We start from the raw sequence: 72,089 nt of genomic DNA, 5'->3' as shown, positions 1-72,089 counted from the left end.
AGGCTTGTTCAGTAGACTTCACATGTTTTCCATAGAGAGGACAGATAATACCTTTTCAATACTATGATTCCTTACCTCTACACAAGTAAACTTTTTCGTACTAGATTTGCTTCAATATAGGATGATTTCTAACTGCTTTTGGGTAAAGATGCCTTACATGTACATTTAATCTAGAAATTCCATGGTAAATTTGCAAAAGGAAAGCATTTAACTACCTACACTAAGAGATTTCTTTTTGGATAGGTAGTTCATATTTGTTCAAATTAACATGTAAGTTAAATTCAGCATAATAAATCCTTCTTGTAATCCATATTAGTATTAGTAAAAAACATTTGGAGAACAAGATACCAGTTACTCAAATAAATAATCTCATCTTTATAAAAGGAATAAAATTAGTCTTCAAAATATTGGTATCAATAACAGTAGTTTCAGTAGAATCTGTACTGACAATTCATTTCCCCCAATATTTTTCTTTCAGTTCATTACTTCCCATATAACACATCTAGATGTCACTGTACTCATTGTTCTTTAATCTTGTTAGTCACAGCATTTTTCTTAAGGCATGATTACTTAAGAATTAGATGCTTGGCCGGGCGCGGTGGCTCAAGCCTGTAATCCCAGCGCTTTGGGAGGCCAGGACGGGCAGATCACGAGGTCAGGAGATTGAGACCATCCTGGCTAACACTGTGAAACCCTGTCTCTACTAAAAAATACAAAAAACTAGCCGGGCGAGGTGGCAGGCGCCTGTAGTCCCAGCTACTCGGGAGGCTGAGGCAGGAGAATGGTGTGAACCCGGGAGGCGGAGCTTGCAGTGAGCTGAGATCCGGCCACTGCACTCCAGCCCGGGTGACAGAGCGAGACTCCGTCTCAAAAAAAAAAAAAAAAAAAAAGAATTAGATGCTCACTTAATTGTATTTCTATGATATTTTCTTCATCTATCCATTAGTATAGAAATATTTTAGTTTTCTAAGTTTGCATCATGCTGGGCTATAAACTTCTCAAGATTAGAAGTCATGCTTTATTCATTTTCATATGCCCATACCTAAGATAGTGCTTTGAGCAATCAATAAGTGATTTTTATGACTGTATAAAAGGGCAGATGACAAGAATAGCTGCTAGAAAAAAACAAACAAGTAGTGGTTGAATTTGAAACTCTCTAATATTATTATAACAAAAGAACTTCCAATATTTTTAAATTTTATATTATTTTTCTGACTGATCCTGCAAAACATTTTTTATTGATTTATGTTTCAGATTCTCTGGTTAATTAGAAATAGGAAAAAACAAAATGGTAGAAATATTTGTTTAGAGCTTATATATTTTATTTCAATCAATGTTTTTAAATGGAAATTTATATTTTTCTCTTTAAGAGATATTTTCAATTACAAGAAACAAAACGTAAGCCACATATAAGTTCAACTTTCTTGTCTGAGCCCAACTAAAAGTTATTGCTCATTTTCACTCTGAGTTGAAGTTATTTCTATTTCAATCTAGGGGTTATTTTTTTGTGAAATTAAGATCTCACTTTTGTTTTATGTATTTTATTTTCATTATTCTTATTATTATTTTGATACAGGATCTTCCTCTGTCACCAGACTGCAGTGGTATGATCATAGCTCAAGATAAACTCAAACTCCTGGGCTCAGGTGATTCTCCTGCCTCAGTCTCCCAAGAGGCTGAGACCACAGGTGTGTGCCACTACACTTAGCAAAATTTTTCTTTTTTTTTTTTTGAGACAGAGTCTTGCTCTGTCACCCAGACTGGAGTACTGTGGCACAATCTCGACTCACTGCAACCTCCACCTTCTGGGTTCAAGCAATTCTTCTGCCTCAGCCTCCCAAGTAGCTGGGATTATAGGCGCCCACCACCACACCTGGCTAATTTTTGTATTTTTTGGTGGAGACAGGGTTTTACCATGTTTGCCAGGCTGGTCTCAAACTCCTGACCTCAAGTGATCCGCCCACCCTGGCCTTCCACGGTGCTGGTATTACTGTCATGAGCCATTGTGCTTCGCTTAATCTTTAAGTTTTTTGTCTCCTATGTTGTCTGGGCTGGTCTCAAACCTCTGGCCTCAAGTGGTCCTCCCACCTTGGCCTCCCAAAGTACTGGGATTACAGGCATGAGCCCTCATGCCTGGCCTATATTTTACTTTCTTCTATATTTTTAAAGCTTTATATTAACCAACTCATATTAATTAAGCAAAAAATTAAGAGTTGAGATTTTTGTCTGAGAAAATGTATGCACTGAATGGTACATGACTAAATTTAAGAGTCATAGAAAAACCATGGAAGGGGCTTGCCGTTGTGTTATTGTGTGGATAAATCCTTCTGTGGTAAGTAGAATAAAGGTCTACCAAAGATGTCCACATTCTAAACTCCGGAATTTGTGAATATGCTAGCTTACATAGTGTCTTAGTTCATTTGTGCTGCTGTAACAAAATACTTGTGACTGTGTTATTTACAAATTTATTTATCACAGTTTTTGATGCTGTAAAGTCCAAGATCAAGGTGCCAGCCAAATTGGTGACCAGCGAGGGTCATTCTATGCTTGTAAGATGCCGCCCTGTTACAGCATCCTCTGAAGCGAACAGATGCTGTGTCCTCATGTGGCAGATGGAACAGAAGGGCAAAAAAGGGATGAACCCCCTCTCTCTAACCCTTTTATAAGGCCCCTACCATTCATGAGGACTCTGCCTCCATGACTGAGTCACCTCTGAAATACCATCACATTGGTGATTAAGTTTTAGCATATGAACTTTGGGGGACATATTCAAATCATAGCATGTGGCAAAAGGGACTTTGCAGATGAGATTAAGTTAAAGATACTGGGATGAAAAGGTTTCCTTGGATTATCCACATAAATAATCACAAGGATCCTTACAAGTGAAATGAGAAAGCAAGAGAGTCAGAGTCAGAGATGTGAAGATGCTTCATTGTTGGCTTTGAAGATGGAAGAGGGAGTCAGTCAAGAGGTAAGGAATGCTAGTGGTCTCTTGAAGCCAGAAAAAGTAAAGTGGATTCCACACTACATCTCCCACAAAGGAATGCAGAATTGCTGTTGCTTGATTTTAACCCACTGACCAAAGTTAACCATTTTGTACTTCTGACCTTCAGAATTATAAGACAAATTTGCATTGTTTTAAGCCACTTTGTTTGTGAGTAATGTCTTATGGCAGCAATTGGCAACTACTACATATTCCTAATGGTGTGTCCAGAATTGGTGGGTTCTTGGTCTCGCTGACTTCAAGAATGAAGCCGTGGACCCTCACGGTGAGTGTTACAGTTGTTAAAGATGGTGTGTCCGGAGTCTGTTCCTTCAGATGTTCAGATGTGTCCATCTTCTGGTGGGTTCATGGTCTTGCTGACTTCAGGAGTGAAGCTGCAAACCTTCTTGGTGAGTGTTACAGCTCATAAAGGCAGCATGGACCCAAAGACAAAGCAGCAGCAAGATTTATTGTAAAGAGCAAAAGAACAAAGCTTCCACCATGTGGAAGGGAACCAAGCTGGTTGCCAGCTCGGTGTCTCAGGCAGCCTGCTTTTATTCCCTTATCTGACCCCACCCACATCCTGCTGATTTGTCCATTTTACAGAGAGCTGATTGGTCCGTTTTGACAGTGAGCTAATTGGAGTGTTTACAACCCCTGAGCTAGACACAGAGCCCTGACTGGTGTATTTATAATCCTCTAGCTAGAGGTAAAAGTTCTCAGAGTCCCCACTAGATTAGCTAGACACAGAGCACTGATTGGTGCATTTACAAACGTTGAGCTAGACACAAGGTGCTGATTGGTGCATTTACAAACCCTGAGCTAGACACAGAGTGCTGATTGGTGCATCCACAATCCTTTAGCTAGACAAAAGTTCTCCAAGTCCCCACCAGTTTAGCTAGATACAGAGTGCTGATTGGTGCATATACAATCCTCCTGTTAGATACAAAAGTTCTCCAAGTCCCCATCAGACTCAGGAGCCCAGCTGGCTTCACCTAGTGGATCCTGTGCCAGGGCCACTGGTGGAGCTGGCCCCCCGCGGCATGCCTGCACTTCTCAGACCTTGGGTGGTGGATGGGACTGGGCACCTCGGAACAGGGGGCAACGTGCATTGGGGGGGCTCAGTCAGGCGGGAGTCCACCTGGGGAGGGGGGTGGGGGGGTGGCAGTGGGGCACAGCAGGGGGCACTCTGGCATGGTGGGCTGCAGGTCCCAAGTCCTGCCTGCCGGGAGGTGGCTAAAGCCCCCTGAGAATTGGAGTGCCCCGCGGGTGGGCCAGCAGTGCTGGGGGATCTGGCATGCCCTCTGCAGCTGCCAGGCCTGGGTGTTAAGCCCCTCACTGCCTGGAGCCAGCAGTGCAAGCTGGCTGCTCCAACTGCAGGGGCTGCTGAACCCATGCCCACCCAAAACTGGCGCTGGCCCACAAGCACTGCGCCCAGCCCGGGTTCTTGCCTGTGCCTCTCCCTCTACATCTCCCCACAAGCAAAGGGAACAGGCTCCGGCCTCGGCCAGCCCAGAGAGGGGCTCCCACAGTGCAGCAGTGGCTGAAGGGCTCCTCAAACGTGGCCGAGCGGATGCCAAGGCCGAGGAGGCTCTGAGAGTGAGTGATGGCCACCAGCATGTTGTCACCTCTCAATGGTGTTATATATATAATATTGGTAAATTAAAATTCCCTCCCATTATATTATGCAGGCCAGTGTTAGAGACAGCTGAGTAGGATCAGTTTAGCTTGTCTGACTAGTTAGTGTTGACTAATATGGCTAGGGTGATTGGTGAGATCAGTGAGAAAATGTGACAAGGGAGGTTGGTAACAAGCTGTTCAGGCAAACAAAGCAGTATCCCTCAGAAAGACTGAGTGACATGAGGCATATCAAGTGTCAGATGACCAAAAAGGGAGAGCAGACTTCAGCGTGAATGTTCAATAGGTGTGAGAGGAACCAAGTGGGAAGCAACGCACTAAATGCCATTTAATTTAAGAGTATCATGTACTCTGTGCTTAACATGAAGCAAGAAAGAACGAGGACTGGAATTCTATCACCAAAAGAAGACGGTTTGACATTTCAAGGGCTGTAAATCACAGAGAATATAAAGAAAGATTATATACAGAGACAGCACATAGACAGTAAGAATGTTTTAAACACAGAAAAAAATTGAAGGAGAAACTACAAACTAGGAAAAAACATTTGCATTATTTATTACAGGTTTATAACTTTCAAAAGTTGTCTGAGACTGCAGGTGTTGGGCACTTCATACAGGCTGTTGCAACAGGGAGAGTATCCAAAGAGTATTTTCTGGAAAACAGGAAACAAAGAGGCTTTCTACGACAAATTAACAATGTTGCCAGTTTGTCTGCTTTGGTCAGGCAGGTATTGCAATCGTTTAGAAAAGAACTATGTGTGAGAGAGAACGTGAGAGTGAGAGTTTGAGTGATTTGACCTGTTTGACTCCATTACTTTCTGTTCTTGGAACTGCTGGCTCTAAGAAGGAAGTAAGAGGAGTGGGTCAGTCTCTCAGTACCAGGAAACATAGATCAGTGTCCAGTCAAAGAAGAACATTTTACATTTCTCCGTACAGCAAAAGGTCCATATATTTAATTTATGAAGAAATTCTTATAATTCTTTCAATATATTTATTTAATAGTTAGAAAATACACCTGCTGCTGTAATTGATAAACCCTTAAATCTCAGTGGCTTAACACAATAAAGGACATTTCTTACAACACTTCAAAACCAGTGTTCTTGGCGGGCAACTCTCCTATAAGTAGTGATTTAGTTTGCCAAGATCCTCCCTTCTTGTGCCATTTTCACCATGTGCCTCCCGTGGGCTCCTCTGGGGTTCTTTCTTTCCACTTAGCTTTGAGTAGAAAAGAGTGTGGGGGATCATACAAGAGAGATTTTCATGGCCTACATGGTCTACAAGTAGTCTGCATCACTTCCACTGATGTTCCACTAGCCAGAATTTGGACATATGACTACCCCTAAGTGCAAGAATGGCTGAGAAATGTAGTTTATCTGGGTTTCCAGGAGGAAAAGAGAATGGATTTTATAAATAAGTAAAATTTAAAATAAGAATTATAATTAAAACGATTAAATGATAAAAAGACGAACTCCCTAGTGGAAAAAAAATGGCCAATACCATTGACCAATAAAAATATTAAATATTCAGAATCATTAAGGGTAAAATTAAGATACAAAAACATATTTCCCTATTAAACTGTCAATATTAAACATAATAATACCATGTTATTTTCCTGTGCTGCTGAGAAATTGTCTAGACAGTCTCAGACACTGTCTCAAAAAAAAATGGATAAAAATGTTTTTTCAGGTTTCAGAGGACAATTTGACAATATATATCTGAAAGACTTTTAAATGTGTGTAGTCTTTGATCTAGGTTTCCAATTTAAAAAATTATCAGAAATAAATAATCAGAAAAGTATTCAAAGATTCAAAGATTTCTGTCTTTCATATTCTACATCACATCGATGAGCAAATCATGTTAGATCTAGCTTCACAATATATCCAGAATCTGATCCCCCTTTCGACCTCCACTCCTTTGTTACCTATAATCCAATTTTCACGTAGTAGTCATCATAATCCTTTAAAAACTTATGTCAAATAAGGTCACTCTTCAAAAGCCTTTAAGAGCTCTATAGTTTTCTCATCTCAGAGGAAAAACCCAACTGGTCCCATGTGATCTACCCCATTGCAGTCCATGCCAAACTTCTCTGGTCTAATCTCCACTTTCTACCCCTTCTCTCCTTGCACCCTTTCATTGGGCTACACAGACTTCACTGCTGTTCCTACATGAACCAAGCATGCTTCCTCTTCAGGGCTTTGCTGTTCACCATCCACATTTCTGCTTCAGTGTCAGTGTAGCTGATCCTATGCCCTCCATGTCAAAAGCAATGTGCTCCCTCCACCTACCTTTCCTAGTTCCTTCCATAATATTTATCTCCATCTGATATACATCCTTGTTAAATTGAATTTTCCTTATCTATGTTGTGATGTCAGGAATTTTGTATCCCTTAAAATAGTGCCAGGCACCTAGAAGGTGCTCAGTAAACATTTGCCAAATGAACGAATAGTAAAATATTATAAAAATTCTGAAACATTGAAAAATAGGACTGGTTAAATAAACTGGGATGGTTGACTTAAAGACCATACAGTTAGACAAGATGGAATCAAAAGCATAAAATAAATGAGAATGTGATTCTGTATCTCACTGGAGGAAGTGCTGGAAATACCAATTTCCTGTAGATAATAGTTATGTTTCTTACCCAATTGGTTTCTGAAACCGTCGGAAAGGGAAGTTTCTCATCCTAAAGTTCCTTTTACATGTATCAACTGATTTATGGTCTCAAACAGATTTCTCTGTGAAGGGCTTGTGTGTGTGTGTGTGTGCACGTATGTGTGTCCAAGGGCTAAATGGATTTTTTAAAAAGTAATCTTATTCTTTACAGATTATATTGGTCATTGGTCAGCTAGGGCTGCTATAAAATAATATCACAGACTGCACAGTTTAAAGAACAGACATCAATATTCTCATAGTTCTGGAGGCTCCAAGCCCAAGGTCTATGTCCAGCAGGGTTTGGTTTCTGGTGAGAGTTTTCTTCCTGACTTGCTGGTGGCCTTTCCATGATGTATGCTTGTGCAGACAGTGAGTGAGTGAACAAGCTTTTAGTGTCTCTTCTTATAAGAACATTCATTCTACCAGATTAGGACCCCATTCTTATAACCTCATTAACCTTAATTACCTTCTAAATGTCCTTCTCCAAATATAGTTACATTGGAGATTAGGCTTTAACATGCGAATGGCAAGGGGAGGGGCACACAATTCAGTCTCAGGTATATTCACCCTGTTTATTAAAAAAGCAGAGAGTCACTAAGCCTATTTTGCATCACCTCAACTAATATTGCTTTTTCCTAGGCTTTCTTTTTAAGATTTATCCAAAGATCCTGAGAATAATTGGAATACTATTCTAGTTGAGATCATTAATTTTGAAACACTAGTAAAGTGATTAAGTGATCAGAATAATACATCAAAACCAAGTTTTGTTAGTAGGAAAAATGCACTGTTCAAAGGTTAAATAAGTGTTTTAATGAAGAAAAAGAATTTACTTTTTAAAAACTGTTTTGCTGGGCGCAGTGACTCACGCCTGTAATCCCAGCACTGTGGGAGGCTGAGGCGGGCATATCACAAAGTCAGGAGATGGAGACCATTCTGGCTAACACGGTGAAACCCCGTCTCTACTAAAAATACAAAAAATTAGCCGGGCGTAGTGGCATGCATCTGTAGTCCCAGCTATTCAAAAGGCGAGGCAGTAGAATCGCTTGAACCTGGGAGGCAGAGTTTGCAGTGAGCCGAGATCGCACCATTGCACTCCAGCCTGGGTGACAAAGCGAAACTCCGTCTCAAGCAAAACAAAACAAAAAACTGTTTTAGCCCTAAGACACACACACATACACACACACACACACTTTTCAGAGAAACTTGTTTGAGACAGTGAAATGTACCTGATAGTGATCCTTCCAGGCAGCAATGATAATTTTTAATTACACACCAAGCTAGTTGTGTAGGGTCTGGAAACATCAAAAAGTATTTTTGACCAAAATAATTTGTTACCATGGTGATAAGTGGTCACATTTTCAATATATGTTGGTAATCTTCCCAACTTCTTCTTACAATTGTATTTATCTCCATCATAGGAAGGAATGGTTTGTCTCAGTATTGTCCCGTCTTGTAACCCCAGCATTTAATACCAAATACTTATATTAGTTAAAAATGTTTAAATCAAGGGGAACATGAATCTGAGGTAATAGTCATCTCTCTCTCTCTTTCTCTCTCTCTGTAGGTTATTAAATAAGCTGAAGGTATAGAAGTATAAATTAGAAATGTTTATAGTTTTCTCCAAATACTGCCACTAACAAGGCCATTTTAAATGCCCCTTGCCTCCTGTAGCAGATATCTTACCACATTATCATATCTTGGGAAAATTCTATAATTTCCCAGTCCATTTCAGTGATTAAAAACCCACTGTTAGCCAGGTGAAGTGGCTCATACCTGTAATCCCAGCACTTTGGGAGTCTAAGGCAGGTGGATTGCTTAGAAGTTCCAGACCAGCCTGGGCAACATGGTGAGACCCCCATCTCTACTAAAACTACAGAAATAGTTAGCCAGGTATGGTGTCACACAGCTTGTAGTCCCAGCTTTTCAGGAGCCTGAGGTGGGTGGATCACTTGAACCCAGGGGTGGGGTGGGGGAGGTTGCAGTCAGCTGAGATCATGGCACTGCCCTGCAACCTGAGCAACAGAGTGAGACCCTGCCAAAAACCAAAGCAAAACAAACAAGCATGGTCTAAAAATCAAATTTCCTATGCAAATTAAAGATGTTCTCTTTGCAGCTAACTTCTAGCATTGTGGCTTGAGGGACCTAACACAGGGAAGGAGGATATGGTCTTCTTTTTATTTATTTCCCATTACCTACATTGGGGACAACATATTTTGCCTCTGGTTCTTCGCTTCTTCTTCCCTCTTGGATATTCTAGCTTCTCCAGTGAGCAGACACAGGAGGAATCAGAAAGATTCCTTGGGCCACTAGTGAAGTCTTCTTTGACACTAATTGCTGGGCCAATAATGACTGTCCATTGACAATGCTCTCTCGATGGCAGGCACTCAAATACTGGATTTATAGAGGAGACACACATGTGAGTTATTTCAAAGCCTTCCCAATCCATAGTGTCCTGCTTCACCTCATCTAACCCTCCAAGGTCCTTGCATTTACTGGTAAACTCCATGGGCTCTTGTTGCTGGTTATTTCATCCAGGAGTTAGCTTTTTGTGTTGGTGTCAGCATGATGGCATAAGTGTGGCTATTTTTTTGTGGTGCTCACTTTGCCTACCGGAAACATATATGCTCCCATCAAAGCAGAAGTAATAGCTGAGCTGCACCACAGGGCTCTCTGTGTGCCCTGCCATCCTTCTCAAGTTGTTTTTTTTTTTCCTGTTCACATAGACTTTGAGAAGATTGAGTAGCCTGTATCCTAATCTAATGTATAACTAGAAAATTAGGTGCTGATTTTCCTTTTTTCAGACATCCCCAGACTTTGCCAGCGACTCCCTTAGAGTCTGTCTCACTTGGCTTTTTGGGGAGGGGCAGGAGCAAGCCATAGCAGTGCCTCCCAAGCCAAAAGTCATGACTCTAATAATTCCCATTTTCCTCCTTCCTATTCTCCTGTTTATATGGATTGAGGTAATTGTGGTTATTGAGGGGCTAGTTCTGCTGATTTAGTATATGGGGTTCCATCCTCATTTTTGGATCCTAGCTATGTTTTGTATAACAGGGAAAGTTTCATACAACTTCAAGTTACATGTCCTCTATTGAGCTTTGCATTTCACTCTTTTGCATTCCATTCTTTTCTTTTTGGAATTGTTTATAGAGCTTTTATCTTACTTTACTCTTATTAGCATCCTGTGAGATGCAGGACAGCTACTTCAATTTTGCCGATGAAACTGAGACAGTAAGAGGCAACCTAGGACTGATTACTTGGAAAAAAAAAAACAACCTTTACTGAGCGCCACATACGTATGTGGTGCTACGCTAGATGCTGCAAAGAAACAAGTAGTCTCTGCTCATGTATACGTGTCAAATAGAATAAAAATATTTTAAAATGATGTTATCATGGTAAAAAAAAAAGTCATGCAAATACAGTAAGGGAAAACATAATTTCAACTCTGGCATTTGAATGGGTATTTAAAGGATTGGCAAGAACACAAAAGGCTGGAACTCGGGACCACAAAGTCCATAGGTTTGACCTCTTAAGTTTTCTTGCAACACTAGCACTAACAGAACTCCCATGATGCCTCTTTCTGAAGAACTACTCAGCTGGGAGGAAACCATGTGGTCTTGCCTTTTCCCTGAAGTGTCTGGAAATAATACAGGGAAACAGGATCTCTTCTAGTTCTATTACACACCTATACCTTAACCTTCACTAGGCTTCTCTACTGCTGCTTTGGGTTATTGACTGGCTCTAGCCCTTTGTCTTCCTCCCTGGGCTCTTCTGTGACTGCAGTTAAGCCTTCAACCTTCCTCTATTATTTCTGCAAAATGTTGTGCCCTTTTATATTCCTGAATATGGCCTTATTCTCTCAGGATTATTACTCTGTCTGCTGGAAAATATACTTCTCATATTGACTTTAGAATTTCATATTAAACTTCCTTGCAAAAGCATGGTGTTCCATACAGACCACTCCTCTGTCATTCTCCTTGTTTCTCTTAAACGACATGTTTGTAGCTAGAATAGATCACTATATGAGGCCCCCAGTGAATCACACCTTTCTGCATCCGTGCCCCTTTGCATGTGACATAGCCACACCTTCCATCAAGAGACAATTTATCCCCCTGCCTGCTTCAATATATGCTGTTCATGTCACTTTCTCTGACCAATAGAATGTGGCAGATGCAGTCATGTGCGTTCCAAAACCTTGGACTCATGAGGCCTTGCAGCAACTGCCTTTGGCCTCCAAGGACCCTACCCTGAGACTGTCATGCAATAAAGACTCTCACAATGAAACTGCATTTGGAAAGAGAGGTTTGGCCAACCAGATTTCTTGGCTGAGCTCAGTCCCCAGCTGATCCACCAGCTGAATGAATTGGCCTAAGTGGGTGCAGGTGAGACTTGGCAGAAAACTACCTGATTAACCCTAATGATTATTTAAAAAAATACAGTACATTGACAATTAATCCACTAAGTTTTAGGATGGTGGATTCTTACAAAGCGATAGATAAATAAAACAGAACATGGTATAAAAGTACAAAGCAACAGATAAATCCAATAGAAGTTGGCACTGAAAGTACAAATCAATAGATAAATGTAGCAAATTGATACTGCTGTAACAAAACCCCAAGTATATGACATTGTCTTTAGGGCCAGGCACAGAACAGTACTGAAAAAGATGGAGAGGAGACAGTGAAACTAGAAGAGCAGGGAGGAAATTGCTATTGGAGACTAGAAAAACAAAGGTGAACCAATTAACTGTTGCCTGTGGTAACTTAGAAAATAGAAAACGTTTCTAATGAACTTGTTGATTTCACTAAAGTAATTTCCATATAGAAAATTAAAAGTGACAACTAGCTTCTTTTAGCTGTGTTAAATAAGGTATTTTAAGAGAAAGTTTTCATTTTCTGCTGATGCCATAAAAATTACCACAAATTTTGCAGCTTAACACAAATTTAATATGTTATAGTTCTGTAAGTCAGAAGTTTATCGTGGCTCTTACAGGGCTAAAATCAAGGTGTCAGCAGGGCTATGTCCCTTTCTAGAGGTTCTAGGGGAAGATCTATTTCTTTGCTCTTTTGGGTTGTTTGCAGAATCCAGTTCCTTGTGGTCTAGGACTAACATTCATATGTCCTTGCTGCTGTTAGCTGAAAGTCTTTCCCACCTTCTTGAGGATACCCATACTCCTTGATCCCTTCCTCCATCCTCAAAGCCAGCAATGGTAGGCTGAGTCCTTTTCTCACTTTAAATCTCTCCTGTGAATATCTCTAACTACAGCTGAGAAAGGTTCTCAGCTTTTAAAGACTCATAATTAGGTTTGGCTCACATGGATCATCCATGATAATCTTCCCATCTGAAGGTCTGCACCCTGTAATCATATCTGCAACATCCGTTTTGCTAGGTAAGGTAAAATAATCACTAGTTCTGGGGATTAGAGCATGGACATCTTTGGGGAGGCATTATTTTGCCAACCACAGAGATGAACTAAAGTAGGAACTTTCAGTTTGCAATTGAATTTAGAGGAAATATAGGTGGCTCAAAACAGTCTTTCACCCAGCAAAAGATTCTCGATGTAAGAAATGGCCTCAGAGGCCGGGCGCGGTGGCTCAAGCCTGTAATCCCAGCACTTTGGGAGGCCGAGACGGGTGGATCACGAGGTCAGGAGATCGAGACCATCCTGGCTAACACGGTGAAACCCCGTCTCTACTAAAAATACAAAAACTAGCCGGGCGAGGTGGCGGGCGCCTGTAGTCCCAGCTACTCGGGAGGCTGAGGCAGGAGAATGGCGTAAACCCGGGAGGCGGAGCTTGCAGTGCGCTGAGATCCGGCCACTGCACTCCAGTCCGGGGGACAGAGCGAGACTCCGCCTCAAAAAAAAAAAAAAAAAAAAAAAAGAAATGGCCTCAGAATAAAGTTCAAATCAGGGATATGGCTGTAAAACCCTCCCTGAAGACCTCAGAGACTCAAGCAGTGACTTGGAGACTTCCTTAAATAGAAAAGGGAGCTTCTAAGAATTTGAAGGGCCTCAAGTGTGACCCAAACATAGAGAAATACCTGTCTCAAAAAAAAAAATTATGTTTCTGGCTTTGCAGGCATGAGGTAAACCCCATTCAGATTCATTGGAAAAGCCCACACATTTCTAAAGAAGTTGTGCCAATTTGGATTAAAAGGGACAGAGGCAGTTCAAAATGAAAAGAGGCCTCTGGGTTCTCAACTTTCTTTGTGGGGAGGCAGGCTGAGAAAGCTATGCAGCTGCAAACAGGAGCCATTTCTTATGAAAAAGACCAGACTCAGTGGGAAGGGCCAAGAGCCAAGGATAGGAACAGATGAGGAAAAGGAGTAGCAACAGAAGCAGACTGTGCCCTAATAAGGAAGCCATGTCTCTGGGGTCAAAAGAGCTGGTGACATGTGCCCAACTGGATTTCAGAATTCTGTGGTCCCATGTATTCTATGTACCTTCTATTCAGAATGCCCCCTCTCCCTTCCTCTGTCAGTTGTTACCCTGTTCTTGTTCCACTGTTAAATGTTGGGGGTTGAGATGGCTGGGAGAGAAGAAGGGCACATGCTTTGTCCTTTTAGTTCAGAGGTCTCTGGATCAACAGATGCTGTACCCCAGGAGCTGGACTTGTGGGATCATCCCCCAGGCATTTTGACTGCACCTGGATTGGATTTAGGTGAAAGATACATAAAGTTGACTTCAGTGATTAAATTAGACTTTGGGGTGTTGGGAGTGCATAAGTGTAGTTTGCCTGTGAGGAAGACGTGAACCAAAGTGACCAGTGGGCAGACTGTGGTAGATTGTTATACAATAGCATCCAATGGATCATCTTGCTGTGTTCCACACCCCTTTGCAATGTGACGTTGCTACTCTTCACTTGAAGTGATGGAATCTGTTCCTCCACCAGCCTTGTGACTTCCTTTGATCATGAAGAGGCCTCTGGGTGCTCGTTTTTTCCAAGCAGGAGGCAGGCTGAGAATTGATGGTGGGAGAATGTGATAAGAAGCAATGTTTGAGAACCAGAGCCTAGATCTTAGGGGTCCCTTACCTTCCACCATCATCCTCTTAGAATAGTGTTCTGAGACTCCGAGGTATATGAAGAAGTCTGGAATAAAGACTACATGAAGAGAATTGCCCAGTGAGCCCAAATGTCCCAGCTGAGCCTAGCCCCCAGCAAACCTGCCAGCTGAATGCTGTTGCCTGAAAGTTAAGGCAAGTTGGCCGGGCGCGGTGGCTCAAGCCTGTAATCCCAGCACTTTGGGAGGCCGAGACGGGCGGATCACGAGGTCAGGAGATCGAGACCATCCTGGCTAACATGGTGAAACCCCGTCTCTACTAAAAAAAAATACAAAAAACTAGCCGGGCGACATGGCGGGCGCCTGTAGTCCCAGCTGCTTGGGAGGCTGAGGCAGGAGAATGGCGTGAACCCAGGAGGCGGAGCTTGCAGTGAGCTGAGACCCGGCCACTGCACTCCAGCCTGGGCAGCAGAGTGAGACTCCGTCTCAAAAAAAAAAAAAGAAAGTTAAGGCAAGTCTGACAGAATTGCCACCCAATCAACTAGAGAATCATAGAAAATAACAACTCATGTTGTTTTAAGCCACTGAGTATCAGTACGGTTTGTTAGTAGTAGAAAACTGAAACAGCAGCTTAAGTATATTATATCTCACATATTATCTGTTTATATAGTATTTTTATTCCAACAGATACATTAGCTCATCTCATGAATAGAGATGGCAAAATATCATAATCATAATCATAAAAATACCTTGGATTGATGAGTATTATTTAACAACTATTGAGAAACCATAAACCATAGTATCATCTTTAAACTAGAATGAAGTGGTACTCGTTTCATAAAAGCCTTTTGCTTTTTGTGGAAGTTGAGATTGCTGCAAATATAATCTCAGTATATCTACTACCTTTTGTAGTGTAAGAAGAGTAACTGCCATGAGCCTCAAATGAGTTCTGAAGTAGAGAAACCATATAATGAAGTAAAGAAACAAAACAAAACAAAACAAAACCTTTATACCGATCACTACGTGGGCAAAAGAGAAGACAGTTGTAGAGGTATGACGGAATTAAAAAAAAATTGATCAGTCAGATGGTAAAACTGTCATCATCAAAAAGCCAAGAAATGTTCTTAATCTTTTTGTGCCAAACGTTTTGTTTTAGTAAGATTCTGAGACTGTACATATTTGTTCATTCACTCAATTGTTTATTTGACAAATACCAAGTGTTTACTAATGTGCCAAGCATTGTGCTAGATAACAGAGATCTGGTTATAAATAAGATAGATAAGTTTCTGACCTCAGAAAGTTGGTTGGGGCTGGAGTTGTCACAATGGAGTGTGACAGATAACACGACAGAATACTATAGTAATAAAATTTTGTTGATTTTTCTTATAATTTTCTTTAACTCAATAGTCTCCAGGCTGCAGCTTTAAAAACACTGCTGTTCATTTTTGTAAATTACAGGCATTTTTGCAGGAAGTGCTACATCTTGATTCTGTACTTCCCAGGTTTCAGGAGACCTAGAAATGCCCTTATATCATATGGGGATCCTTATATTGTATTGTGTCGTGATGCTACGGACCCACAAAAGATGCTGCGCGAGTGAAAACATTATTTGATTTCCCCTTAGGATTTCCAGCTGGTGCCTACGTGGATTTTTCTGGAAGAAAGAATGTATCTTCAGAAAGCAAAGTGAGGTTCCTTCCTAATGTAATTTGAAACATAGTTTCGTATGTCTAACTTCTGCTTTTCCTCATGCTCACTGAAATCTACAGCTAGCCTCATTTTCCACTTGTTTTGACTCTCTCAGGCATCCTGAGGACTGAGATAATGTCCTAGTTATCTGTGTTTTTTTTTTTTGTTTTGTTTTTTTTGAGACGGAGTCTCGCTGTGTCGCCCAGGCTGGAGTGCAGTGGCCGGATCTCAGCTCACTGCAAGCCCGCCTCCCGGGTTCACGCCATTCTCCTGCGTCAGCCTCCCCTGTAACTGGGACCATAGGCGCCCGCCACCACGCCCGGCTAATTATTTTTTTTTTTTGTATTTTTAGTAGAGACGGGGTTTCACCGTGTTAGCCAGGATGGTCTCGATCTCCTGACCTCGTGATCCGCCCGTCTCGGCCTCCCAAAGTGCTGGGATTACAGGCTTGAGCCACCGCGCCCGGGCCTAGTTATCTTTTAGACTTAGTAAGTGAGTAATAAATGTTTCTTTTGAGTGACTCAAAAAATTATTGCAGGAAAATTATCATCCCAGATCATTACTATTTTTCTATTGCATTTTTATTCGGACATGTTCAAAACTTTTTTTTTTTTTTTTTTGAGATGGAGTTTTGCTCTTGTTGCCCAGGCTGGAGTGCAACGGCAGGTTCTCAGCTCACCGCTACCTCCGCCTCCCGGATTCAAGCGATTCTCCTGCCTCAGCCTCCCGAATAGCTGAGATTATAGGCATGCGCCACCACACCTGGCTAATTTTGTGTTTTCAGTAGAGATGGGGTTTCTCCATGTTGGTTAGGCTTATCTTGAACTCCTGACCTCAGGTGATCCACCCGCCTTGGCCTCCCAAAGTGCTGGGATTACAGGCGTGAGCCACCACACCCAGCCTCAAAACTTTAATTTGTTTTCATATTCATGTAAACTAGGATAATATGACAAACCACCAAAGAAAAAAGAAAATAAAAACATATAAAACATGGCAAGAACTGTGTTTGTAAAGAAAAAAGTTATTCAATGATTCTTGTCAAAGCATGGTAAGGAAGAATGTATTTAGGGCTATACTGATAGGTATAGGGACCATGGCAGCAAGGTCTTGCCATGTTGAAGAAGAGATTAGGCTCAGTTCTGAATACAGCGTGGACAAGTGTGAATTTATAGCCAAGGAGCATGTAGGACAGGGGCAGTAGATGGAAAATTACCAAGGAAACATCAGGGATAAAGGGGATTCTGACTAAACCAAGCAAAAAGGATTCTTGCTGAAGACAGGAGTTCAGGCCTCACATGGGGGATGCTGGAGGATGAGGAACCTGATCAAATATCAATATTAAGAATGGGGCTTTTTGCTAAATAAAGTTAGTAGGGTTCTTTGCTAAAACTGGATTTTATAAGGAAGTGCAGATGGGCCCAGCAGAAGATTCAGAAACCTTACTTGTTTGACCAAGCAAAGAATCTTTGTCAGTGCTTAGGGTCTTTTGTTTGCTTTAACTCTGTTTTACAAGTAAACAATTATTTTAAAACTTTTATCTCAAGAAATTTGTTTTTCGTTGTTTGACGTTATTCATAGACCTACTTATTGTATATGTGTCAGGGACAATAAGCTACAAAACCAAAACTAAGATGACAACCTATTTTGTAAAATGAAACTTGTAAAAGGCAACACACTGCATAGTTCCAAAAAGGTACGGTTACCAGAGTTCCAAACCGGTCAGACCAACATTAAAAAGAATCAATCAGGAAAATAGGCAATGGTGACACTTCCGCAAAGATCTACTTTCTTTTAGATAACAGATGTTGAAAACTGATTTCCTACACAAAACCCCTATGGAAGAAATTGATAACCCCAGGAAGAAGCTTTCTTTATATAACTGCTGCAAAGTTTGACAGCAAAGAGTCAGTGCCTCCTCCTCCCTAGGGGAGATAAACTTGATAATCTGCTTTTGCTCCAGTTTTCTTGTAATCAAGTCACAGGCCTTTCCTCTTTCCTCGACTCTTTCAGGCTGCTTTTTATCCGTCTTTCCTAGAGAAAAGGACTTGTCCCCCTCCATCCCATTTACTCTCGACCCCCTTTCAGTAACATGGCATCTTCCCTGCCTCGCGTTTCCCAGTTGGTCCTAATTTGTTCCCCTTTTCTCTGGCTGGCTGGGCTCCAGCTCCTCCACTCCCGCTCCTCCCACTCTGCGGGCTCTTTCTTTCTCCCTCCCCTCCCCTCCCCTCCCCCAGCCATGCCTCCCAGCGCGCTTCCTTTCCCCCGCCTCTCGGTCCTGCACCCTCCCCTCCCCCGCCTCCTGCCTTGTGACACATCCTGGGCCCTCCCGGAGGCGGTAGCAGCAGTAACAGCAGCAGCAGCAGCGGCAGCAGAGGCAGCAGCACAGGCAGCAGCACTAGCTACCACTCCGCCGAGGCCGCAACCCCGGCGCGGCCTCCCCAGGCCCCTCCGCTGCCGCAGTCATGGCTGCTGATGGGGTGGACGAACGCTCGCCTCTGCTGTCAGCATCCCACTCCGGAAATGTCACTCCCACCGCCCCACCGTACTTGCAAGAAAGCAGCCCCAGAGGTAAGGCCAGCATAGGTCCCTCTACTTTGCAAGGAAACGCCCAGAAGGATAAAGACCTGGGAGCTCTAGCTTGAAGGTGGAGGTGAGCCTCTCGCTTGAGCTGAGCAAGGATGCTGACTGTGCCTTCCCAGGCGAGCCCGCCTGCCTGATAGCTTCTCCGCAGGGCTTTTCTGGTGGTCGCAGCGCCGGTGGTGCTCGTGGTGGTGGTGGTGGTGGTGGTGGTGGTGGTGGTAGTGGTGTGTGTGTTTGTATTTCACCACTTCTTACGCGGGTCTACAGGATGTGACATGAATCTCCCAAGCTGTGCTTAGCTGTTTTCAGAGCAACCCCTAAGCGCAGCTAGGAGGTGGTGCAAATCTTTCACAATCATTCACAAATCCTTTTCCGTTGCTGAGAAACCAGGAGTATTGCTCACCTTGGCATCTGTCCTTGAAAGGGCTTTAACTTGAACAATATGCTTCTTGCTACCATTCACCCAACAGTGCTCTGTTCACTCAGTGAATTGCCATACCCAAAACGAATACAGTTAATCAGTATTCCTAATATGTCTGAAATTCCTGCCCTACCTTTTTACTCCTACTTTTAAGGAGGATTGTGAATGAGAAGGAAGGACCTTACTTCTGATAGATGAGAAGATGGGATATTTTTAATACATATCTGATAAGATTGAAATTAACTTGTAAAAAGTAACCCAAATTAATATTACATATATTTCTATTTTTTTCCTCAAGAAGAATTTAAAAAAGACTAAATGGCAATGGGATCTGGAGAAATATGGAATCTATTTACCATACTATTCGATTTATTTAAAAATCAAACGTTGTTCTAAGCCTTTTAGATGATTACTATAGTAAAGAAATAAGGTGGAGTCAGGTGTTAACAAGAAAATGGAAGGCAAGACTTAAAAACAAACCATTTAGGTTAGTGAAAAGATTGGTCAAAATGGCACTTGCAAATGTTCCTTAAGTGCATCTCCCTCTTTTTTTGGCTGAATATGAGCGAAGTTTAATAACCCAAGGAAGCAAAAGTTAATGATATTGAAAATATAAGTAGATAATGTTTCTTGTAATACAACTTCTTAAGTTGAATTCTGGAATTAGAGCTGATGTAGAGCAGGTTGAACTTGCTTAGTATTTAAAATTTCTATTTAACATTTTATAACTTCAAAATCAACTATCTAGATCTTAGTCCATACTTATAAAGAAGGAAAACAAAGGAAAAAGATGTTTAGCTGTAAATAATTCAGTGTGAGCCATGGCTTGAGAAATAAGGTACAGAGACTTGCCCACAGAAAACCTACAGGTCATGTTTGTTGGTCAGCATGAAACTTGTATCAGAGGACACCAGGCAAGAGAATTTCCTCTAATGGGCCAGTTTGATATGAATATTTTACTGTTATATAAATTGTGTTATGTAGAATAGACTTAAACACTCACTAATGAATGTTTCAACTTCATCAAGTCATCCTTGTATGGCAAAATGTTTGACAGTTTATTAGGAGACAAAGTTTCAATTTCAGTAATTTTCCTATAACCTCAACTAGTGGATAAATTATTTTTTAAAAATGGTTACCCTCAGGGACCTGCTTGTAAATATCTTTATTATTTGCCATATATTTGTTTAACCTAGTAAGATTCCTCAAACTACACAAGTATAAGTTCCAGTTGAGCCGCTGAGAAAAAGTAGTGTCATTCTAGAAAACTTTTAACAACCAGAGAGACGCAATGATTTAGCAAAAAGCTTCTTCTGCCTTATGGTAGAATACATTTTTTCTTAACTGGTGAATGAGACAGGTTAGATGATTAGACAAACTCTTAATTTCATATGACGTAACACCTACTAAGGAAGAAGCATAAATGAGAGGTAAAAGCATTTTATTTTCATTTTTGACAAAATATTTTTCTTCATAAATAACAAACATTGTAATAAATATTATGAGTAACACACAAGATCTAATTCTGGAAGACCACCACTATTCATTCATTTATTAATTTATTGGGAAGCACAATGGGCCATACACTGCTCTAGGGAAACAAACATAATCAGTCCCATACCCTCATGAAGCCTATATTGTATTAGGGAGAAAGAATAAATACACGGCTGAATTATTTCAGATTGTAAAAAAAGTTCTATCACTAGATCAGATGTTTTTGGTAGTTGAAAACCATTAGGGTTGACAGTTGGAATTCGATCAGAAATAGAATGCACTTTCTGATAATGAATTTTAGTTCATGATCCCATTTATAGTTATTCAGACTTTTATTTAAAAGAAAAAAAGGAAGTTAAAAGCTGTAACTAGTGAATATTTTCTCCAATCCAACCCTTTTCTCTTTCTGTTACCTTCTAAAGTACAAAGATGTTAGTTCCCACCTCCAAGATGAAATAGTCCATTTCAGGTTGAAAGTTGGTGGAGTGTTTCTTTCTAGACAGATTATTAATAATGTAACAGGGAGCAGTTAGTATTGTGTGTTTGGTTTTAGCACAAGAAAAATCATGTGTGGTCTGTATAACAATCCATGTGGGTTTCTAAGTGGAGTGTGTCTAGTGTTCTCTACTGTCAGTATTGGATCTGTGCATAGGAAATTGCTTCTCTCCTGCTTACAGTGCTTCATTTAATATACTTGCCAGTTTTCATTTAGGCGTAGAAATTAAAATTAAAGAGAGTTTTAGGCTCATTTGAAAGGAGATTGGAAGAAATACCACAAAACTTACACAGTTTTGATGTATTAATTGATTCCTTTATACATCTGCTAATTTTGTAGTTAGGAAATAACAAAATAATATGACCTTTGAATTTATAAGATTTTCTCTGTGAAAATTGTTTATATCTGGGGTTGTCTCATTATGTATTGAATATGGGAATGGGATTATATACTTCACTATAATTCATAAAGGGAAAATAATAATTTGTTATACAGAGGCAGACAGTTTGATTTACTTAGTTTTTTTTTAATTATTCAGCAAATAAATATTTGAGTGCCAGCCAAATCTGTGGTAGGAGAGGAAAAATAGACATGGCTCCTCTTCTAGTGTAGTGAGGGTATTGAGAAATAAATTATGTAATCATACAAACAAATGCAACATGCAATGGCGATGAAGACAGTGCTGGAAATATATGCTATACCTTAAGAGTACAAATTAAGATTTAATTTTGTTGAGGGAGTCGGGGAAGCCTTTCTTGATGCTTGAATGAGATCTGAAAGTTGAGCAAGAATTAACTTGGCAAAAGGTTGACTGGAAGACCTTTTTAGGCAAAGAAAGCAGTATTGGCAAAGCCATCAGCAGGGTGGAGTATGACAAATACAAGGCACTTAAGGAAGGCCAACGTGGCTAAAATGGAAACAACAATAGGAAATGCGCTGCAAAATGGGATTGGAGAGACAGGTATGGTGGATATTCTCCCAAGATTCTCTTTCCCCTTCAAAGAGCTATGTCTTCTGATATTCGGTTTCCTCTCCTTGAATCTGGGCTGATGCTATGACTTGATTTTGACCTCTAGAATAAGGTAGAAGATATGCTGAATGACTTTGGAGGGTAGGTCAGAAGAGGTTTTACAGCTTTTGTCTTGGTCGTTTGTAAAGTACACTCTGGGGAAAGTTAACTTGTCATGTAAGAAGTAGAACACCCTGAGACTGCCATGCTTTATGGAACCTGAAACTAGTCTCGTAGAGAAAAATGCCTGACCAGCCCTCAGACATGTGAAGGGAGATGCCATCTTGGATGCCAAGCTCAATTGAGCCTTCACATGACTCCAGCCTTTGCCAAATTCTTACTACAACCACATATGGGCAACTTGTTCTGCAACAACAGATGACCAGAATAATGAATATGAATCAACCCATCCAGGATATTGTTGGTAATGTTAAGGAATATTGCCATAAGCAAAGGGATGACTGGATTAAATCTTTATTATTAGTGTTTAAATCACTCTATAGATTAGAGAATGAATTAGAGGATTGGCTAGATTAGACAAGGATAGATGACTTCCTTTGTTACTGTACTAATTCGGGCCATTTAACTGTACTATTTCAGTAGCTTGGACTCAGGTGGTGGTAGAGATGGAGAGATGAGGAATGATGTTAAGGAGGTAGATTGAACAGGGCTTGATGATGCATTGCACATGGAAGTGAGGGAGAAGTGGCAAGGATATCTCCTAGAATTCTGGCTATACAACTTAACGGTGTGATTACCAGAACACTAGAAGACGGAGAACACCAAAAGAGGACCGAGTTTTGGGGAACACAGATAATGAACTTAGTTTTAGACATGATGTATTTCAGATGCTTTCAAATATCCAAGATGAGGTGTGACAACTGGATCTACACTGCAGGTCCTGGCCGCTACATGTGGCCAAATGGTACCTGTAGTGTAGATCCAGTTGTCACATCTCTTCTTAGTCCTCATTTCTTAGGACTAAGAAACGAGGCATGGGCTTAATATATAAAATTGTGTGTTAGTTGCATATTGGTGATAGCTAAATACATGGATGTTGATTCAGAACTTCCCAGGGCACTACCGGTGTGTGTAGGATGTGCTGTGATGGAACATACATGTGCTAAGGTAGTAATTAAAGCCTTCAGGCCAGAGGCCTCCAGTTATTTTATTTTATTTTATTTTGAGACAGGTTCTCACTCTGTTGCTCAGGCTGGAGTGCAGTGGTATAATCATAGCTCACTGCAGTCTTGACCTCTCGGACCCAAATAATCCTCCCACCTCCGTCTCCTGGGTAGCCACCACACTCTTCTAATTTTTTTGTATTTTTTTTATAGAGATGAAGTTTCACTAAGTTGCCCAGGCTGGTGTCAAACTCCTGGGCTCAAACAATTTGCCTGCCTTGGCCTCCCAAAGTGCCAGGATTACAGGCATGAGCCACCACACCAGGCCCAGAGACCTCCAGTTCTAAGATGTCATACACATGTTGTCATTTTCTCTATGTACCACAGTGTGAAAAAGTTTGAGAAGCTCCATATGAGATAACCTAGGGAGAAAGAGTAATCTAAGAAAAGGAGAGAACCTGGACAAAGCTTTGAAAAACCCTGATGTTTAATGACTAGGGAGAGGAAGGTGAATGTAGCTGCCAGCAAGGAGGGACAAAAACACCAGGAGATGATAATATCACAGAGTCAAGAGCAAGAAAATACTTCAAGAAAGGAGTCATCATACAAAAGTTTAAGAAAGAGCAAAGATGATAAGGACCAAAAATGTCTTTTGAAGTTAGTGTTATGGAAGATCATTAAGGACTTTAGTGACAGTTCTTTGTATTTGTTTATATTCAAGCTCTTTTTAAAGAATTGAAGAATTATCTATTTCCATCTAATGTAATATTCCAATATACTTTTATTTTAATTGCAAACTGACCTCAAAGCAGCTTAACATAAATGAAAAGGTTAATATTCCTTTACTCTGAAACTCATTTAGGTTTTCTAGGAAGCATAATTGTCATAATTGTGTTTTAGAAGACATTGTCCTATCCTTTTCACCTTTAAAAAAAACATGTAAACTTGAAATTGCTTGAGGAAATGTTTTCAGTGAGTAGAAAAATAAAATAAATTGACTCCTAGTTTTGAGACGTACTATTTAATATGTACTCTTAAGCTTTCTTAGAAATCCTACAGTAAATAGGTTTATTTTTAGTGACTCTCTTACGTCCTATACCTGGAGAAATCTAAGGTTAGAGATAGTGTCTTAGTTTAAAGTTAGATAAAGTCTTAGTTCATTTTTAACTGTGTTCTACACTAGGCTAGACTTTGACTGAATTAGAGAGATTGAATATATTTTGGCAGTCTTTTAAATTTCTGAGTCTCCCTGCATACTTACAGGGAGCATAAGGTTGTCTGTGGATTGGCAGGAAAAGATGACACAGATCCAGGGACCCTTAACACATGTACAACCCATTGTAAGGCTAGATTAATTCTCACTTTACTTGCCAAGGATTCGGAAACCCACTGGAAGCCAGGTTGTCACAATGAGGAGAAAAGGATGCAGGATATTTGTGTTTTTTTTTTTTTTTTTTGAGACGGAGTCTGACTCTGTCACCCAGGCTGGAGTGCAGTGGCCCCAGATCTCAGCTCACTGCAAGCTCCGCCTCCTGAGTTTACGCCATTCTCCTGCCTCAGCCTCCTGAGTAGCTGGGACTACAGGTGCCCGCCACCTGGCCCAGCTAGTTTTTTTTGTATTTTTCAGTAGAGACGGGGTTTCACCGTGTTAGCCAGGATGGTCTGGATCTCCTGACTTCATGATCCACCCGTCTCGGCCTCCCAAAGTGCTGGGATTACAGGCTTGAGCCACTGCGCCAGGCCGGAGGCAGGATACTGATGCTCCCCCAAGCCCCAGTAGAGTGTTCACCTGCTGTGATACTGAGCAAGCAGGGCCTTGCAGAATTATGAGAAGCCTTTGTGCTATGCTATTGCTAATGCTCCATTTAAGGGAATTTTTTCCAAAATGGTTCTTAAATCAAAATTTGCTTCACTGAGACCACATCCTCATCAAGGAAAAATAGAGGCCACACATTGGTGAAATAGATCTGCTTCTAGCTTTCCAGTGTGGTGGTGAGCTCATTTGCTGTTAAAGTCTTTTTTTTTTTTTTTTTTCATTATTCTGTAGGCATCAGGCTCCAGGATTCTTTTATTCTGTTTTATAATATCCACATTTCCTTCTGTCTACACTGAACATTTTTAAAATATTAATCAAGAAATGTTTCATTCATTCAGTCATCCTTTCAAATATTTGAATGCCTATGAGAGTATCCCAGATGCTGAGGAGCTTACATTCCTGTGAGATACATACAGTAAGCATTATCATTTCAGAGGGTGAAGAAAATAAAGCAACCTATGAGGGTGGAGAGTAACTGTTTAGATGGCAAATGTTTGAGATGGGTGTTCTGGAAAGACAACTTAGAGATAGCACCCAGAGACCTGAAACATGAATTGGATCAGCCTTTGGAAGATTTACCGAAAGAGTGCTCCACGCAACGGGAACAGCAAGTATAACACTTGCTATTTTAAAAACAAGGAGGAGGCCGGGTGCTGCGGCTCATGCCTGTAGTTCCAGCTACTCATGAGGCTGCTGCTGGAGGATCTCTTGAGCCCAAGAGTTTGAGGCTGCAGTGAGCTGCGATTGTGCCATTGTACTCCAGCATGCGCAACAGAGTGAGACTCTTGTCTCAAAAATAAATAAATAAATAAATAAACAAACAAAAACAAGGGACAGTGGGTTCTGCTCTCTTAGGGGAGAGCAGAAGAGGTAGAGGAGGTCAGAGGTGTAGATGAGGGAAACCCAGGAGAGATTTCTATTCCACCTGCTGGAGAAGGGATTATGTCCTGAGGATAATGAGAAGCCATGGAGAGGCTGGAGCAAAGGAGAGACATGAAAACACTTTACTTTTTAAAAAAATCACCCTTGGTTGGCATGTGGAGGAAAACAGACTAATGAGACATGACACTAATCAGGATGCTGTTAGAGCAGAAGAGGCAAGAGGTGATGGTGATCTAAACCAGGGTACAGGTGATGGAAGCACTGAGGTGTGATTGGTGTCAGGATGTATTTTAAACAGGACTTGCTAATGGGTTGAGTCAGTGGAAAGAAAGGAATCACAAATCTCCAAAAATGACCCTAGTAAGTAGGTACAAGGTTATATCTGAGATAGGCAAACAGGAGGAAGAATTGGCCATGTGTGTGGGAGGTGGGAGAAGGACAGTGGAAATCACTATTCTGTTTCGGACATGTGGAGTTTGAAATACCTGTAGTTATTCAATTAGAAATGTAAATTAGGCAGTTTGTTGTACAAATTTGGAGTCTGAGAAAACTTGGGTTTGGAGAGCAAATTTCATTCAACAATTATTTATTAAATGTACAGTAGCATTTTCCTGGAGTGGGAGATGATGCTCTCAATTTCCTGTTTGTTCCCAAGCACTATGCAGACTCTTCAAGAACGTAAAACTTGTAGGGTAGAGCATTCTGTTAAAATTTTGGAAGGTTTGCCAAATGCATACAAATGTTAGCTATATGGATATAGATATTGGAGAAGAAAGTTAACAGGATGGATGTTCATAACTATCTTTGAGGGCAATAAGCAGCTATCTGGGAAGTGATCTCAATGGAAACTGTAATACTTCCATTTGGGAAAAGCAGGTAACCCTGAATACACCTTTGTGCTCAGGTGTTTTGTGTTTCTTTCTTTTTCTTTTTCTTTCTTTCTTTCTTTTTTTTTTTTTTGAGACAGACTCTCACTGTGTTGCCCAGGCTGGAGTACAGTGGAGTGATCTCAGCTCACTGCAACCCCTACCTCCCAGGTTGAAGCGATTCTCCTACTTCAGCCTCCCAAGTAGCTGGGACTACAGGCACCTGCCACAAAGCCTGACTAATTTTTGTATTTTTAGTAGAGATGGGGTTTCACCATGTTGGCCAGCCTAGTCTCGAGCTCCTGACTATTTTAAAATGATCCACCCACCTTGGCCTCCCAAAGTACTTGGATTACAGGCATGAGCCGCCATGCCTGGCCTGTGCTTCATGTTTATAATAAGTAAGAAGTAATTGAATAAATTGGGAATGGCATTCCATAGTAGCTCCTGAAAATGAATACATTCTTCCTGCTGTTTTCTGTTCTTTTACGAGGGTTTCTATGCTTTTTTAGAAAAAATTTTGGTGGTAGTGGGGGTGTGCAAAGGAGTTTATGTTGCTTTTGAATTTTTCTAGATTTTTTCTTTTCCGGTTGCTGTTGTAAAGTGAGTTTCTTTTCTCCTGTAAGAACCACCACAACCAAATGTGAGAAAAGCAAAAAGCATGGGTCCTTTTCCTGGACCTCAGGTGCATTGTGCAAGTATGTGTAACTCCTTTTAGAGTCCAGAGAGGGTCCGTCACTATAGTGTTTGGCTTGGGAGACCTGAGGCTTCTTATCTCAGCCAATTACTACCTGTTTGGCCTTGGATTCATTACTTTACATCTCAGGGCCTCAGTTTCCCACATTTATCAAAGGAGTGGTCATTTATGTTTCCTTTGGCTTTTATATTTTATGACACAGTTGTTCTTAGGAAGCTGGACACATTTAGGAAAATATAGCTATACATTTAAAATGTAAATGCTTGTTATCCTTTCTTACCTCTTTTAGTTCCAATGTCCCTCTTTCACCTAAACAGCTATTCCTTCCAGTATGCTTCTAGAAATGGGAAAGATAGTATATTGAAGATTAAGGATGTTACATGACTCTTTTAAAAATTAGAAGCCCAACTAGCTTGCACTATTTTATTTCTCTGTAGAATGTGTTCACATGTGCTGCATGACTGATTAGTGCATTTTATTCTAAGCATTTACTTCTTTTTTTTTTTTTGAGACGGAGTCTTGCTCTGTTGCCTAGGCTGGAGTGCAGTGGCCGGATCTCAGCTCACTGCAAGCTCCGCCTCCCGGGTTTACGCCATTCTCCTGCCTCAGCCTCCCGAGTAGCTGGGACTACAGGCGCCCGCCACCTCGCCCGGCTAGTTTTTGTATTTTTTTTAGTAGAGACGGGGTTTCACCGTGTTAGCCAGGATGGTCTCGATCTCCTGACCTCGTGATCCGCCCGTCTCGGCCTCCCAAAGTGCTGGGATTACAGGCTTGAGCCACCGCGCCCGGCCAGCATTTACTTATAAAGGCAATGTCAAAATTTTTCTTCCTCTCATATTTTGTTGAGATATTTAGGCTTAGTCAACCTGTAATACAGATTTTAAAATAGTGTACAAGAAAGCCCTGAATTTTTTGATGTTTTTAACATGTGATTTCTACAGGGGGAGAATTTGGAAGAAGGCATGTTACAATATGAGATTTTATTGTTTGAGAGATTAAGTGCTAAGACTGACCATCCAGAGGAGAAATACAGAAATGATAGTGAGTAGACTTAAAGTGAGATTTTCAGACACATTTTAGACCACTGGATGTATCCCAAATAAACACTGATTTATATTAGCTGTGTGGATTTTACAAACTAATATAAAGTTATTTTAAAATTTTGTAACAAAGTGTTTTCCAAGTTTATAGAATTTGGTTGTCATGTTCTAGTTCTCTATATGAAATACCTTGCCAGGTTCAGCAGAAGTCATATTTGGATTTGCTACCATCCCTTAATGAGGACATAGGTCATTATTAAAACTGTCAGACATGCCTAAATACAAGATGACCTAAGTGGAAACCATAAGGTCTTTTATGACCCAGCTTCAAAAGTCAAATATAATGTCATTTCTGCCATGCTCTATTGGTCAAAGCAATTACAAATCACCCAGATTCAAGGTACAAAGACTTCACCTCTCAATGGGAGGAGTGCCAAAGAAGTTATGGCTATTTTGTAAAACCACCATAATAAGTTATGTCATATCCATAGAATGAAACAAAAACTCTATATACAGTTATGGAAAGATACACTGTAAAATGAAAAAAAATGAGATGAGGAATAGTTTATAAGGCATACTCCCTTGTGTAAGAATGATGGAAGAAATAAGAATATGTATATGTGTATACTACCTGTGCTACACTCAAGGAATACTAAAAGGATACATAATAATAACATAAGTGGAAATCTCTGAAGTAAGACTTGGCGCATGGACATAAGGGTTGGAGTAACAATTCTGAGCATATGCCCTTTTACATGATTTTGATTTTTGAGCCATACCAATATATTACTAATACAAATTTTATGTGTAATAAAATACAGTAAACTTTGGCTACATTATATTATTGGTATTTGTGAAGTGTGTCTTGGATTAGTACCTCAAACATGTTAACAAAGTCATTTTTTTAGACTGTGTCCCCACATCTCTGTATAGGTCCTTGCAGTTGCATGTGTTATTTCATCCTGCTTGATTACTCCAGCCTATCAAGATATTAATAGGAAGAATCCTGTTTTGAGATGGAAAATCTATCACTATCTATACACTTTTCCCTAAGACCATACTCATTGCTTCATACACTTATTAGCCATTTATAGTCTTTTCCAAATGAGATCTATTTTTTTTTTTTTTGAGACTGAGTCTTACTCTGTCACCCAGGCTGGAGTGCAATGGTGTGAATGAGATCTACTTTTTACTTCCTATAGGTAGATGAGTAGGAAAGGAATTCTTAAAATTATGACATTCAAATTCTACACATTTGCTGAGGCTCCTTTCTTTCATGCAGTCTTTTCTAATTTCTGTTGTTGGAATATGTATGTTCCCAAAACAGTACCTTACATTTGCACTATATATCTGGGGTGTGTGTGTGTGTGTGTGTGTGTGTGTTTGAGACAGAGTCTTGTTAGGTTTATCTTTTTAGGTAGGTATTGAGAGATATCTAGTGAATAAATCCCTTAAATTCTACTGTTTATCTGTAGTCTGTGGATTAATGGAATTTTATTTTAAAAATACAGAAATTACGGCTGGGCGCAGTGGCTCATGCCTGCAATCCCAGCACTTTGGAAGGCCGAGGTGGACAGAAGGCCTGTTGCCCAGGCAGGAGTGCAGTGGCGAGATCTTGACTCACTGCAAGCTCCGCCTCCCGGGTTCATGCCATTCTCCTGCCTCAGCCTCCCAAGTAGCTGGGACTACAGGTGCCTGCCACCATGCCCAGCTAATTTTTTGTGTTTTTAGTAGAGATGGGGTTTCACCGTGTTAGCCAGGATGGTCTCGATCTCCTGACCTTGTGATCCGCCTACCTCAGCCTCCCAAAGCACTTGCACTACATATCTTAATACTTATCTATGCACATGATCCCATAGGAAGAGACAAAGAGGGAAATAGGATTCCTGTCTCATCAGGGAGCTCTACTATAGTCCCTTGCCTATGAACTTTTACATTTAGGCACTTAACAAATACCAATTGTATGAATGAGTGATAGCCTGAGAAAATAGGGAAGGATGTCATGATGGTGATGATAAAGTCACTTAGTACTGAAAGTTTTACAGGATGCTGGAGGAATGTGGGAACAGAAGACAGAAGTGATTCAGCAGAGCATGTGGTCAGATCTTTTTCCTCATTAGAAACATCCACGTGACAAAGGGAAGAACTCCATGGCTATAACCCCTGCTTGCTACAGTGGGGGTACCATTTCAATGGTTTAATTCCTAGACTTCTTTAGTAGTTTTTTTTTTTTTTCTTTTTTTGAGACAGAGTCTCGCTCTGTAGCCCAGGCTGGAGGGAGTGCAATGGCACGATCTTGGCTCACTGCAACTTCCGCCTCCCAGGTTCAGTCGATTCTTCTGCCTCAGCCTCCCGAGTAGCTAGGATTATAGGCATGCACCACCACTCCTGGTTAATTTTTGTATTTTTAGTCGAGACGGGGTTTCATCATGTTGGCCAATCTGGTCTCGTACTGCTGACCTCGTGATCTGTCCACCTCGGCCTTCCAAAGTGCTGGAATTGCAGGCATGAGCCACTGCGCCCAGCCATAATTTCTGTATTTTTAAAATAAAATTCCATTAATCCACAGACTACAGATAAACAGTAGAATTTAAGGGATTTATTCACTAGATATCTCTCAACACCTACCTAAAAAGATAAATATTGATTCTAAAGACTCTTGACTTCTCTGGCATTAGAGCTCATACAGTTTTTTTTTGTTTGTTTGTTTGTTTTGAGACTGAGTCTTACTCTGTCGCCCAGGCTGGAGTGCAATGGTGTGAATGAGATCTACTTTTTACTTCCTATAAGAGATGTGATAAGGCCACTGTATGAGTTAGAAGCAGCAGTCAAATTTAGATAATAAGTAAGTGGAATGAAGATGTGATAGGTATCACCATGCTTGCATTTTAACATGCTTGCATTTTAACAGATTTCAGAGATTTCACCAATCTCTGAAATCTCCCCAAGGATGTGGTATTGCTTTTGGTATCAGTTCCAGGGACTGCCACTTGGCCATTCCTATATTAACCTATGAGCCAGGGAACAAAATTGGCAATTTTACTGGTTGCTAAGAGTATTTGTTCCAATTGTATATTCAGAACTAATAAAATAACTTCAGAGTGGATCCCCATGTCTACTGGGACCACTGTGAGTTGGATCTGGGCTAAGACATCATCTATCACTTGATAGCTGCTTTGAGTCCCTCTGGAATTAGCGCTGTTTAACCACCAGTTTCTAGTAATTGCTGAATCATCTGGGTATTTTCTTTTCCCCAGTACACAGTCTTGTAAATAGCCTCAGGTCTCTGTGCAGAAAGTTTGAAGGAAGATTTACAGTACATGCTGAACCCACTTTTGTTGGAGACTGGTTGAAAGATTGTGACTCTTTCTTGTGGCTACCAAAGTTGGGTTGCTGGTTAAAATACCTAGAGTTTTTTCTAAGATATACAACCAAACAACATTTTTGCAGGTAACCCATCCATTTCAATTCTAGGCCAATTTCAATTAGCCACTGCCAAAAGTCCTGTGGCTTAAAATATTGTAATATCCACTACTTCTTTTTTGCAATAAATGCACCTACCTGTATTCAGTGTTTAATTGCTGCTATTTGGCCTGATACTCCAAGATTTCATCATCCCCATTGAAATCAGGCAGCACATCTCAATGGGGTCATCTCATAGTGTAATGTCTGGTCTGCATTGGAGAGAAACCACAGCAGGATGCATGTGCTCCTCTAAATAAGTATTTATTAATGCCTTAGTGAAGGGAGTATGCTCTGGCCCTTCTCAGGGGATGTAGTGAGGTATGAATATGCAGGTTTCATATGATAAATCCACTTCAACATTCCTAATTCCATATGCCTTTGATTGCGTTTTCTGCATTATGCTAGGGATATTCTAGCATTTCAGCCTCATTAAATGTAAGACCAAGTCTCATCAAACCAATTAAGTAAATGCTTAAAGCTACTTCTAGCTTTAAAACAAACACTGAATCCAGAAAATCTCTCTCAATTCATTGTTGTATTTTATTCTCTGTGGTTTAACACCCTTAGGATCCACTTCACAAGCACTCTCCAGGTTTCTGGAAACACATATTATCAAAATGTTGCAATTATTTTATGTAGAAGCTGCCTCTTACTGAATTAGACTTTGTATTTGCCCTTCTGAAACATGTTGAGATTTGACCTTACTTATGGATCTTGAGACAACAAGGGGTTTGAGGGTGGATTTTAAGAATGGCCATCCCTTTGTAAGGCAACTGCCTCAGGCAAGGGCATTACAGCGTTTTCCAACAAGGGAAAGCTTAGGCACAAGAGGGAAAGATATTTTCCACTTGCAGTGGAGGTTCAGAGTGACTCAGGAGTTTAAGATTTTCAGCTCTGTTTGGGTACAATCAGATGGTCTCATTCCAAGTTTTAGAGTTCCACTTCTTTGCAATCAATACCCCAACTTTCAGTGAGAAACTTGATAAGGCTGTGGATTTACCTGGTAAGGCTGTGGAATTACTTGATATTATAATTTTGCAATTTGCAAAATTAATATTTCTGTTTGACTTCCAGCAATAAATTCTTTGTTTATTAGAAATAAGTGATACTTTTAAGGCTAAGATAGACATTCTCTGGTTCTCCAACCATGACTTGAGCTGAGAATTTAAAGACCAGAGCTTCTCATTTTCTGTTTGTAGAGGCCCAGTGCATTCATAAGGATCCATCCACATCATAGTCCATATAATAATTATTACTACCATAGTGCCCAAGTGAAGGAGCCGCAAACATCTCAATCAACTACAGGGGATAATCTGATTCATCAGGATGGCACCATGTGTCATAGATTACTACCATCCCAATTCCCATTGGTAAGGAGTTTGGTGTAGCATTTAAGCTCAAGTTCACCAAACCACTTATCCAATTCTATCTTTGAGGAATTGTTTCCTGAGATCACTTCTGATATGAATTTCTGTATCAGTCAGGATTGGTCACAAGATAGAAACCACACAATGGAGTTTAATATAAAGAATCATTAACCAAGTATAAAGTTACTAACTAGGTAACTGTAAGGTAAACGTATTAATTACCCTAAGGTATCAAGGAGGTAACAAGAAGCAACTGCCACTACTAGGGCTGAGGGAACAAAGGGAAGAGATTGAACTTATTAAAACTTAGTAACCTAGAGGAGGGGTCCTGCAGAACTGAAATATGACTTCTGAAGATCACCAGCCAGCTTGTACTGGTGTCTCGGAACTCTGGAGAAACTCTCTGAACTACTTTCTTGGGAAGGAGCACTGGCTATTTGGTATGGGAGCCTATACAAGGAAACTGGTTCTGGCAAATGTTGAAAACTGTAAACTGGCTTCAGTGTTCCCAGGGGAAAGAACTACCACTGCCAGGGTGAAGTAATACTCCTAGAATGATGTTCAGAGAAACAGCAAGCAGATTGGGAGCAAACAGGTAACAAATAGAAGGAATAAGTCCCTTATTCCTCCTCCAGCCTTGCAGCCTCCCAGTATCACCTCCTATTAAGAGCATAGCCTGGAGCCCCCTGACAAAACCAAAATGTGGTTTGCAGAGTTCCAGCTGCAGCATCACAAAAGAGAGTAAAGGTGATTTGGAACTGAGGGTCAGTAACTTGATAACTAGCACATATATTTTCAACCTGTCTTCAGCCAGATTAGTTTTTCAGAGAATGTCATTGTTCTGGGAGAACTTGAGTCTCCTAAAACAGTTTTCTTTGGTTTCAAAGATGGGGAGGAGCAGAAAGTAGTCTTCCTTTGCTCTGTATTGAACTGAACTGGAGAGGTTTGACGCTAAAAGCAGCTAACCCATAGTGGCCAAGCTGAGTCTGTCCCTAAGCTACATTCTGCACAAAGATACTAGGGAAAATGAATCCTTGCAATGAAAATTAGAGGAGAAAAAAGCTAGGCTTTCCTCAAAGGCTGCCCTTTTATACTTTTCTTGCTTCTCTTATAATCGTAAAATATCTCTCATTTTAAGCTGATGTCATTTTCAATTTTGATATAACATCTTTGTCAAGAGCCTGAAGGGCTGCATATAGAGGATGCTAATGTAGTAAGTGAATTAAACTGCCAAATATTGTCATTGAGGAGACGTATAAAGGAATAATTGAGATAATAAAGGTCAGAGCAATCCAACAAAACAATTCCAATCTTTAAAATACTGGAGGATGTCTCTGAGAAAAAATGAAATATGGATTAATACACCAGGATGAATTAGCAAGACAGAGGGACTGTTTGGCATAAAATACATAAATTAGGTAAATGTTTGTGATGGGAAATGTAATCTGATCACTTGTGGGTTTACGGAATATAATGCTTCCTTTTGAGTGTTTTAGAAAGATCATTATGTATGCCTTGTGATTAATAAACTATCATTCTCTCCCTTTTATGAGTCCGTTTTTCTCTGAAGCTTTTATTGTGAAATGATTCTTCTTTTTAAAACATACTCTAATTCCCCCCACCCCGGTTCTTCTTTCTCCTCTTCCTCTTAATTCTTTTTAACCAAGATTTCATTCTCCAGAAATCTACATTATCAGATGTTTGCTTGTTCCTAGAAAAATTCCCCCATTGGTCCTTAAATCTTTTCCCTATATTAAGTCATTATTTATTAAAGGAGACAGCTGTTATTGTGGAGCGATCTCCAGAAGAGGAGTCAGCTCTTGGCTTTGCTGAAGTTCTGAAAAACCCTTAAAAAGTCAGAATGTCTGGGTTTGTTTTCTTCTTTGTAAGATAAAGAAATTAAACTTCATAATTCCAAAGATTGTTTGAATTTCTAACATTGTTCTATTCTGGAGCTTTGAGGGAGTTTTTTTAGGATTAAGGACTACTGGGCTAACAAATATTGCTCACATGGAGGAAAAAAGCTTTTTAATTTAGGCAAACCCCATGGAGAAAAATGACTATTGTTTAGATAACAAGTAAGACTCTTACAAAATGAGGAATTTTTGTGACTTTCAATATCTAATGATCCCAAGTTCTGAGATTACAGTGAACTTTTTAAATGTAGTACAGAAATTTAAAATAGGTAGAATAGTGGTGATCGGTTGTTTTAAAGTGAAAATATAGGCATGGTGGTACACTCCTATATTCCTAGTTACTGAGGAAGCTGAGGAGGAAAGATCACTTAAGCCTAGGAGTTCAAGGCTATATTGAGCTATGATTATCCTGAAGTGAAAAGAGACAAAATGAATAAATCTAAGTTAATTTAATTATTATAGGTTTGATCTATAATAATCTAATTATTAATCGCTTAAATTAATAATCTTAATCTAATTGTTGTAGGTTTACTAACTGGAATCTCCAGAATTACAAGTCCCATATAAGAGGAGATGGAGCTACAAGTAAATGTTTCCTTGAAGTAAAATCTGAGTAATAGGGAAAGGCCAAAAGTACAAGAAGTATCTCTGTCTAAATCAGTTGAAGGCTGAAGTAATGGATAGAACATTGAAATGAAAGGCCGGGAAGCACTGTTTATTGTGGCAATTAGGCAGCAGCATCTGTCATTCTATTGATCTGTTGGATTGATTCCATTTATCTGGTGGGCCAGGCCAGTGTCCCCTGACTACTTCACCTCTCTCAGTGCATTATTTGGAAAGGGTAGTCTTCTATATAAAAGAAGGCTTCGTTTTCCATCAACCTGTACTCCCCTGCTAGGACCTTAGCTCCTCTGCAAGGAGAGTAGGGGTAATATATTAGGTTGGTGCAAAAGTAATTGCGGTTTTTGCCATTTGAAAGTCATAGCAAAAACCGCAGTTACTTTTGCACCAACCTAATACTTAGTGTTATTTTTCCAAGAGAAATAGATATGTGTAATAAATTTTAATGACTCACTGATGTATTAATTCATTCAGCCATTCAATAAACATTTAGTAAGCATCATCATAGACCAGGCATTATGACAAGCGCTGGTGAAGTAGCTGTGGACAAACCAGTTGTGCCCCTGGCCTTGTCGAGCTTATGGTCTCTCTCATATTAGATTTATAATCCTCACTGGTCGTTCTGTCCGTGTCCCTCCACTTCCCAAGCCTCCAAAAGAGTAGATTTGAGCATATTTCTGTCATTGAAGGCGTTTTTTTTTTTTCTTGGCAGATTAAAAATTATGTATTACAAATCTTAGAAGAAAAATTCACAGGGTTTTACTGGCTCTAATACCCTTTTAATGACTGTTAAGATCACCCTATGAAATTAGGAGATTTCTTTGAGCAAAGCTGAGGAGTGTATGGGTTTGTGTCCTTTTATGTAGTGTAACAATATGTCATCTCCTACTCTCCCCCAATGCCCTTGTTTTCTTAATAAAACTGTCTTGCATTTAAGTTTCCTTTCTATCGTTCTGTGTAAGATAGAGACCTGGGATTATGAGAGAACTACTTAATGTTACTGTACAACTCAAGGAAAAGGCCAGAGAGGAAGCAATTTTTATTAATAATCCTACTGCAAATAATTATTAAAATAATATTCATTATCATATACCAGGCAGTGTGTCTTGAATTTCTAGTGAGGTACATATTCTTTCCCCAAGAATAATGCCTTCTTTATTGAGATCTGACAGAGTAATCTGCAAATTGCAAGACCTTAAGTATATTGTTGGCTCATTGTTTCTTTAACGTGTTTTTTTCTTCTTGATTAATACATTACAGTTCACTCTGGATCAAGCTCAAATTCTTTTCACGGATTTAAAATTATTTTTATAATTTAAGACATGTACAGCTCCTTTTGAATTTCAGTGTTTGGCATTGTTCTGTTATAAGCCTCCCAGAAATGTGAGCATGTCGTCATTTCAAAGTGGCCTCTTTCAGAGCCTTGGCAGCTGCAGAAATTTGTCTTAGGAATCATTTGAATGAATACCACTTGTTGCTAATCCTTAGCAGTCTGAAAAAAATCCTATATCATAACCCAAGGATCAGGTGGAAATATGTGTATTTTAAACATACCAAAATGTTTTATGCTCTAATTCTTTTTAAAATATCACAAAGTTTAGAATCTTATACAGTGGATAGAAAACCTCTATTTCGAAAACAGCTCTTATTATGATTAGCTATTGTGATTATATTTTATAGTGTTACAAAAGCCTCTTGAGATATCAGTTCTCTTTTGTGCTTCCATCATGTATTAGAGTGTGGCCCTTTCTAAATGTCCCAAGACAAAACTTTACGTTGGAAAAGTCTTCTATTCCTTAGTTGAGATGGTTACAGAAAGGGGTTAGGAGTCCTTTAGAAATCACATTCCAGAGTAGTATATCAGGATTCGTTTTCTCAGACTTTTGCCACAAATATACACTTCTGGTAGATACCTGATTTTGAAGGTGGGCCTCCACCCTTTACTCACTCACTGAGTCAACCTTAGGACTCTTGAAAAAACACTGTGTGTGTGTCTTTGTATTATGGGAATTTTCAAGCATACCCAAAAGTAGTATGAAAATATGACCTTCGTGTGATTATATTCATCAGTTACCAACATTTTGCTACTCTTGTTTCATCTTTTTCCCCATTCTTTTTGTGGTGGTGGTTGTATGGTTTTTGAAGTTTTTAATCCCACATACTACATTTTTTTACTAATAAACACTTTGGTGCATTTCTTACATTTTTAATGGTAGGTAAATTTTGAGACTAAAAATTGTTATATTTACTTTATGTTTGTTTTGTGTCTGAAATTAGCGTGGTTTCCATTTTTGTTCCATGCTGAGAAGTTTAGTTTTCTTAGGTTCATTTTTCTTTCTTCTTGACTTCCTCCAAAACCTTGTTTTATTCTTGTCATAACCAGCAGTCATTATTACTGGTTCCAGTATAAAAACAGAGCTTGACAGCTACATAATTTATATGTATGGATAAGCAATTTTAAAACTTGGCTTTCATCGACCATTTTTATTTCCTGGGAGTCAGATCATTTGTGTAAGATTTTTATTGTAGGCATAAATCACCACTGTCCTATTAGACGCTGTATGAATTTACTAATAGGAATGGAGTGACATTTTGAGTATAGATTAATAAAAGGAAACTGGGTTATTGGGATAGACCTAGGCAAACATGATTTAGATTTTATCAGAGTTAAGAATTATTTTACTTGATAAGAGTCTCATGGATGTTTATGCTAAGATAAATTGGCTAGCTTTGAAAAATAAATAAAAGAACGTGGGAAAATCTTGATTGTTTCTTCTTTACTTTTATTGCTTCTATACTCAAACCAGCCATAGTAATTTCTCTAAGACTCTGATTCAGTGACTAATATCTTTCCAGCGGAGCTCCCACCTCCATATACAGCCATTGCCAGTCCAGATGCCAGTGGTATTCCAGTAATAAACTGCCGTGTGTGCCAATCACTAATCAATTTGGATGGCAAGCTTCACCAGCATGTGGTTAAGTGCACAGTTTGTAATGAAGCTACGGTAAGTGGAGATTTCCATTAGTAAAAATATAAATTGTTATTTGACATTTTGTTCCTAAAGGAAGTACTTCAGTAATGTTACTTAAAAGTATATGTGGGCTGGATACAAATATGGTAATCTTTTTTCCTGACTTTTCTTCTGTCTGTCTTTCATCATAGAATACCTCCCTGTGTTTAAAGCTAACCCCATTAAGAGAATTTCATAGTGAATTTAAATATTATGCCTTTTGGCTTTTTACTTTCAAAAACTAGACTGAGCATGGCAGTTATGTATAAATACCTTCAATATCTATCCACATCACAACTAGATTCATTCTAGTTTTCACTAAAATGAAAATATTGCGTACTAAACTTCATTACAGTCATAAACTGTCCTATTTATGTGGAAAATTATTTAAAGTTATTTTATGTCTGTAGGATGTCACTATTGTTTTTCTGGGCTTTTGTGATTATGCATTTGTTATTAGCATCTGTGCCAAAGTGTTTACAAATAGTTTGACATTTTATTCAATTTAGTTAATAGTAATTTAGGAATGTTTAAAAAATTGAATAACACCTTTCCTTTTTTTTAAAATTGAGCTTTGGGGAGCAACTAAATTTTCAGCAATATTTTTATAGTTTCAAGTAACAAACTTGAACAGATAGGCTTTATATATTAAATTTTGATCTCTTAAAATCTGCAATTAAGTATTAATTTTATCTTTGACGTTTTAATTTTTTCTCTTTAGAAAATTCTAAAAAAAAAGTCAGCCAGGGATTATTGTGTCTTGAAGAACTGCAAAACATGAATACTTGACTTTATATGTCTTATAGAAAAATCGTAAAATAAAACCTTAAGTCACAAAAGCGATTGTATTTAATTAGTTTTAATGGAATCCTTTCCTTTTTAAACACAAACAAACTTTGACAATCTGTACTTTGGTTAATTGCTGTGTTTGCATTTTCTTCCCTTATCCAGCCAATCAAAAACCCCCCAACGGGGAAGAAATATGTTAGATGCCCTTGTAATTGTCTTCTCATTTGTAAGGATACATCTCGGCGAATAGGATGCCCGAGACCCAACTGGTAAGAGATAAAGATTCATTCATTCATTCATTTGTTCATTCAACAAGTATTTACTAAAGGTTCTTCATGTGCCAGGCTTTGTTCTAGAAAGAGTGTTTGTTTTCAAAGTCATTCCAGAATCTAGATTTTTTTTGTTGTTGTTAAAGGAATGATAATCTTAGTTTGAACTTAGTCATAGATATTTGTGGGATATAATATTCTTAAATGAGCAATGAATGTTTTATTTGTGTTGTGTAAGTACTTAATGCACTGTAATAAATCAATGACTCATTGAACTAATTTAAAAATAATGAGTTCAGGCCAGTGGTTCATGCCTGTATTCCTGGCAATTTGGAAGGCTGAGGTGGGAGGATCACCTGAAGCTGGTCGTTTGAGACCAACTTGAACAACATAATGAGACCCCATCTCTACAAAAAAGTAGCCATGTGTGACAGCATGCACCTATATTCCCAGTTATTTGGGAGACTGAGGCAGTAGTATCACTTGGGCCTAGGAATTAAAGCCTGCAGTGAGCTATGATTGTGCCTCTGCACTCCAGCCTGGGCAACAGAGTGAGACCCCATCTGTCTCTCTCTCTCTTTTTTTTTCTTTTTTGACATAGTGTCTCAACGGGAAGAATCTCAAAGAGTTGACTCACTGTGACCTCTACCTTCTGCACTATAGCCTTCCCACTGTAGCCTCCTTCTGAGTAGCTGGGACTATAGGCACACACCACCACTCCCAGCTAATTTTTTGTATCTTTTTTGTAGAGACAGGATTGGACCATGTTGCCCGGGCTGTTCTTGAACTCCTGGGTTCAAGTGATCCCAAAGTGCTGGGATTACAGGCATGAGCCACCATGCCTGGCCCGTCTCTTAAAAAAAAAAATCAGTTCGTTTACTTTTGATATAATTAATCTTCACCTGCAAGTGTTGTAGTTATTTTTGTGTATCTCACTATATGTTATACTAATCTCTGCTGAATGTATATGTGCAATAAATTCTGGAATTATTCACCCATGCCCAGTACCATTATGGATGTACGCAGATACAAGTATATAGAGGCCTTACTTGTGTTTTTTTTTTCTGTGATCTCTCTGGCTTTTTGACCATTACATGAATCATGTACAGCCCTATCCAATGATAGACTAGAGAATAGAAATGAAAGGAGGATCCTGTTTGTTTTTTTTTTTTCATCTCTGATTAAATAGGCATCAAGGAATATCACACTGCTCAGATAAATTTGGTTGTAACCTAGCCCTTCGGTGCCTTCATGGCACACAGATTTTTGTTGATGTAGAATATTTTTAACTTAGTCAGTCTTCTACCAGACTCAAGTTGGCTTCCTAGATAGGGAAGGGTAACAACTGTTTTCTGATTTGAACTTCTAAAAACTTGGAAATGGCAGTTAAATGGTTGCCATTGATTAGGACCAATGCTATAATATATTGTTTCTGTCCCAAGTACAGAAAGACTCATATTTTGCTTTTGAAAAACTGACTATTGCTACTCTCTGTAGTTTTGCCTCCAGCTTGACATTTAATTCACTTAATTTATAAAACAAGTATAACACATTTCATATTTCTGGCCTTATGTTGCAGGTTTTGCTCTCAATCCATTTGTGGGATAGTCAAGTTGTTTCCTTTCTCTTTTCATAGTAGACGGATAATTAACCTTGGCCCAGTAATGCTTATTTCTGAAGAACAACCAGCTCAACCTGCGTTGCCAATCCAACCAGAAGGTACAAGGGTCGTGTGTGGGCACTGTGGAAACACATTCCTGGTAAGTCACTGGACATTTGTTATTAATCTGTAAATAGAGATCATGATCTTACAGATTAGACCACTGGTCATAGTCTTACAGTTTTGTCCAAATGCAAATTAATCAAAATATTAAAATAGAGCCTTATTTAGGCAGACAATCAGAAGTGCAGCTAGGATATAGAGCATCTTCTGTGAACTAGATAAAAGGTACGTCCTCTGATAGGTCCAGCTGCAAAAAGGATCCTCTCTATGTAAGCCAATGAGAAATCGTGCCCAGGCTTAGTTCCATGGGCATCTTGGCTTGGTGAGCAGCCGAGTCTTAGCTCTGCTCTCACCTGCTCAGCAGAGGTCAAAGTGCACAGTCTCATGCAGTAGATTTGCTTCATGGCTTCTAGATTCAGGAAAAATTGAATCATAGTTTATCAAAAATTTTCTGACTTTTGTAAATTATTCTTGGAGCAAAGGGAATTAACACTGTTACCCATAATTAGGTAAAACCATTAGATAAAGAATAAGAAAGTGTAAGTAATTTGATATGAGCAAAAGTTATAGAAGTTCTGTTTTACTACTTCTAACTTAAACTTAGTTTGATTTTTTTAAAGTTAAATTCATAATTCACTTACCCTGTCAGGAAGGATAAGGACAGGTTTTCTTTTATTGTTCAGCCCATATAGGAGACAAAAGATTTTCTTTAGAACTTGAATATGAAAAATATTTATCGGAGTATACACATGGGAGTCTATAAACAAAAACTCTTGTCACTAAGACATGAATGGGCTTAAGAAAATATAAGTGATTTGCTTTTTATTTGTAATTTTACTTTTATTAAAGAACTTTATGTATATAGTTGTAAATGTCAAATGGGACTGCAATCTTCTCATTTAGCTGACCCCCAGTTACTGTTCCTAAAATGCTTTCAACTCTTTTAGCTGCTTTATTGATAGTCACTTCTGTGTGTTTATTTTTTAATATTTATTTATTTATTTATTTATTGAGATGAAGTCTCACTTTGTTGCCCAGGCTGGAGTACTGTGGTGTGATCTCAGCGCACTGCAACCCTTGCCTCCCGGGTTCAAGTGATTCTCCTGCCACAGCCTCCCAAGTGGCTGGGACTACAGGTGCACACCACCACACCTGGCTACTTTTTGTATTTATAGTAGAGATGGGGTTACACAAGGTTGGCCAGACTTCTATGTGTTTAAATTGCTTGCTTATCCTTTTTCTATTTGATTAAGCAACTTTAGACATTACCCACTAACTAGTAAACTGCAAGATGAGAACTTAGCACTCATCCTGCCCTCCCACTCATATTCCTTTCCTTGCTCTCATACTCCTAAATTGCAACATTTTGTTTAATTAATACTTAGTGCTTATAGTCTTTATGATTAGGTAATTTATGTTCACAGCTGAACCAAGCAATATGGTACATTTTTCTTGTGTATGGATTTTAACATTTTCTTGGACTTATAAATAATTGCCCCCTCCTTTGGATTTAATTTTCTATATGTAAATCGTTCATTCTTCTCATATTCTTGTATAGAACTATAAAATACCTATTACTCTAACTAAATGCATCAAGGAATCTATTATTTAGGCTTCCTGCTACATAGTTGTCATCCTTCCCTTCACCATCATCAGGAAAATTCCTTTTACCTCCTTCCTATGTTGGATCCCATGCCATCCTCACAGTTCTTGGTTTATTCCTTCATTTTGGTGGAGCACATCTACTCTGCTTTCTGAGACAAGATGCAGGGAAATATATTTGAACTCTTTTTATCTTAAGTAGTTTTTAATGTGATCTTACATTCACTTTATAATTTGTATAGCTATGCAGTTCTAGGTTGCCAGTTGTCACCTTTCAGAAACTTAAAGTCTTTGTTCCATTGTTAAATGAGAAGATCAACTGCTATTGTGATACCTGATCCTTTTGATATGACATGTTTTTTCTTCTTTTTCTTTTTCCCCTTTCATTTTCTTCAGTGTTCTGAAATTTCTTTAGGCTGTGTCTTAGTGAGGGTCTTTTTGAACTCATCATTTGGATATTCAGTGGGCCCTGTTATTGTCCATTCCATTTTTTGTTTTTTAAATATTATTTAGTGGGAAACTTCTTCATTATATCTCCTCATCTTAATTTAAAATTTTAATTTCAGATGATCTAACTTAATTCTTAATTTCTAGGAGACTTTGTTTGTTCTCTGATTTTTTAATAGCATTCGTTTTTCATGACATCTTTGCAAAAAGTAAAGTAGAGGTTCCTCTTCAAAGACTGTCCTCCCTGTCTAATTAGGAGTAAATAGTAACTTTTCTTAGAAGCAAAATTTATTCAAAGACCTCTGCTAACATTCTTAAATATCTGCTAGCCGTAATAAAGAAATCAACGTACTTTATGTTCTTAGCTCCCACAATGTAGCCTAAATATTTGCGCTGGCATGATTATACTGGTCCAAGCAAGCATTAGGTCATAGCCTGTTCCTCTTTTTATTTGAAGGTGTTTTTATCTTTCTCAGAATTCCACAAGTTACTTCCTCCTTCCTTTGTTCTCCTCTGCCTTTGCCTATTTTAAAAAGTTCTAAGTTGCTAGCCAATCAAGACAAATACAGAATGTGAAGTCCCGTTCCAGCCAATGGAAACCAGACACAGCAGTAAGGTAGACGCGTCAGGTTATAAATGACCCTGACTTCTTTGTTCAGTGTACTCTTGTGGCAAAACTGCTGGCAATTGTACCCTTTCTGCAGAAAGTATAAAAATGGCCTTGCTGAGAAAATTAAATTTATGTTTAAGTGCTATTTCTTTTTGGTACCAAAGAACAAGCATTTGAAACATCTTTCTGAAGCTATTAATTATATTTTTTCTGAGGTATTGTTCTTCTTCATGCCTTATCTCTGTTTTCTCACTACTTTCTCTATTGGTTTTTCTTTTGATAGAAGTTTTACGCAGAAGTTTATATGAGAGCAAGTCACTGATTGGAGTTTCTATGTATGCAGGCAGGGGATAGGTGAAAACTTTTTCCTTCTCCTCCTCTCTCTCCTTCTCCCCCTCCTTCCACTCCCCCTTATCTTCTTCCTCCTCCTCCTCCTCCTCTTCTTACTTTGTAAAGCTGTCAGCTATTAGTATCAATTGGTCTTTTTTTCTTTAGGGCAGATTTCTCTGGGGAAGGATCTTCTAATCTCTTGCAGGAGATAGGCCTGAGAGACAGCCTTTTAGGAGCTAAGAGAGGTAATAGGGGTGAAGCTCTTACCCACTTTTCAGACAGTAGACATTAATTGAATTTTAGAGTGACTTTTTGTTCTTGCCTTCTTCTGTGCCCGGTGTTCCTGGTCCACAAGCTCTGTAGTACAGTTTCTCTACAGAATAAATCATTCTTCTCTTAATGTATTGGGGAAGGGTGATTTTCTGGTTTTCTGAGAATTTACAATCAATACTTCTGTGTTTTTTCCAGCTTTATTGGTTTATATTTGACAAACAGAAATTGTATATTTGAGGTGTACAGCCTAATGTTTTGATATACATCTATATTGTGAAATGATTACCACAATCAAGTTAATTAGCATTTTGATTACCGTGTGTGTGTGTGTGTGTGTGTGTGTGTGTGTGTGTGTGTCTTTGTGGTAAAAACACTAAAGATCTACCTTCTTAGTAAATTTCAAGTATATAATACAATATTGTTAACTATAGTCACTATACTGTACATCAGATCTTCAGAAATTATTCAGCCTGCCTAACTGAGACTTTGTACTCTTTGACTAAAATCTCCCCATTCCTTACCCACCTCAGTGCCTGGCAACCACCATTCTACTCTCTGCTTCTATGAATTAAACTATTTTACATTCCACATATAGGCATGATCGTGCAATGTTTGTCTTCCTTGTCAGGCTTATCTCACTTAGCATAGTATCTTCCAGGTTAATATATGTTGTTACAAATGGCAAAATTTCCTTCTTTTTAACACTAAATAATATTTCGTTGTATGCATATACCACAATTTCTTTATCCATTCATGGAGATTTGGTTGTTTCCATATCTTGATTTTTATGAATAATGCTGCAGTGAACTTGGGATTGTGATACTCCTGCTTTATCCTTATCCCAACCTCTACCTTTAAAAGTATAGGTCAACAATAGCTGACCTATTCTGGGTCTTTCAGTGTGAAGCAGCCTGCCATTATTGACTTATCTCTCTGTAGATAGTTAAGTTTCAACATCCTTTTCACTAAGTGAGTTGCGAAGGCCATCTGCTTTCCATTGTCCAAAAATTTGAAGTCATATTCCATCTTTTTTTATCCTTATGGTATTATACATTTCAAAATTCATTTACTATTATTCTAGTCAGGTTTGAAAAAAAATGGAAATGCATGCATGTATTCAATTTACTATATTTAACCAGAATTGCTAAGATTTTTCTGATTTAGTAGGGTAAGTCTCCTATGTTACATTTATATATTATTGATTAAATCCGTGACTAAGTACATAAATTAGAAAATATACTTAGTGGGGATAGGTAACAACTTTCTTTTTAAAAAATCACTATAGGCTGGGCATGGTGGCTCATGCCTGATATTCCAGTGCTTTGAGAGACCAACATGGGAGGCTCGCTTGAGACCAGGAGTTTGAGACTAGCCTGGGCAGCACAGAGAGACCCCACCTCTACAAAAAAATTTAAAAATTAGCCAGGGGTAGTGGCATGCACCTATAGTCCTAGCTACTCAGGAGATTGAGGTGGGAGGATTACCTGAGCCCAGGAGTTGGAGGTTGCAGCAAGCTATGTTCATACCACTGCATTCCAGCCTGGGTGATAGAATGAGACCCTCTCTCTAAAATAAATAAATAAAAATCAGTATATACTGATTTAATATAAGCTAACACACTCTATAGTTACCAATAGATATTAAATGAATTAACTACATTAAATATATAAAGCATATTTGTTATTTTCTTTTTCATATGTGAACAAACTTTTGAAAGTAACACTTTTAAAATCTTCAATATAGATTTGTTTCAACCTACTTCTGGAGATCTCCCTTCCATAGCTACCTTGCATTCTTTCCTGTTATGTTTTATATTCCAAATATTTGCCATGGATAATCCTTGTAGCCACGTTACAAAAGGAATGATTTTATTTATTCAATTATATATATTGAGTGTGTACCAGGCACTGAGCTAGGTGCTAGGGAAACAGTGGTGAACAGGAAGCATAGTCTCTGCTTTCATGAAATTTTCTAACCTGATAGGAGATGAATGGATAGCAAAGACACAAGCCTGAAAAAGCATAAGGCTAGAATTTCGGCTTTTATTTTTCAGAAAAGTGATGATGATAGTCAAGAATAGAATAAAGAATTTGACAGAGAATTGACTGTATTAATAGGGTAGAAAAGGGAATGAGGAAAAAAGAACAATAAAAAAGACAATTGTTATAAAGGTTTATATTTAATTTGTAGAATCATCTGGTAATGAATTCTAGAGAATGATCTAAATTGAGAGTTTAGATAGATATGTATGTGCCATGGTTTTTATTATTTTAAAAAGTAATTTATACATTTAGATATTTTTCCCTAAGAAGAAAATTACTAAAGTAATGTGCAAGCCAGAGACTGACTTCTAAAGCTGGCTCTTTCAGGGACTAACTTCTAAAGCTGGCTCTTCCTTACTTAACATTCAGTGCAGCAAGTGAATCATATTATCATATTAGCAGAGTAATTATGATTTGAAACTTTAATTCTTTAGCAAGAAAAGATGTTTTGGATTAAAATATAGTATTTAAAGATGATTTCAAAATTTTCTAGAAAATAAAGTTTTTGATGATTAGGGGAACACTGTGCACACCTATAGGAGACGTATTGGTTACTTTTGACAGTTTTGGATTAATGAGGGATGCTCAGTGTTATGAAGAATACACTGACTACAAAGTTCTTGGAGCCTTATCCTTATTATTATGCTGATCTTGAATAATCTTATATTCTTCATAATATGTTATTTGCCCTTCACACTGTTAATTATTAGGTTAATTCATTTACTCATTTCCTACTTTGTTTTAGACTTAGCTTGCAAGGTTCAAAGCAATTGAGATAAGTTACAAAGATACATTAAATTCAATATGATTGAAAATAAAATGTGAAAAAAATCAGGAAAAATAATAAGTAGGGCAGAAAAAAAAACCTGAAGTCATGCATAATATAAGTATGCTAATATTTAGTCTAATACAGTTGATAAAATTAGGCTGAATCTTAGCTGAGTTTTCTAGAGTCAAAGAAAAGAAGAAAATATGACCTGTGACAAAATATTCAAGATATTTTATTGAAAAGATCACATAGGAAATACTTTTCCTGAAATAATGAGCTCTCTCTCCTGCAAGAGAATTCTCTCAAGGATTAAGATAAAAGAACTATTGTATGTGACAAAGCTTTTATTATTTTAAAATAATTTATACTTAAAAATAATTTAATTTTGATATTTAACCCCCAGAAAAAAACACAATTGCTAAAGTAATATACAATCTAGAGAATAGCTTCTCTATATTCTCACAGCTTCCTTCTGTTTATAATAACATCTTTTAATATACCAGTGTTACAATGCTGAAGTTAAATTTTCTAGGAATTCACAATATTTACACTATTCATATCACAGCCTATCTGGGACCATAGATAAATTTAGAAAAGCTAGATTTGTGTCTTCCAAAGTGTATTCAATGGCAAATTCATTTTATAGGTTAGTACCAGGTGTTTGTGAGTAAAGAGTTGCATATTCATTGGGAATTGCTAGGATTAAAAAAATTAAACAGAATTTAAAATAAGATATTCTTTAGCAGTTTTAGCATATACCATTGTATATATTTAAGAGGGAGTTTTTATATTGTATGTCCAAACATTTTTTACCCTCCAAACCATTTTGAGATCATCTCGCCTGAGTGGTGATTTGAAGGGCATTGTTTGAAAAATAATTTCCCAGAAGAATGAATTGACTTATAAAGCTTTTAGCTAGTTCTCCATGAATGCAAAGAAGTTTCTTAATACAGCTGAACAGCAGAGTTTACTATTACTTTTCTGTAGGGCCCATGGTCTCTGTTGCTGATGAAAGGCATATCCAGGTGCTTTGTCAATCAACACTGACTGAGGGTTGTTGTTCTTTAATAAAAGAGAACACAACTTGGTTCAACGTTTACCCTGAAGTGGCCCAATTTAGTACCTTCAGGCAGGATCAGACTTTTTTCGTTTGTATCTAGGGACAAATAGGTGCCATAGCATGGGGGGATAACAGTTTTAACTTGAACATATTTCAAAGTGTTACCAGTTGCCTATTGTATCTATGTATCTGTGTGTGTGTGTGTATGTATGTATGTATCTATCTATCTGTCTATCTCGGTAAGATACTATAAAATTAAATTAGTAGTTTTAAGCAATATAGCTTTTTTTTTTTTAACAAATCTTCTAAGATTAGTTCTAAAATATATCTTGGGGAAACTCAATTTATCCATTACATGTTGTAGAATAGTTAGAAATAAGTCAAATATTAGAAGATCTCTTCTAAAAATGATTGGGTTTTAGAGAAGTTGCTTTTAATCTTGCTGATATAATTAAGATTTTTTTTTTTGGTCTAATGGGACTTAAGGTCTGGCAATAAAATTTTAAGAATCCAGAGGCCAGATTTTAGATGAGAGAACAGTACTAAGTCAACTTCTTTTCCAAAGCATAAGAATTGGTGTTCATTTGGATAAATTATAAGAAAATTATTCTAATAATAGATGCTTTTTGTTATTAGTCTGCTCCATTTAAGTGAGTACTTGCAGATAACAGCAAAACCAGATGTGGTAGGTTGCTGGCAATGTAATACATTAATTACAGAATAAAGTCCCCACTGTTTGTCAGTTATCATTGATTTTATCATGCATAATTTGTGTTAAAATGAAGAACACTATAAAATGGTAACAGTGGACTAAACAGTCTCCTTAGGGGTCATCTGAAATACTGAAATTCCTATGTTAGTCTGTTAGCCTTAAGTCTTGGATTTTGAGTTACTCTTAACTCAAAGGTTTCATACTTGCCTTCTCAAACCAGTTTGCTTCTTTTAACTATGAAAAACTTAAATTTGTTATTTATAAGTAACATTTGAAATGACATCACAAGTTCAGTAACTATCCTAAGCCTATTACAGAAACATAAAAAAGCACTTAATAGTTCTATATTCTTCCACTGCTTAATGTTCTGTACCAATTTCTGTAGAAATCTATATTAGTATCTGTTTAGCACATTAACTCAAGAATTTTTACTTTAAGAGCAGTTTTAAAATAAATCAACTTTTTACAAATTGATATTATAAGTAATTCTGTCATTATAAGTAATGAGAGGAATACTCACTCTTGTTGAAAAATAAGTGCCCTTGGTTTGACATTTGCAGATGTTTAAAAATAATCATTTTGTAAAGAGAGTGAACATTCATGTGAAGTTTTATTTCTCTTTAATTTATCTTGGGACTATATGTTCCCGTTGTGACTAAAAGAGATCATAACAAGGTTAACTAAATTTCATGATATTTGAAATAAAAATGAAGAGAAAGGAGTTTAGGAAACCCCCAAATTTATATGTTCTTTTCTTTAATCATAAAAGAAAAAAGTATGCATCAGATATTTTCTAAAAGATATCTTCTATTGTGTGGAAAATGTTTGAATATCCACAAGTTATTGAAACCCCTGTATCTAGAATTTGAGCCTTCTGAAAAGAAAAATTGATGGCCTAGATTCCCAAATGAAACTTAATTTTAATAAATATAAGTTGTTTTGATGATAGACTGCCAAGGCACTTAAAGAAAATTTCCCAAAACTATCAAGGAAATATACCCTTTATAAGGAGGTATATAGAAAAGCAAACAAGATAGAAGAAGATTGTTAGAAAGTCATTGAACAAAATGTATTTCATGGGATAAAGATTTACTTTAAATTTATATTGCATATTCTTTAAAGACTATCTATAACCAGTAAGTCATTTCAAGTATCTGAATAACATTCATGTGAGGAAGGTAGCACATTTATTACTTACACTTACAGGAAGAAAATTGTACTAAGCAGTATGTTTTTGTTATATTGTATAGGCAACGACAGAACAGAAAACAGTTCCCGACTTCAGTACTACCTATATCCAATTCGTTTAGTTTATGTACTTAGTGAGTTTCTCACATAAGTAGAATAGTTTAATTTTAGTAATGAATCTAAATATTCAAGTATTTGAAAGGCCAGCCCTGAAGACTTAAATAAAAATAACTTTGATGGTATATGAAATATGTTTTTATTCCCTGGAAGTGAACTGAGACTTACTGAACAAGATGACCCCAATTATGGTATTACATTCAGTATTCATGTAAAGCAAACCTAGATTACGTCAAAGCATTGGAAAAGTCATGGGAACTATTTCAGAGGAGGATCCCAAACTGTATTTTAAGAGAGGGAGAGAAGCGTTGGAGGGAAAAGCTCATGTAACCGTGAGAAGGTGATTGCTTCTGTTGTGATCCCTGATGACATTTAAAGGAAAAGAAATGTCTTATCAGATTGGATAGTTTTCAGTTGTTTTTCTTTTCAATTCCTCTCTTTATTTATTTTACAGTGGATGGAACTGAGGTTCAACACTCTGGCAAAATGCCCACACTGCAAAAAAATGTAAGTTCCCTACCATTGGAAATACTATTGAGAAATACTTAAGACGAATTTGAAGAGTTCAGAATTTTCACTTAAGTAGATTTTGATTTTGAGACATGCTGTGAAGTGAATGCATGCCAATATATTTATGCTTTTTAAGACTAAAAACAAGACATCCTAAAACAAATATATCCCATTTTGAAATTAAAATGATTAGGCTTGATTATCATCCCCTAAAGGAAAATCAATTTCTATTATAAGAAGTGAAATTGCTAAAATTATCAGTAACCTGGTTAGGAGATTATAATCCATTACAAATAATCCAACATTTACATTAATCAAATGGGCTGTAATCTAGGAGAAAACTCAAATTGTTCTGGACTTCATAATTAGGTGATTGTTAGCCTTTTTCATCTCCTGCCTAATAAGATTATTACTGATGGCAACATTTATGTAATTATTTGTCTATCTTAACAATTTAGCCTATTTCTCTCTATTCCTAAATGATGTACCTGATGAAAATAATATGACAATATAAAATGAAAAATAATAGAAGATATTTTGATTAAACACATTTTATGGCATTGGTGTTGGGGGTCCCAAGACTACACCAAGGTTCCTTGGTTTTCTACAGGGACTCATATAAATTAATATAGAGTTGTACTCACAGATATGATTTATTATAGCAAAAGTATGCAAAGCAGAATCAGCAAAGGGAAAAGGCAGATGGAGCAAAGTCTGGAGGAAACTAGGGACAAGATTCCAAGAGGCCCCTCCCAGTGAAGTATCCCAGCAGTGAATTATTACCGTGCATGTATCATGTTGTCTACCAGGAGGCTCATTAGAGGCTTAGTACCCAATGTTTCTACTGGCGCTGGTTACACAGGCACCTCCTACCTAGCACACACCAAAATTCCAAATTCCTGTTTGAACGGAATTTATGTTTAGCATAAACCATACTGTTTACTCAAACAATTTATACATAATAAGCCACCCTTACCAGTTACAGAATGATGGGAATTTTCCCCAAATCTAAATTTCTAGATGCCAGCTAAGGGCCAACCTTACAAGCAGGGCTTTCTAAGGTTAGCAGTCTCAGGCCTGCTGTGTTAACTCTTTTCTGCACAGCATCTATTTTGATAATAATATTACAATTTAAAAAATTATTGTTATCCTCTTATATATGTGAATTAAAACTTAAGCAAAGTAAATTAAACTGGAATGCTTAGACAATTCAATTTTTATTATTGAAAATAAGAGGTTTGAAATAATATTCATTTTTTAATTTGTGTGATCCTTAGTATGATATAAATACCTTATCTACATTGAAGTTGAGAAATCCCAAGAGTGGTTTCTAGGAGAAGGTAATTAAAAAGTATTTGAAAAGTAGAATATGTATAGCAAAATATCTCTATCTCTGCTAGATCTGATTTCAACTAAATATAGCTCTATAAGAATAACTTCTTCACAGCATGTTTTAGCTTATAAAAAAAGTTTCTTTTTTATTTGTGAAATTAATCATTCTAATTCCTTACTGAATTACAAGTCTGTACATGGAGAAGCAAAGTGGATAAACCCTTAATACGTGCACAAAATAATATGTGTGTACTTGAGGGACACATCTATACTCCCCCCTCCAAAGTATGTGAATATGCATATGGATGATACATATTTCTGGGTATTATCTGTATTTTCATAAAAATATACAAAATTAAATTGCAAATATATTCACAAAGAACATTAAAATGGAAATAAAGATCTTATGGAAAAGAAAAGGCAGAGACTTTTTTGTTGTTGTTGAGACAGAGTCTAGCTCTGTTGCCCAGTGGCACAATCTCAGCTCACTGCAACCTCCACCTCCCGGGTTCAAGCAATTCTCCTGCCTCAGCCTCCCAAGTAACTGGGACTACAGGCACCTACCCCCACGCTTGGCTAATTTTTGTATTAGTAGAGGCAGGGTTTCACCATTTTGGCCAGGCTGGTCTCGAACCCCTGACCTCGGGTGATTCACCCGTCTCGGCCTCCCAAAGTGCTGAGAATACAGACATGAGCTACTGCGCCTGGCCTGGCAGAGACCTCTGTGGTTAGCTGACTGTGTGCTAAGCAGAGTGATATTGCTTTATATATACATATATACTAGCTGTAATCTTTATAACAATCCTGTAATACAGGGATTATTTTTGTAATTTTACAAATCAGCAACTCTTCAGAGAGGTTAAGGATTTTGTTCAAGGGACTTTCTTGGTTAATTATTTTCATACAATGGCAATATTTTTACTAATAAAGAAGTATTGAATGTCTGAATACTCTGTGATTTGTTAAAATATCACAAGACAGTGTATTAATATAAAGAAGAATTTGTATCAACTACTTAGGGAACAACTTACATAGAAATTCACATGGAATAAATCAGCTTAAACATTCTAAGAGGAAGGTCTGTAGAATCGGAGTCACATGCTAAACATGGGAGGACTCGGAGCATTCATTACTTATTTGAGTGCAAATACTGTTATCACATGAACACTCCTAGCTGGTATCTAGATTTCTTTTCTTTTTGAATGTTCTCCTTCATAACAAAATGATGGGTCATCTGTTGGAGTAAGATTCTGAGACAGAATTTTATTTCTTTAAACACAAATATCCTAAAATTAGTTTTAAGTTACAGAAGTTGGTAAATTTATTACTATGAAGCAAGTGTGTTATGTGCTTTTATCTCACAAAATGTGTGGGGAAAGCTTCCCCTAGAGCCAAAGAGCGAGGGGCATTTTCTCTTATTACTATTTCTTACTCGAATGGTAGCTGGTACTATGGTAGCTACAGGTGATGTTGTTCTTTTAATTAGGTGGCTTGTGGCCACTGCCAGACTGAAGGTGTACTTGTAGCATTCTGAAATACATTTTGGACTGTGTTTCCATGTAAATGTTATAATGGACATATGACTAGTAGAGACATTGATTTAATCAGTGATAATTATCATTGAATATCATTGCTTTTACATCACTGATGTATTCTTTTGTGAATCACCTCCTGCCGTTTTAAACAATAGTGGACTTATTCTCAAGTGTTATCCTTTTATTTTGCCGTCTAGTGTTATATTTTATAATTATTCATTAATTCAGCAAACAATTCTGTGCTAAGTACTGGTTGCTTGAAATAAAAGACATAATCTCGCCTTCAAGGAATTTAGTCTTGTGGGCATAGTGGGGAGAATAGTTAATTACTATAAAGTTTTAAGGGCTTTGAAAGAGGTATGACCAGAATGCTCTGCTTTGAAGAGTCCCTAATCCAGATTAGAGGGAAAGGGATCATGAGTAAAGGTTTTCAGAAGGGAGTGATATATGAACTAAGTTATAAAAGATGAGTGAGAATTGTGTGAAAAAGAGGGTGGGATAATACACTGTAGAAGGAGCTACCTGTGTGAAGGTACAAAGGAGTCAGAGTGTAGATGTACTAGTAAGGAAATGGAATGGATAGGACTGAATGTGAAGGGATGAGAGAGAGAGATTGGGATCAAGAATGACCCTATTTCTGAGAGGCCGTAGAACCATTCACTGAGACAGGAAATGCAGGATCTAGAAGAAATGTGTCTGGCAGATGATAAATTCATTTTCAATGTATTAGATATAGAATAGTAGGTTTGCTAGATTGGTTAATCATCATTCCATCTGTCTGCTTTTCAAAGCAGCAATCTTGGATCAATATAGCCATGGCTTCTCCATTCCCCTACCAAGATAACTGAGAGTTGAAAGAATTCTGTATTGATCAGATCTTTACAAATGTATAGCTTTGTAATTTATCTAAATTGCTCTATATTCCTAAGTGTCCTTGATTGACTCCCCATTTCCCAAAACAGCTATCTCCACATATCTACTATTCCTCCTAAACCCCCACCTAACCCCCACCTCAGTACCCCCAACTCTCCAAGTCTCATCCAATGAATTTCCTCCTATCTCTGAAATAATTGAGGCTATCTGTGAATTCTCTCATTTTTGTACTTCATACTCATAAACCTCTCTAACCATACTCACTTCATTTCCTCTTCTCAGAGGGATGCAGGTCTCTTCTTTCCAAGGCTTACACCTTCATTTGATTATTGCACCCCATTCTTTCTGGAGTAAGGCACAATTAGCCATCCGTCCCCAGTGGGTCACTGAATTTGCTCTAATGAAATTCACATCCCAATAATAAATTCCAATATTTTGATTCTCATCCTGCCTGTTTTCTCTGTAGCATTTTATACTATTGATCATCCTAGGCGTGCTGATTACTTTTAGGTGTCAACTTGACTGGATTAAGGAATGTCTAAAGAAATGGTAAAGCATTACCTCTGGATATGCCTAAGAGGGTGTTTCTAGAGGAGACGTGTGTAAATCGGTGGACTGAATGGAGAAGATCTGCCCTCAATGTGAGCAGGTACCATCCAGTTGGCTGGGGGCCCGATAGAAAAAAGAAAAGGCAGTGGAAAGGCGATTTTCACTCTTCTGGAACTTGGACACTCTTTTCCTGCCCTTAAACATCAGAACTCCAGGCTCTCTGGCCTTTGGACTCCGGGACGTACACCAGTGGTTCCTCAGCTCCTCAGACCTTCCTCCTGAGACTGAGAATTTCACCACTGGCTTCCCTGATTCTGAGTCTTTTGGACTTAGACTGAGCCACACTACCAAGAGTCCAGGGTTTCCAGCTTACAGATCCCCTGTTGCAAGACTTCTCAGCCTCAATAATCCCGGTAGCCAATTTCCTTAATAAATTGCCTCTTATCTATTCTATCTATCTATCTATCAATCAATCAATCAATCAATCTATCTATCTCCTATTGGTTCTGGCTTTCTGGAGAACCCTGACTAATACAATGGTTTCTTTTTTCTTTTTTTTTTTTGAGACAGAGTCTCGCTCTGTCGCCCAGACTGGAGTGCAGTGGCGCAATCTCGGCTCACTGCAAGCTCTGCCTCCCGGGTTCACGCCATTCTCCTGCTTCAACTGCCTTAGCTTTCCCAAGTAGCTGGGACTACAGGCGCCCGCCACCACGCCCGGCTAATTTTTTGTATTTTTAGTAGAGACGGGGTTTCACTGTGTTAGCCAGGATGGTCTCAATCTCCTGACCTCGTGATCCGCCCGCCTGGGCCTCCCAAAGTGCTGAGATTACAGGCGTGAGCCACCGCGCCCGGCCTACAATGGTTTCTTTTCCTTAAAATTTGTTTTCTTGGTATTCCATGGTGTATATGTGCCACATTTTCTTATTCCAGTCTGTCACTAATGGACATTTGGGTTGATTCCAAGTCTTTGCTATTGTGAATAGTGCCGCAATAAACATACGTGTGCATATGTCTTTATAGCAGCATGATTTATAATCCTTTGGGTATATACCCAGTAATGGGATGGCCGGGTCATATGGTACTTCTGCAGCCATAAAAAAGGATGAGTTTGTGTCCTTTGTAGGGACATGGATGCAGCTGGAAACCATCATTCTCAGCAAGCTATCGCAAGAACAGAAAACCAAACACCGCATGTTCTCACTCACAGGTGGGAACTGAACAATGAGATCACTTGGACTCGGGAAGGGGAACATCACACACCGGGGCCTATCATGGGGAGGGGGGAGGAGGGAGGGATTGCATTGGGAGTTATACCTGATGTAAATGACGAGTTGATGGGTGCTGACGAGTTGATGGGTGCAGCACACCAACATGGCACAAGTATACATATGTAACAAACCTGCACATTATGCCCATGTACCCTAGAACTTAAAGTATAATAATAAAAAAATTAAAAAAAATAAAAAATAAAAATTTGTTTTCTTGGTTTCCAGATACTACTTTCTTCTGGATTTCTCCTACTTCTCACAACTCTTCTTTGTTGGCTTTATTTTCTCTTCCAAGTTGTTAAATTTTGCTATTCTCGAAAGTTGGAACTTGACTGCACTTTATCTGGGTTTTCTCTTATGTTCCTATGTCATTTAGATGCCATTAATTGACCCCAGATATTTCTTTGGGGCTTCAGATGTAAATATACTGTCTCTATTTGCTATCTAGCCTAGAGTTATTTCTACTTGGTATCTCATGGTCATTTCAAACACAACCTGACCCAGCATTCCCACCTTATTCTGCAAACCAATCTCCCATGTGTATTGATAAATATATTATGTTTTTCTTTTTCACCCCTACATTATTTCTAGAAAAAGAATATATTATGTTAATGAATGTTACCCTGTCTGTCCGACTGACCAACCAAGAAATATTAGTGTATTTCCATCATTCTCCATATTTAAATGGTAATATCCTATCAGTTATGTCCCTTGACATTTTAATTCTATCCTCTTATTCTCATGATTTCTACTTTAGTTCATGTATTCAGCATCTCTCACCAGGACTATTGCATTGGTTTTCTAATTTATCTCTTGACCTCCAATCCTGCAATTATCTATTCATTTACTGGAGTAGTAGTCCCTAAATGCATATATCATTTTAGATTCTCTGGCATCAGATCTTTTAGTGGCTCCCAATTTTGTAGCCATGGCATACAGTTGTGCAAGTTGTATGCGGCACAATCTGAAGAGGTACAATTTCCATTGTTATTTTAGGTTTGTATATTTAGTTTCATATAAATTATTCTGAGGACTTCTTTTACTCATTGGCATAAATGGACCATATGGTTTGCTATCAGCCCTTTGCCTAAAATCCAAAATCAAACTCTAAACTTCTGTTAGTCTTTGCCTAACTTTTCTAGTGATATCTTTGCTTTGTTCTACCTCTGTATACACAACCTAGTTGTTTCTACCCCAAAAAACTGTACTTCTACAAACATATTATGCAGTTTCTTTCTTCTGTTCCTGAGTCTTATCCTGCTGGACCTAGAATGGCCTGGCTACTCCTTTTCTCACCCCTTTATACCTAGAAAACACTTATTTAACCTCAAAAATTAGCTGAAACATTCCTTGCTTCTACTATTCATCGGTGGAAACTTTCTGTGGCAGAAGGGTTATTCTGCTGCTTGTTCCTTGAACACATTTTCTTTTCACACCTGAACAATTCTAATGTCATCAGCTGAAATGACTTACTCCCCCATCTATTCACATTTTACCCTATCCTTAAGTCTCGTGTAATAAAGCCATCTCTGGCTGCCTTGTCTGAAAATTGTAACATAAAGAACATTGTTCGCCACCTTTTCCCCTTATAAACTCCTATAGCACTAGCTACACTAGCATTTTCCCGGTGTTCTTCATAATCCTAGTGTTTCATAAGGTATTTTTATGAAGCGAAAGATTAATAATTTGAAGAGTGAATAGTTAGATGTTTGAGAGCATTGAATGGTCTTTTCAGCTTGGAGATTCACTGTCCACATTTTTGTATATGCCCTTGACTTTCACATCCAGTAATATAAAAAAGCCAATTAACTGTAAAAATCATCCTTTTAAATGCATAGCTCAGCTCATATGACAGTTAAGAAAATCCCCAGGGACCAAAAATTAAGATTAAGTGACAACCAGGACTATCCTGAAGGTACTTGCCAATACTAGGGATCTAGAGCCTTGGAAGAACGAGAGAGAAGGTGTTGGCCTCACACAAGGTAGAGGGATTGGAATACTGCCTCCTCCCAATAAAGTTCTTAAAGTACTCTTCCCCCAGAAAAGAGTAAGTCAGGAAAAAGAAATCAACCAGAAAAGGAAGATTGCAAAGGAAAAAATTTATAAGAACAGTGAATTTAGGTTTATATTTTATATCACTTATGTGATCTAGGAAAACCTAGTTCCAGAAACTGACTTAAAATTTAGGGTTAGTATCAGTCTGGGGAGCCTGAGAAAAGCAAATGAAAGTTCTGAGTGTAGGAAAGCACCCCCAAACTGTGCATGCCAAGATTTTTTTTATATTAAGATCAGCCAAAATAGTTTTCCACAAAAGTTACCAGTCATAGGAGGAAACAAGATTCCAGAAGCATAATCAACATTGCACAAGCAGCGTAATTGACTTCTAAAAACTTTAGATTTATAATTATTAAATATGGAGTATGTTAAAAGTATGCCTAAGATATTTTAAAATAAAAAGAAGAGAAAACAAATAAGACTATTTAAAAATTACCAGGTACTCACAAAAATGTATAGATGAGTGTTTGTAGCAAATTTGACACATGCAACAGCTTGGATGAATTGAATTTATGCTGAGTAAAAAAAAAAACTAGCCATACAAGGTTACCTGCAGTAAGATTTCATTTATGTAACATTTTTCAAATGACGAAATTGTAGAAATAGAGAACAGATTAATGATGGTGTGGCAGGCACAGGGTGTGGGATGGGCAGAAAGGAGGGTGTGATTATGAAAGAATCCTTACAGTGATAGACTGTTCTCTATTTTGACTGTAGCAATAGACACATGAACCTAAATTTGATAAAATTGCATAAACTTAAAGACAAATCAATACTCATATAACTGAGAAATCTGAATATTGGTGGATTGTATGAATATTAATATCCTTTTTATAATATCATATTATGATTTGCAAGATTTACTATGGGGGAAATAGGGCAAAGGACACATGATATTTCTCTGTGTTATTTAATACAACTGCTTGTGAATCTATAATTGTCTCAAATAGAAATTTGCAAAAATAACCAGATAGATATAGAAAGAAACAATAGAACTTTTAGAAATTATTACAGAAATTAAAATGCACATACAGTTTAAAGAACAGATCAGCTAAAGGTGAAGACTAAAGTTGTAAATTGGAAGATAGAGGTAAGTGAATTACCCAAAATCCAGCATAGAGAGACAAAGATGAATGTAAGATTAAGAGAAAATATATTATTAAGATACCTATTATATATCTGATCTGGAAAGAACAAATAAAGAATGGGATATGGCATTTTAGGAGATAATCTCAAAGAATTTTCGGATCTATGAAAGATACAAATTTTTATATGCAAAAATAATAGTGAAATCCAAGCAGGATAAGTAAATGTGTTACAGTGAAATTGTAGAAAACCTAAGAGAAATAGAAGGTAATTAAAAGTAGAGAGATAAAAGGCATATTTTCAATAAGAAAAGGATAACAGTTCTGTCAGCAAATGTCTCAACTGCAAAAATAGAAGCCAGAAAACAAGTTTTAAAATACATCAAAAATACTAAGAGAAATTAACTGTCAAACTGGTATTATACACCTATCTAAACCATCAAAGAATAATGAAGGTAAAATAAATATATTTTCAAAAGCAAAACCAACCAACCTACAAACAAACAAAACCCAGGGTATCTACCATCCTGGTACTCTTACTAAAAAACCTGCTAAAATGATGAACTAGGGAATATGAACAAATATTCCAGAAGAAATTTCTGCAATGCAGGAAGGAAAGGTAAACCAAGAAATTGTAACAATTCACCAGAAACACTGACTATATAAAATAGCAAAAATGACAATATCAATTATATTAATGCTAATGAATTTTGAGAAACAAAAATACAATAAAACTGAAATACTGGAAAACAATAGCATTAAGATGCTAGTGGAATGTTTGGAGTTAAAAATTTCTAAAATCCTTGTATTTATCAGGAAGGTGGATTTAATGATTGACTTTAGTTTTTAAAGGGTATATAAGTTAAAATTTTAAGTGCAACTGCCAAACGAATGAAATAAATTATAAAACTTTCAGAATAATAAGAGAAAAATGAAATAAAAGAGTCATGGCCAATATAAAAGAAGTCTGGAAATAAAGGTAGAAAAGCAGAAAATACAGGCATAGTAGAAAGCCAAAATAAGATGTCAGAAATAGTCCATGTATATCATTAGACTAATCTTGCTAGTAAAACTTAACAGAAATGGTAAGAGTAGATGTAAGAACAGCTATATACAATTTGAACAAGGAACACATGAAATATTAGAATATAGAATGAAAGCATAAGGATAGAAAAAGATACAACCATGAATCACTAACCAAAGGAAAAGACATACCAGGCAAACACTAGCCAACATTAAAGTGTAATGTTAATATCAATTAAAATAACAGAGACTGCTGTTCTCTTCTTTTTTTTATTAGTATACCTCTGAATTTGACTAGCCACCCAGCTAAAGATGGATTTCCTAGCCTGTCTTGCAGACAGTGTGGCCGTGTTTAAGTTAGGACCAATGGAATGTGAACAAAAGTGATGAGTCCAGTTTTCTGATGCTCTCCTTAAAGACAAAATTGCCTGTCTTGGTTTTCTCTCTCCTCTTTGAATTGAGTGGAAAAGCCAACTGGCAGGAACGTTGTTACCTGTGTAGAGTTTGGCAATACCAATTCATTAGGGAATAGAACTGACTACCAACCCTAGGCTCTACCTTTATCTTTAAGTTTTAGATGCTGGAAGAATAAACTTCTTTTTAAACTTCTGTGTTCTGAATTTCTGAATGTTATGTTCCTTTCTCTCTACAACCTTGCCAGCATCTGTTATTTTTTGACTTTTTAATAGTATTAATTTTGACAGGTGGGAGATGGTATCTCATTGTGGTTTTTATTTGCATTTCTCTAATGATCAGTGATGTTGAGCTTCTTTTCACAGAATTGTTGGCTGCATGTATATCTTCTTTTGAAAAGTGTCTGTTCATGTCCTTTGCCCACTTTTTAAAGGGCGGGGTTTTTTTTCTTAAGTTCTCATAGATGCTGGATATTAGACCTTTGTCAGATGCATAGTTTACAAAATTTTTCTCCCATTCTGTAGATTGTCTGTTCACCCGGTTGATAGTTTCCTTTGATGTGCAAAAGCTCTTTAGTTTAATTAGATGTCATTTGTCGATTTTTGCTTTTGTTGCAGTTTCTTTTGGTGTCGTCATCATGAAATCTTTGCCTGTTCCTATGTCCAGAATGGCATTGCCTAGATTGTCTTTCAGGGTTGTTATAGTTTTAAATCTTTGTCTGTTCCTATGTCCAGAATGGCATTGCCTAGGTTGTCTTCCAGGGTTGTTATAGTTTTATAGTTTACATTTAAGTCTTTAATCCATCTTGAGTTAATTTTTAAATTTGGTATGAGGAGGGAGTCCAGTTTCAATGTTCTGCATATGGCTAGCCAGTTATTTCAGCACCATTTATTGAATAGAGAATCCTTTCCTCATTGCTTGTTTTTGTCAGCTTTGTCAAAGATCAGATAGTTGTAAGTTTGTAAGTATGTGGCCTTATTTCTGGGTTCTCTAGTCTGTTCAGTTGATCTGTGTGTCTGTTTTTGTACCAGTAATATATATTGCATGTAGATACCACATATGTATTAAATGTGTAAGAGATGTTATGATTAATAGGTGCTTGTTGGTCGTTGCCTTATCCTGTGAGGAGATGGCAGTTGAGTTGTAGAGTAGCAGTAGGTTATTTTTTTCTGAGAAGATTACTCAGATGTAGTGACTATTTGAGTGATGAAAAAAGAGCATGGATTTTCTAAGCAGAATTTATGCACTGAAATTAATATACTAAAGTGTATTCTCTCGGCTCACAGAAAAGCTGCTCTAATATTCACTTAGAAACTTTTGACTTATTCAATACATAATTCTAATAAGCTTAGTTGGCTTCTAGTGAATCGTATATTACAAACTGCCAAAGGCAGATACACGGGCAATGATAAGAAACAACAACCAGTTGTAATGTATAAGGCAGGAAAAACCACCAGTGGATGCATAGAAATTAAAACCAAAAATAGACTAGGGCTAAATGTTACATAAAGGTAATGAATTCTACATGCCCTAGTAACTCTAGATAGCAAGCTGTACAATATAGTAATTAATGGTGGTCCCCATGTCATCCAGATGTTTGTGTTTGGGCTCAAGTATCCAGAAAAATTTACTATGGTATATTTGCAACAAACTTCATCAGTTTTTCAAAAAGATTTGGAAATTAAAGGAAGTACTTTTGTATGCAAAATTAACCTATTTGGAATCGCATGTTTCTAATTCATGCCTAGTAAGTGATGAATTTCTGTATTTTACTTATTCATCAGACATTCTTTGAGAAGTTATTATATGTTAGGCATAATCTTGACACTGACCTCACGAAGGTGAATCAGATACTTCAGTGTCATTCACTAACAAGATACCTTGCATATGGTATACAGTAATAAATATATGTATGTTAAGACAGAGAAGAAAGTGCTAATTTGGCTACTGATCTCTGCTATAATTTATATCATTTTGAAAATTACCACAATTAGAAATGGGGTGGGGAGAGTTATTACTATTAGATTAGGAATTTCAGTTGAGTAGCACACTAGAAGAGTTTTAGCAGTATGTATTAAAAACAATTCAAAAAGTTTAATCCCTTTAATTTGTAATCCTAATTCTAAATTTAAATATCTTAAGAATGATTAAAAATAAGCACAATGCTTTTAAATGATACTTTGTTGGCGTTATGTATAATAATGAACACACTTTAATGTACAATAGTAGAAAATTTGTTAATTATGTTATATTCATCAGAATTTTAGTTTGAGAATATTATGGGAAAAAGTTCATGCTATATATTGGTAAGGTACAAAATTGACTAGAGGAAAGTATGCAAAAATACTGAGTGACTATTTTATGATATTGGGATTATAGGTAATTTTTTCTTTTCCTTTTTCTTTATTGTTTCTTTCCTTTTTATTCTATTTTCTAAATTTTTAACATAAACACATACTGTTTTAACTGTAAAAAAAAATCAAATGCTATTTGTAAGATAGCTCTTTTTCCATTCTGAAGTAGATTGTTTGGAAATAAACTTTTATCTTGGGAGATTAGCAGGTACTACAGTGGATTTCTGTGGGTATTATCATTGACCAAGGCTTGAATTTTGTTTAAAGCCACAATAATATCACAAATTCACCCTGAATGATTTTGTCATCCATTAAAAATGACATGTTTAATGCATGTTCTTGTCTATAAAGTTGAAGCAATGAATAAAAAGTATATAATATTACTAAAGCCAGAGATAATAACTCACAAAAATGAAATAGAGAATTTTTATGTAAATACTTAATGTTCTCTTTTGCTTTCATGAATTTGCAGCTCCTCAGTGGGTAGTGCACTTCCACGAAGACGCTGCTGTGCATACATTACCATTGGAATGATATGTATTTTCATTGGAGTTGGATTAACTGTGAGTATTACTTTGATGTTAGAATTCTGTCCTCTCAACTTTATCAGTAGTCAGTTGAGGCCTGCAACAACCTTCAGGGATCCCTGAAGAGTCTGCATCCTTGGCATGCCAGCCCTAGAAGCTTCTGAATGATTATAAGCAATCAGAAACCCAATCCACGGATCTCTTTTTGATTGAACTCGCCCATCCAGGTGAAATGGTGTCTTTGTACTTCCAAAAGTCCTTACTGTTGGAGATTTTATCATCTATTTAGCAAAAGCCCATTTTTAAAAAATTCAGTGCCAGAACTAATTTTATATAGCTATGGGGTATCTTATTATTCAACGCAACATTCATTCAGCTACAGAGATCTGAAAAACCACTCTTCACTTTATCCAAATCAAGCAGTGATTTATTACCAATATGAGGATGGCTTATTTTTAGGGGAGACTGGAGCTGAGCAGTTAGCATGGGGATTATGCCAGAAGAGGAAGATAATCCCTTTTGCTGCCATTTCCATGCTCCTTTGTTTGTCAGTACAACTAGTCCCTTATTATTACCAATGTCCTATTTGTGTCCCATGATAGTAAGAAGTTACATAGATTAAATTCCTTGTAGAGATAATATAGTTTAGTGTGCTTTTATGTTTACTTCATAACATTTGTAGTTAATACAAGTAGCAGTATGGTCTATCAGTTGCAGTCAACAAATACACCTACTCTTATAAGGACTTTGTGTATTCAGTCTGGGGGTATGTTTCATAACAATCACATGTAAGCTGATACAAGTTCTCTAAGCAGATATTTTCTTAAAGTTTCTAATCTTCTGTTTTTATATTGCTTTTTACTTTAGGTTGGCACCCAAGATTTTGCAAGGCGATTTCGAGCAACCTATGTTTCTTGGGCAATTGCTTATCTCCTAGGGTTGATCTGCCTTATCCGAGCTTGTTATTGGGGAGCCATAAGAGTCAGTTATCCAGAACACAGTTTTGCATAAGCTTGTTTATGATTCAGTGATGCAGGTGAGAGTGTCTGGCAGTTCTTGGTAAGCTACTCTGGACATCTTTAAATTATTTATCCTAATGGATTCCATTCTGGTTTATATATAATAGTTTCAAGACTTTGGGAGTCTTTTATGAACAAATGCTCATTGCACTACATTATATGCAAATTGTTTTGCTGCTAGGTTTTCAACATTTGAATAATAAAGCCTTTTCATGTTCTTTTACCTCTCTTATAGATATTTTTGGATTTGTTACCAAACATTACATTTACTCTCACCCTTTTATTATTTTTAAATAAGTTATTTCATTACTTGCTGATATGTGAGTATTCCTAAGTGTTTATAAATATTTCTACAATAGTTTCACATTTATATTTACATTTTAAACAGTATCAAAATTGCTTGCTTAAAACCTAAGCAATATGCATTTTGCTTGAACTGCTTACTGTAACTTTAACCTAAGATTATAGTGACCTTATTCAGGAAAAAGAAAATTTAGTGTACCTTCAAAGACTTGACATTCTTGTCAGAGGAAAAAAAAATTTCTAGATACTGTATGCTTGTTTTGTGTTGTTTGTAGAAAGATAAAATATTTTGGTAGTAATTTAAAATACAAGAATGAATATTTATTTGTCCACAGTTGGAGACGCTGGATAAATGTCTTTTCTCAAAGATCACAGGACTTTTGTCTCTCATTTTTGTCTTTTTATTACCAGTTATAAAAGATCTGGTCTGGATTTATGGAATTTATGTTTATCAGCTCTATGTATTCCTTTATAGTGGCTGGAGGAAGTATTTCACATAATATGTTTTCTAATACTTAACCATTTATTCAAAGATATATTTACATTGGGTTGTGCCCCTTTTCCTTAGATCATGGTAAATTTTTCTTATTGAGGTAATTATGTACTATTTATATTTGAAGGAAGCTTATGACATTTTACAGTAGCTAAAATGTTGAGATTAGAGGTACTTTTACTATTCTTCTCAAAGGTAACTGATCAGATAATTACCCAAATTATTCAAGAAAATAGATCAGAGATAAAGAACAACATAGTTTTCTTAAGAATTCATGGAAATTTATGGAATCAGCTCTCGCACTGCCCATCTTTGCAGTTTTGAAAAAGAAATTGCTTAATCACAAATGTTCTACAGTCTTTAAATGTAGTAGAATTAGACAGTGAGATCATCTGAGTAAATTAATTGGTGATTCCAGAGATAAGACTAATATTTTAAATTATTTATGTTACTGATTAGTATAAAAATGTACTCATCACAGAATTTGAAGCAAAATACATGTACACTTCAAAGAGTAAATGACAAATGTATAAATGCTGTAGCTCAGGATTATAATGTACCTTTAAAAATACACTAATAAAGATTATTGTTCAAAAAATTACCTTGTTTTATTCCATTAAAAATAATACGTCACTTCCAAAGTTGTCTTGAAATCTCGCTGTAAAATTTTCATGTTTAGGAATGTACCTAATGTTTCTTTATATAATATTCATTTATGTTTTTTGTACTATTTTCAAATGGTTTTATTTTTAACATATAGTTTTTAAATTCATTTGTGATACACTTGATGTTAGGTATAAAATAATCTTCTTTTCCTAATGGTTAACTAGTTATAACAGCATTGTGTATTTAATAATCCATTTTTTCCCTCATTGATTGGAAAGCTCACATTAAATTATATGCTACATCATATTCCTTCTGGAATAATAACTTTATGAGAGCAAGAACCCTGGTGGTCTTGTTCACAGCTTTATCCCAACTTAGAACAGTTCTTGGTGTACATGTGCTCAATATACATGAATGAATATGCATGAATGAATAAATGGTTGAATGAATTGGGATTTTAAATTCTTATATACACTTGAATATGTACTTTATATTTTGTACCAGAATGTGTAGGTAAGTATTTGTATAACCTTGGGTTAACAGAAAACGTTCTAAGTAGAATCTAAAAGAAGAAATTATATAGGAAAGGATTGATACAACCAAACAACAACAAAAATTCCCAGAATACTTCTGTATGATAAAAACTCATAAGCAAAGCCAAAAGACAAACTGGTAAAGCTATTTTCAAAATAGTAGAAAGACTGTAATATCAGAAGGGACTAACAGTATGAAAAAGCAATTCAAAAAAATAACTACAATAGGTCATAAACTTTTTCGATTTTTCTTTCTTTCTTTTTTTTTTTTTTTTTTAGACAGGGTCTCACTCTGTCACCCAGGCTGGAGTGCAGTGGTGTGATCTCGGCTTACTGCAACTTCCACTCCCCTGGCTCAAGCCATCCTCTCACCTCAGCCTTCCAAGTAGCTGGGATCATAGTGTGCGCCACTATGCCGGGCTATGTTTTTTTTCCTTTTTTCTTTTTTTTTGTATTTTTTTGTAGAGATGGGGTTTCACTATGTTGCCTAGGCTGGTCTGGAACTCCTAAGCTCAAGCGATATGCCCACCTTGCCCTCACAAAGTTCTGGGATTACAGGTGTGAGTCACCACACCCAGCTCTGAATTTTCTAATATTTGAAGAATGTAAGTTAAAACACAAAGATACTACTTTTCACTTACCATATTAACAAAGAAGTAGAAAGTGCAATAATACCCCTGTAATGCTGAGGATATTGGAAACACACACACACACACCACATATTCTTTGATCTAGTAATTCTGTCTTTTATAATTTATCCTGAAGGTATTGTCAATTTTCTGTTTATAATAAAGAGTAAAAAGAAAAAACAATCCAACAATCTAATAACATGGGATTGGTAAAATAAATTATGGCACACCTATACAATGAAATAGCAGGCAATCAAGAATATGATGAAAAATTTCATCTATTGAATTGGAAATGGCTCATGAATTGTGTGATACATAGACTATGATCCACATTTTAGAAAATGTATTTTATGTGTACATATTGAAAAAACTAAGGAAAATAAAGCAAAAATGTTAAGAGTGGTTATCTCTGGGTGATGAGAAATGATTTTTACTTGATTTTTGAACTAGATTGTTGGAAAGTAAGTTTTACTCTTGATGAATAGAGAAGAGTAGTATATGATGATTACATCAATATTTGTTAATTTTCATTTTGATTCTTGAAGAGTTTTAAAATAAGTTTATTAAAATCCAAACCAGTGAGTGTCATTGATAAAACCTTAAGCTTTAAAGTCAAAGAATATATATTTAAGCTTAGTCCCATGTGAGTTACCTAAAATTTTTAATTAATTAAATTCAAATTTATGAGACTTTATACTCAGTGTTGTCTTTTGTTATTTTGTTTTTTGTTTTTTTAAGTAGAGCATGTCTTCCAGTGCCTAGGGAACATAGAAAATAACTGGGAAGAGGTTATTTGAAAGAATACACCATAGCCACAAATCAGAAAAGGAAGGATGTGTTTGTCCCTTGCTGTTCAAAGTAGTAAAAATTGGTAGTTCTTCCTAGAAAAGAAGAGGGAAAAAAAATGGCACTATGACCAGGTATTCTTGAACAAGTCATTTGTGAGTACATATATGTTATTTTAGAAGAAAAAAAGGAACCTAATAATGACATGTGCCAAGTAGAGTGCTAACCTCACAATACATGCTGTTTAAATATTCACAAGAACCTAGGAAGCAAGTGCAGCATTTTTGTTTCTGTTTTACCAGAGGAAATTGAACTGCTACTCCTACAGATCTGAAAAAGTAGATGCTGAGTAGAACAGGAATCTGCATTCAAAACAATCACTCCCTCATGATTCTATTGGAGATTTTTCCTGGATCACACCTGGAGAAACACTGTACTATACCATGCTGAAAATATCACATTTATATCCACTTTGGCATTCATATTTTCACATACAGAAACATGCTGTGATTTATTTTATTTTTCCTATGAGTTATTGGGGTACACGTGGTATTTGGTTACATGAGTAAGTTCTTTAGTAGTGATTTGTGAGATATTGGTGCACCTTTTGTTTAGTTTTGATATGGCTACATTTGTACTCATATGCTCTGATAAACCTCTACAGCCATTTCCATGTTTATGATCTGCATAAATTGCTATAAAATCTAAGTTTTCATTTACTCAATGTATGTTTCTAGTATGCTCATACATATATATGTAATAAGCAATGAAGGCAAAATCCCTAGTGTTTATTTAGCCACCTTACGTATGTTAACATTTAATCTGTCACAGTTGTGATTCTACCATTGAAGAGGCTAAGACAGATGCAGTAATTAAAGGTCACTTAGCTTATGTGTGAGGACGCCAGCTGGAATCAGTCTGCTTCTGAATGTGTCTGCTTTCCACTACATAAGGTTTTATTGTTTCACTTTGTAGTGAAAAACTTTTGATTTTTGTGTCCCCTGCTGTTCATTGTCTGTAGGTCATCTGTAGAAAGAGAATTACTAGAAAATATTTGCCCAAAATCGTCATTTCAGAAGCATAGAATAATTTAAAATTTTTTTATGAATTTGATATTGTATCCAACTACATTAATTTTAGAGCATTTTGATTTATGTAGCAAAATATTGTTACATGATTTTCTTTTTTATAATTAGCATAAAATTATAGGACGGCTAAGTAGAAATATTTTCTTTTTTCTTTCTTTCTTTATTTTTTTTGAAAAAGGGTCTCACTCTGTCTGCCAGGCTGGAGTGCAAAAGCAGAATCTCAGGGCTGATTGCAGCCTCAGCCTCTCCATCATTGCCGTCTTGACCTCTGGGACTCAAGAAGTCCTTCCACTTTGACCCCCTGAATAACCGGGACTACGGGTGCACTACCATGCCTGGATAGTGTTTTTTCTTTTTCTTTTTTCTTTTTTCCTCTATTTGTAGGTAAGTGGTTTCACCATGTTGCCCAGGCTGGAATGGAACTCCTGAGCTCAAGCGATCCACCTGCCTTGGCCTCCCAAATTGCTGCTGGGATTAAAGGCATATGCACCCAGCCAGAAGTATTTTCTATTAAATATTAGGAAATTGACATGCGATGAGCTTAACATAACATAATTGTATTTTCTTTTTCTTGTAATAGCAATGTTTATGAAAATGATTGTTTATTAGCACAAAATACTAATAAAAATTTGCACAGGCTTTTAATTTTAAAATTTGGTTCATACAGTTACAAATTTAAATACTATGCTTTTTATATTTTGCTAAACATGCATATGTTTGACTTGAAGTGGAATATTAGATTAAAAACAGAAAAATAAAAAGTCTATTTGTTTTCTTTTGGAGACGGCCTCACAGAGTAAGGATAAGGTAAGGCTGAAGATTTAAGAAGTGGGTCTAGTTTGTAATAGAGTAAATGAGTCTTTGATCTAACAATCTTTTCAATTTCATAACTAAGAGTTATTTAAGGTAACTTATTAAATAGGAAGTGATCGCACCCATTGCTCTGATGAATTTTTTGAATGCCCTCAGTGGCCTGTTCATATGTGTAGGTAATAATGGTAGGATATACAGAGTTATGGAAAAGTTCCCAGTGTTCCAATAAATTTTTCTGAAAAACCTTGCCTCAGTATGTCATATTTCCACGTGAGATACACCTTTGGCTTAAGATATTGGACATTTAAATAATCTTGAAAATGCATTAAATTTTATTTTTAAAAATTTTTTAATTTTAATTTTAATTTTATTTTTTGTTTTTGAGATGGAGTCTCACTCTGTCGCCCAGGCTGGAATGCAATGGTGCAATCTCAGCTCACTGCAAGCTCTGCCTCCCAGGTTCACGCCATTCTCCTGCCTCAGCCTCCCTAGTAGCTGGGACTGCAGGCGCCGGCCACCATGCCCGGCTAATTTTTTTGTATTTTTACTAGAGCCGGGGTTTTACTGTTAGCCAGGATGGTCTCGATCTCCTGACCTCGTGATCCGCCCGTCTCAGCCTCCCAAAGTGCTGGGATTGAAATATCATTTTACTGATTTTACTGATCAGTAATTTTACTGATTAAAATATCAGTATGGCACCGCACCTGGCCAAAATGCATTACATTTTTATTAGTTATTAAGCCTCAAGAAAGAGTTTAGGAAATGTGGAGAATTCCTTAGCTATGTAAGGCCATGTTTTGTTTTCTGGTTTCTTCCTATATACCTGCTTCACTCCTTTTTAAACTTCCCCTCTACCTATCATCTGCCATCCACAGATCTCCTTTAACTCCCTCCTCAACAATGCAGACTTTGGTACCTAGTTTTCATTCTTATCACATGCCACTGATTTAAATGTCAATGTGAATGGCTTATCTAATACTGTAGTCTGGACTCACAGTTCTTTGTCAAATCTAATTACCTTTATTTTCCTTTCACTTCTGATACTCATCTCTACAGTGGCATGCTGGGTAGTTATACTCAACCACTCCATCTCTAAACTCTCACACTCGGTTATCCCACTGTCTGAAAATATACCTCTTTGAAAATATACCTCTTCTGTCTAGAAGTCACACTGTGTTAGGACTTCAGGTTTATTATTCTTTCAATTTATCATCCCCTCCTGTATTAGCCAATGAATCTGACAACCACGCAGGTAAATGCCCTTATAAATTTCTGATCTTCACCTTCAACTGCCTCCTTAACACAACACAGATGCTCATAATTATTATAGGAATGTGTTAAAACAGTGGTCCCTAACATGTTTAGCACCTGAAAACAGGTGAACTCTCTATACTCTCAGCAGTTTTCCTTACTTTCTCAGCTATGTGTACTTTCTTTATGGTCACTACCTTTACTTATGACTCTCAATAAACATTGCCTGGATTACTGTAAGCTTCTGAACTGATTCCTCTGCCTCTTTTTTTGTCTTGCCTGATGCCTACTCTGCTTCCCAATCCATTGTTCACATTGTCATTTAAGTAATTTTTTTCCAAATGGTAATA

At 37.3% G+C, this 72,089-nt stretch overlaps 1 protein-coding gene across 1 annotated transcript; it reads left to right on the top strand.

The window, feature by feature from the left end:
* Positions 1 to 18,093: 18,093 nt before the first annotated feature.
* On the top strand, positions 18,094 to 66,631 carry PIP4P2 (phosphatidylinositol-4,5-bisphosphate 4-phosphatase 2). Its single transcript, XM_033202618.1, has 7 exons — positions 18,094 to 18,525; positions 38,608 to 38,756; positions 39,714 to 39,820; positions 41,457 to 41,580; positions 51,148 to 51,200; positions 64,164 to 64,254; positions 65,086 to 66,631. The coding sequence occupies exons 1-7, from the start codon at positions 18,420 to 18,422 to the stop codon at positions 65,227 to 65,229; spliced, it is 774 nt and encodes a 257-aa protein (XP_033058509.1). The 5' UTR covers positions 18,094 to 18,419; the 3' UTR covers positions 65,230 to 66,631.
* Positions 66,632 to 72,089: the final 5,458 nt, after the last annotated feature.

The sequence above is a fragment of the Trachypithecus francoisi genome, unplaced genomic scaffold (assembly GCF_009764315.1).
Source record: "Trachypithecus francoisi isolate TF-2019V2 unplaced genomic scaffold, Tfra_2.0 Lachesis_group7, whole genome shotgun sequence".
NCBI classification, from domain to species: Eukaryota; Metazoa; Chordata; class Mammalia; order Primates; family Cercopithecidae; genus Trachypithecus; species Trachypithecus francoisi.
The sequence above is the reverse complement of the archived record's forward strand: the minus strand, read 5'-3'. Positions and strand labels throughout refer to the sequence as shown.

What these genes read in the sequence shown, in the direction of transcription:
- PIP4P2 (XM_033202618.1), top strand. Translation starts at nt 18,420, where the DNA reads ATGGCTGCTGATGGGGTGGACGAACGCTCGCCTCTGCTGTCAGCATCC. An exon ending in GCAAGAAAGCAGCCCCAGAG is followed by an intron (nt 18,526 to 38,607) that starts GTAAGGCCAGCA and finishes ATATCTTTCCAG; the next exon opens with CGGAGCTCCCACCTCCATAT. An exon ending in CAGTTTGTAATGAAGCTACG is followed by an intron (nt 38,757 to 39,713) that starts GTAAGTGGAGAT and finishes TCCCTTATCCAG; the next exon opens with CCAATCAAAAACCCCCCAAC.